The sequence below is a fragment of the Lactuca virosa genome, chromosome 2 (assembly GCF_052849685.1).
Source record: "Lactuca virosa cultivar CGN04683 chromosome 2, Lactuca_virosa_CGN04683_v6, whole genome shotgun sequence".
Taxonomy (NCBI): domain Eukaryota; kingdom Viridiplantae; phylum Streptophyta; class Magnoliopsida; order Asterales; family Asteraceae; genus Lactuca; species Lactuca virosa.
In genome coordinates, this window is record NC_136427.1 from 202,248,977 (window position 1) to 202,321,065 (window position 72,089).

Genomic DNA, 72,089 nt, shown 5'->3' on the forward strand with positions numbered 1-72,089 from the left:
AATGTTTCTCGTCATCTCAGACGAATAGCAACAATTTATTAAATCTAATCTAACATCATTACTAAGCAGAAGCTGATAAACTCCGATCTTGGTTACTGGTGAAGACTTTCTGTTTCCCACGATCAGGTTTATCCTTCCTCGCTCTATCTCCTCACTTTCCTTTAGACCCTGCAAATCAGAACAGATATGAAAACCACATCCTGTATCAAGGACCCATGAACGAGAAGATAATGAGTTATTAGCAGAAATAGTGTAAATACCTGCCGAAGATGGCTTTACTTTGCCATCCTTGATATCTTGCAGATAATGTGGGCAAGATCTCTTCCAATGCCCCTTTTGGTTGCAGTAAAAGCAAACTGCCTCTTTTGGATCAGAAACATGGGGAGTGGAACCATTGGGCTTAGCCTTTGGGCCATTACTAGACGACCCAGCTTGAGCCTTGCTCTTCCAGTTTTGTTTGGGAGGACCTTTCCTCTTTTTCCCCTTTCCCTGTCCAATAGCCAAAACAGGGGCACTCACAGGTGTGGAGGGTATACTTTTACCCTTCATCCCTGCCTCAGCTGTCTGCAACAAGTTGTGCAATTGGGCCAAGGTCTGCTCAGTATTGTTCAAATGGTAAGTTAGAATAAACTGACCATAACATTCAGGAAGTGAGTTCAAGACCATGTCAATGGCCAATTCCTCATCAAAGTGAATATTGAGCTTGACCAAACGCTCTATGTAGCGTTGCATTCTTTGCACATGTGATACTACCAACTCCCCATCTTTCATCTTGCAAGCCATGAGTGACTTGACTACTTCGAACTTTTCTTGACGAGCTCGCTTATGGTACTTTTCCATAAGGTCCTTGTTCATCTCGAAAGGCCAGTAGTCCTCATAGTACCTCTGCAGTTCTGGGGACATAGTTGCCACCATGATGCATGCCACTTTGGTAGCATCATCGTAATGTTTCTTGTAGGCAGCAAGATCTTCAGGAGTAGCTTCATTCTCATCAAGCTCTTTGAGCTCCTTTTCAAGAACATATTCTTTGTTCTCGAAACGAAGAGCCATCTTGATGTTGCGCATCCAATCGTTATAGTTTGAGCCATCCATAACGACTTTGGAGCATATATTGAGCAAGGAGAAGTTCTGGTTGGAGGAGGATGAAGCAGAAGTGTTTCCAGGAGTAGACATCTGAAAAGAAAGAAAGTTTTAGTTAGATTTCAAGATACCTCAATATAATAACCCAAAGATAAAATATCAAGGTTAGGATCCAACTATGAAGATTCACAACTTAGAAATGGGATGCCGAGATCCAAGTGCAAATTTCATAAAGGTAGGTGAATGACGATTCACCAATTCCACCATTAGACGAAACAAACGAAGTGAAATTCCTAATTCTTTTGAGATACATTGAAACTATTCAATGGCATGTTTTGTTCTCAGATTATGCTCTTCTATTTGTGACTGGGATGCCGAGGATCACAAACAAGATGTGAATAACCATGCAAATGTGCTTGGTAACCTCATTGTCTTTATCATTAACTATTGATGTGCTGGTAAACCACACACGCTCCATCAAAATGACAATTATGAGATACCCATTACTACTCTTTATTAGTGCCTTTTAGTGTGCTGGTTAACCACACACGCTCCACTAACGACCAATAAAGCATAATGTGCAATTTCATGGATTAGCATACTTTTCACATTTTTCCTAAAGTAACTAGAGTTGGGATTTTGAAAATAATGTTCTAGTACTTTCTTTGATATCATTATACTTTTAATGAGAAGTAGTTGTCCTATCAAATCCGTTCTGCTAACGACCCTCCACTAATCAAGGAAGCGGTGGGTGAGAGTGGACACCCATTCAACTACCATTTTATAGGCAGTTTCCTTATACCCCCTTATAGATTAGCTTCGTGAATGAGGCATACTAGCGATTTGACTGACCATGTTCTTATACATATATAATATTAAACTTTTAATTATAATATATATATATAAGGTGTGTTTTAAAACATTTTAAAACTTCAAGGGTTTATAAATTTCGAAATTTAAGCTATTAAATTTAAATTTAAATAAACCAATTAACTAGATTTAATATTTATCTTTTAATTAACTATTAATCAAATTATTAAATCTTGTAAGGATTATCTAATTAAATTAATCCATTAATTTAATCCTAATCCTTATCCCTCTAAATTTCGAAAAATAGGGTAAGGATAATTATCCAATTAATCTAATTAAGCAACAATTATCCAAAACAAGAAACCCTAAAACTTCTAAGCAAATTTCGAAATTTACAAGGGAGGAGGCTAGGGTTTTCAAAACCCTAACCCTAATTTCGATTAGGGTTCTTTGGAGGCTAGGGTTTTCGAAAAAACCCTTTGATCCAAAACCCTAGAAATCGAAAATTTTGGCCTTTAGGGTTTAATAGCTATAAACCCTAATTTGCAATTCAACAATTGTAGCAATTCAATTTAAAACAACAATGGCTCTGATACCACTGATGGGTTTTAGGTACAACAATTAACCTAGAAAACAATTCCTAAGTTCACATGCAACCTACTTTGGATCTATGTTTTAACTATTGAACATACAACTTTGAATTGCAAAACAAGAACCCTAGAGGAGAGGGGCTATTTTCGAAAATAGTAAACTAGGGTTTAGGATTTACATACCTTTCAATTGTTATAGCAAACAATTGATATTCCCTTGATCTTGATCTTGATCTTGATCTTCTTGGAAGCTTTAGCACCACAAGTGTAATGCCTCTAATGGAGTCACACCCAAGAACTAGCAAGAAGGAAAGTAGAAGAAGAGAGAGGGGAGGGAGTATGCAATTTCGGCCACTAGGGTTTCTTCCAAAGAATTCAGTACCCAAAATGTGAGCCAGGAGGCTCCTTAAATAGTTGAGGGAACTAGGGTTTAGGGAAAACCCTAGTTATCCTTTGCTTAGGGCCCAAGCAAGACCCAAGGCCTTATCTTGGAGCCCTTGGACGAATTCTCTAGGGTTTCCCCTAGGGTTTTCGTCCACCCCCTTCCAAGGGGTTTCTGGAACCTTCCACTCAACTATTAGTTAATTGCAAACTAGTCCCTGCACTTTATAATTAATTCTTTTAACCCCAAAATTAATTCTGATTAATTTCTGGCTAACAATTAATTAAACATAATGATTTCTAATTAATATATTAATCCATTAACATATTAATAAATCATTTATATTAATTTATTAATCTTATAAATTAATATCTCTCCTTTCATAATTTCCTTGTCCAGTTGCTAGGTTGAGGGCAACCCAAAAGGACTGTCCTGCTATCAATTCAAGTACATACCAATTATAGTTATGGGCTTAGACACCTAATCCAACACTATAAGCCTGAAATCTACCAAAAAGGTTAATCCGAAGTTGTATGTCTTCTGTGCCAATTGGGCCAAAGCTTTATTAATGTATATCAAGTATGGTAATTGTTATGTCTCATTGATTGTATATTTTTGAATCAAATCAATGATTGATATGGAAAGTTTGTCACATGATTCACATATGCCTTTGTTGTTCCTTGATCCTCCTTGCCTCTGCCATAGTAAAGTATATATAAATAACATAACGTTATATTGTATCTATTATTGAACTCGCTAAGCGTCACCGCTTACCCCTCTCAATGTTTAACTAATTTGCAGGAGATAAGCATCCAGTATAGTGATATACTGGTAGAAGATTTTTAAATAGTTTGAAACTACTGTTTTGATAGAAGATTTTCGAATAGTTTGAAACTATTGTACTTGCACTCCCATATGTATAAAACTATAGTATCCTGGGGAGTTATGTAATATATAACATTATGAAATAGTGGGTTTGTATCCAGTAGTTTGTAATAGCTTTATCAATATAAAATATTATTTTATAAATATGCATGTAGCATGTTTTGGAGTAACTATATTGTCAAGTATGAAAGTTTGGGTCTTTCAGAAATATGAAAGTTTAGAAAGGGGTCCTTGCAGAGGATATACTTCATTTCAGTTCTAAAGGCTTAGATTAAGATCTTAATCATCTTTAGTCAAGAATATATATATATGAATTTCATGTTGGATTGGTTCAACTTAAGGAAATTTCATATATTGCGTTCTCAAAATTCGATTATGATTACGGCATCCCTCTTCATAGTCAAATTTAGAGAACATGGCAAATAAAATTTTTTGTAGCAAAAGACTGGTCTAGAATCATGTCTTTATGTGAGACATCATTAATCGTGTCCCATTTGCTTTGGGTACAGGATCGATTACATGTGCTATAATATTTATCATTTCTAAAATTTTTCAAATGTATGGGGCATTAAGAAGGGAAAAGGTCTAGAATTGGATATGACTAAAATGATTAAGCAATTGTCGAGGACAATCTAAGGTTTACCAAAGATTGGTTGCTCAGGGACAGTTGGAAGTTTAATGTTAATTTTTGGAAGGACCATATTGACATATTCTGAAAAGAGGCAACTCGTGTTCAGGAATGATAGTCAAAATGGGAATATGGAGTTGTCTCCATAGATGGAAGCAATCTGTGTAAGATTTAAAAAAAAAAAAAAAAAAAAAAAAAAAAAAAAAAAACTTAATGCAAGAAGCATGTTCAAAGCATTGTACCTTGAATATGAGACTTTGTTTTCATGGAGTAGATCTTCATTGGAATACCCTGTAATGATTGTTGACAAGTCTTTGTGACTTTGTACACATTCATTACAAGAGGGCAGTGCATTCAAGTTTAAAATCTAATAGATTTCGATAAATGATAAGAATTTGGAATTCTTACACTTACGATAAGGATTTGGGAGTGTAAAATTAGAATCATTGAAATTATGTTCAATTGGTTTATTTCACAAACTAATGATCATAGACAAACATAGAGTGCATACTTGGTGTATGACAAAGCTATTGTTTAGAAAACATGGTGTACATGCTTGGAGCATGGGACAACTATTGTTTTAATTCAAGTATAAAGTTGATAGTTTGAAACAGTATACAATGAATAATGTGTAATCAATATGGTGATAAATAAAAGATGTTTTATTTATATTCATAAGTTCTGAGACCATATTGGATTCAATTATTCTTGTGTTTCGTTTTGCATGTTTTGACTTCCAGAATAAACTAGGTCACTCTTCCCAAATGACTAAGTTATTCAAACCATCCACAGTCGATAATACGTTGGAAGTAGGTATTAAGGCAAGACTGTCATGAATCGGGTTTGTAGATGTCCAAGGTAGTGGACATAGCCAAGAGGTGCTACAACATTCATGAGTGCTCATAAGTTCTGAGTATTGGATTCAACCCACACTCGTTTGAATCACTTCATGGATTTTATCACGAGTGATCATGAGACGGTAATATCTTATATTCTTAAAACCTAGAGATATGAGTTGTTACTATGAGTTGGTTATACATTGATTGCACAAAAACACATTGGTAACTCGATGTTATAAAATGTGCCTTTGTGTATGATTCAACAAGTAGTAGAACAATCCATATGAGTCGAAGTTTATCCATTCCTTTTACCTTTGGGATAAAAGCGATATCTGTGGGCCCCTCGATGATTTAGTGATGACACATGTGAGTGCTTGGCCAAGCCAGGACTGATTTGATTTGTTCAATCAGTCAGTCATCATGAATCGGAAATCAGGAAACAACAAATGGACAGAGAGAATGATTGATAATCCATGTCTCAGTCCATATGATATCTATAATGGAGGAATATATGATCCCTTATCTAATGGACAAGTCATTGACAAAGGTCAGAGATCATCGGCAAGGTCAGAGTTCGACGGAAGCTTTTGAGAGCTACGATTGCCAGTCGGTTCTTGAAGTCATACGCAATAATAGTTTTAGACTTATCCAAGTGGGAGACTGTTGGATTAATGTCTAAGTCCATAACTATAATTGGTAAGACTTGACCCGACTCGGCATGGTCCATTTGGGTTGCATGGCATCATGCATTTGGATAGACTATAATGAGAGAAATAACACTAAAGGTTTGTTAATATATTATAAGTTATAATATATTAAAAAGATTATTTAATTAGTATTGATCAAGAATTAATCTAGAATTAATTAAGTGATCAAAAGAAGACTAATTAAATATATGGGTTGATTGTGTAAATCACCCATACTTGTATAGTGGGCTAATGCTCCATGGATTGTCAAGTTGGGCTAAAACCCATAAGATTCTCCATGGATGCTCCATGGTATGTTTGAACCCATGGATCCAAGGAAATGGAAAGCCATGACAATTAGGGTTTACCCTAATTGTCACTAACTATATAAGCATCTTATTGTTGACAAAATCGGCCACTAGAGGAAAAAAAAGGGCTAGCCGATTTTCATGAAGTGTGTATGTTCTCTCAAGTTATTCCAAGTGTATTTGGTGTTGTGTGAACCATTTGAGGTGTCACACTTGGGGCACTAGGCACTCAAGCTTCATGAAGTCATTCTACATCAAAGAGGTATGTATTCTAACTTGTTATATTTCATATGAATCAAAGGTTTTGTATGCTAGTTAGTATAATACCTTGGATATTCATATTTGCATGTATAATAGAGAAAACATAGATCCAAGGTATTTAGGGTTGCATGTATACTTAGGAGTGTTAGAATGCTCAAAACCCAACATACCTACCCTTGGCTGAGTTTTCTTACAACAACAGCCACCATTCGAGTATTGGTATGCCTCCCTTTGATCTTCTTTATGGGAGGAGGTGTCGGACTCCCATCTGTTGGGGAGAGTTAGGTTAGCGAGTGATGGGTAGCACTGAGATAGTGCTTAAGACGACTGAGCATATACAACAGGTCCGACAGAGGTTGCTGACAGCACAGAGCCGCCAGAAGAGTTATGCGAATAGGCGGCGATCCGAGCTCGAGTTCCAGGTTGGAGATTTCGTACTCCTGAAGGTATCTCCTTGGAAAGGAGTGATCCGATTCAGGAAGAGGGGCAAGCTGGGGCCCCGATACATTGGACCGTTCAAGGTGACCGCGAGAGTGGGTAAGGTAGCATACCGTTTAGAGCTACCTGTGGAGTTGAGCCAGATTCATGATACCTTCCATGTATCCCAGCTGAGGAAGTGTATAGCCGATGAGACGGCAGTAGTGTCGCTAGAGGATATTCAGGTGGATGCGAGCCTGAATTACGTTGAGAGTCCGATTGCAATCTTGGATCGGAAGATCAAAGTTCTGAGGAACAAGGAAGTGCCCCTGGTTCAGGTTCAGTGGCAATACTGGAGGGGGTCCGATTTGACTTGGGAGCCGGAGTCAGAGATGCGGCAGCAGCATCCGGAGTTATTTGCGGAGCATGACTTCGAGGGCAAAGTCTGATTCTAGTGGGGGAGAATTGTAACATCCCGGAATTCAGGTATATTCTTTTGATCCTTTTCTTTCCCCAAGTTGTCAAAATTGGTCCTTGAAAGAAAAGTTGGCTTTTGAGTACGCTGGGCGTACGAGAGAGTATGTTGCGTGTACTAATAGGCGTGTTCTTGACGCAAAGTCTACCCAGTACGTTGGGCGTACCATAGTGTACGCTGAGTGTACTAGGCCCAGAAGGAAACCCTAATTCTAAGTGAGTCCCCTATTTAAAGAACATTATGGCCTCCTTGTTGGCCACCATTTCCAGAGACTTGTCCACCAAAAACCCTAATCCTTGTTCTTGTAGCTAGAGAGTGCCTTTGAGAGCTTGTTGGTGTGTTCTTGAACATTAGAAGTGTAAAGGGAGCTTTGGAGAAGAAGGAGTGAGAGCTCAAGAACTTGGATCTGAGCTTAGCAGTGTGGGAAGCTTCATTTGGAGGTATAATGCTTCAAGCTTTCTTACTCTTTCTTTTGTATTTATGTATGGGGTGTTTTAGGGTTTTTGTCCCCAAAGTTGAGGGCTTTATGAGTTGATGAGCCCGAAGAATCGGAGATCTGTCCCTTGTTAGTGTATTTCATGTTATGGAGTCATAAAAATCCAATCTTGGACGTTAGGAGTGAGCCATGCAAGAGATATGAGCTCTTTAGTGAAGGAAGTGAGGTGTTTAGGGTGTTGATGACCATTACAGCCATGCAAAGGCGTAAAGTCTTCAACTTTATGGATTAGGAGGCTATAGGGAGTCCAGATCTGTATTTTAAGCCAAGGTCTTAACTGGTTAAGACCTTAAGTGAGGAAATAATGAAACTAGGACGTACGTTGGGCGTAAATCCCAGTACGCGGGGCGTAGGGCTCAATCAGTCCGATATCAGCATAGCGGTCGAGTACGCCCAGCGTAGGAGCTGGTACGCGCGGCGTACTCCGGAGGGTTAACTTTCACTGACTTTTAGGGTTTGGTCAATGTTTGGACCCTTGGACCATTGGAGCGGTAAAATGGTCTTTTACCCTTCTGAGAGAATATAGGGAGGGATTGGTCTAGCCTTGAGGGCCGTTATTGATTTAAGATAATTACTTTATGTGATTAGGCGGGGCTAGGCCATTGTTCGAGTTCAGGGATAGCGAGCACGTGAGTTACTAGGCATCATACGAGGTGAGTCTTCTCACCATACCTTACCTAGAGTGGTAATTATGTGTGACCGGAAGGTCTTATGTGTTATGACGAGTATGTGATATATGTTTCTATGTGATATGTATATGTATGTTATGACTAGCATGGTATGGACCGGAAGGTCAGTATGATATGGACCGGAAGGTCAACAGGGTATGGACCGGAAGGTCAGCAGTGTATGGACCGGAAGGTCAGCATGGTATGGACTGGAAGGTCGACAGAGTAGGACCGGAAGGTCTACTCCAAGGGTAGGACCAGAATGCCCCTGAGACACATTGACCGGAAGGTCTCGTAGAGTTATAGCCTCGAGTGGCTAGCTGTATGTGCGTGGTATTTTGGGGAACTCACTAAGCATGCGTGCTTACCGTTTATGTGATATGTGTTTCAGGTACTTCAGAGGACCGCGGGAAGGCACCGGCATGATTGTACACACACACTATGTTTGGGAGGAGCTGCTGTGGATCCTGGATTTTATGAGATGATTTGAAAACTTTGTTAAATGAATATTTGATGTTGAACAATATAATATATGTTTTTATGAATTAAAAATGAAAAATTTGGTTTGAATTTTCACGACGTTACACGTTGGATATTACTCGCGGTATTATGGAGGCCACCCCTATGATGTTTGGTACCATAAAGGAGGGTATCATGGAGTTTTTAGATGAGCATATTGGGGCTTTTCGGGCCGATATTGCTGCAGGCCAGTTGGGAGCACAGACTCTCTCATTCCGGGAGTTTAAGGCTTGTGGAGCCCTAGAGTTCTTTGGGGAAGAGGACCCTATTGCTAGCCATCAATGGATCATTGAGATGGAGAATGCTCAGCAAATGAGCTCCTGTCCGGAGGGGTCGAAGGTGGGATTTTTATCCTACCTTCTGAGGGAGCGAGCTTATGATTTGTGGGAGGAGGTTGGTCATGATGTAGGATCGGTCGTGGAGGCCACGACTTGGGATGATTTTGTGATGAGGTTCTGAGCAGAGTTTGCACTAGCTATCGAGGTGCAGCAGCTAGAGAGGGACTTCCAGGACCTTCTCCAGACTACAGAGACTATGGCGGAGATCACCGCTAAACTCTGGGAGAGAGCTATGTTGGTTTTTCAGTATCCGGCAGATGAGAATATGAAGAATTCGGGGTACAATGATATATTGAGGGGTGATATAAGAGATTTTGTGAGCTTGTTGAGGTGCAAGACCGTGAATGATATGATTGCTAGAGCTTGGGAATAAGAGATCGATTTGGAGCTTCTAAGGAAGCGAAGAACAGTACAGACACTGACATCAAAGGTCCATGGAAAGAGACCCAAGACCATTGACTCGAGATCGAGGGGCCATCAGGGCTGATATCGTTGTGCCAAGTGCGGGAGATCTCACGAGGGGAACTGTCATGAGAAGGGAAGGAGTTGCTTTAATTGTGGCCAGTCGGGTTATTTCAGCAGGGATTGCACTCGTGGAGCACTGATATGTTTCCACTGCCATCAGACAGGCCACAAAAAGTCCGATTGCCCGAGATCGACAGGAGGAGCAGTGGTGGCGCCTGCACCAGCCACATTGACGATTAACGATGGCCTCTAGGGCAAGGCGACGACTCCTGTGGTGAAGAGCAGAGCATTTCAGATGACAGTCGAGGAGGCACGAGCAACACCAGATGTGGTTACCGGTATGTATCTTTACCATATCTTTTACTGCTTTCGTTTTTTATGCTTATATTTTATCTGATCATGTATAGGGACATTCTTAGTCAATGGTATGACTACTCATGTTATGTTCGATTCGGGTGCTACCCGATCTTTTGTATCTCTTGCATTTAGCAAGAAGTTTAGCGACACCCCAGGAACTCTCAATTATCCATTATAGGTGGAGATTATCAATGATCGTTCAGTGAGTGCTTCAAGGGTGCATCGAGGATGTGTTATGAATGTGTTCAGTGAGAGATATTCGATTGATATGGTACCGATTCCTCTACGGGGGTTGAAGGTTATTATGGGGATGGATTAGTTTCTCCCCAAGTGGGCTATGATTGATTGAGAGCATCAGTTGGTGAGAGTTCAAACCCTAATTGGAAGAGACCTGGTTATCCGCAGCGAGGTTGCTCAGCGTGGACCGACTCTCTGTTCAGTTGAGAGGGCTTAGAGATATCTTCATCAGGGATGTTCTGGATTTCTGGCCTATGGCAGATACTTGAGTTGAGGAGATGACAGTCGTAGGCGATGTGCCTATTGTTCGGGATTTTCCTGATGTATTTACCGAGGATTTACCTGGAGTGCCTTCTAAGAGGCGGGTAGAGTTCTGGATTAATTTGGTTCTCAGTGCGACTCCGATATCCAATGCCCCGTATCGTTTAGAACCTCCGGAGATGCAGTAGTTGTCTACACAGTTGCAGGAGCTGTAAGACAAGGGTTTTATTAGGACGAGTAGTTCGCCGTGGGGAGCACTGATCCTATTCATGAAAAAGAAATACGGCTCACATAGGATGTGCATTGAATATCGGGAGTTGAATAAGTTAACGGTGAAGAACTGTTACCCACTCCCAAGGATTGATGATTTGTTTGATCAGCTTCAGGCTGCATCTTGGTTTTCCAAGATCGACTTGCGTTCAGGATACAATCAAATGAGGGTTCAGGAGGAGGATGTGAAGAAGACCACATTTAGGACTCGCTATGGCCATTACGAGTTTGTGGTGATGCCTTTTGGGCTCACCAATGCACCAACGGCGTTCATGGATCTCATGAACCGGGTATGTATGCCGATTCTGGATCGGCCAATAATTGTCTTCATTGATGACATCTTGGTTTATTCCAAGACCATGGAACAACATGAGGAGCACTTGAGAGAAATTTTGGAGACATTGAGGAGTGAGAGGTTGTACACCAAGTTCTCCAAGTGTGAGTTATGGTTGCACGAGGTGTAGTTTTTGGGGCATAACGTCAACCAGAAGGGTATATTGTTCGATCCGGCCAAGATTGATGTCGCGATGCATGTGAGGTTCCGAGGACACCATCTGAGATCTGGAGTTTCCTTGGTCGTGCGGGTTATTATCAGATATTTATTCAGGATTTCTCCAAAATTGATGTACCTTTGATCCGCTTGACGAAGAAGAATGTTACTTTCCAGTGGGGGCCTGATCAGCAGGCAGCTTTCGAGACCCTGAGACAAAGATTTTGCTAGGCTCCGATTCTCACTCTTCCCGAGGTTTTGGGTGATTTTTTGGTTTATTACAATGCATCGATTTCAGGATTAAGAGAAGTTCTTATGCAGAGGGGCCATGTTATTACATACGCTTCGAGGCAGTAAAAGCCTCATGAGGCGAACTACCCTACACATGATTTGGAGTTGGGGGATGTGGTTTTTTCCCTTAAGATTTAGAGGAATTACTTGTACGGGGTCAGGTGCACTATTTATACTGATCACAAGAGTCTGAGATACCTGATGGATCAGCCGAACTTGAATATGAGACAACAGAGATGGTTGGATGTAGTGAAAGATTATGACTGTGAGATCTTGTATCACCCTGGGAAAGCCAATGTTGTGGTCGATGCCTTGAGTCGCAAGGCCGCGAGTACACCTATTGGGGATCTGTATTTGAGGATGGTTATTGTTTCACCACTATTGGATATCATTAAGAAAGCTCACGTAGAAGGGTTGAAGAAAGAAAATTGGAAGGAATCAAGGATGAGGGGTTAGATTCCATTATTTTTTAGGGATAGTCGTGGGTTATTGACTCGGTGTGGTAGGTTTTGAGTCCCGGTTTCTGGTGGGGTTAGGCAGACAATATTGGAGGAGGATCATAAATCGAAGTTTTCAATCCATCTGGGGGTCACGAAGATGTATAGAGATATGAGGTTGAGTTATTGGTAACCTTATATGAAAAGGGAGATAACTTCGTTTGTGGAGTGTTGTTTGACTTGCCGGAAAGTCAAGGTCGAGCATCAGAGCCCCATGGAAAAATACAGCCGTTACCCATTCCCATGTGGAAGTGGGAAGAAATCTCTATGGATTTTATTATGAAGTTTCCTAGGAAGGTGTGAGGGGTGGATTCTATATGGGTGATTATTGATAGATTGTCCAAGAGTGCTCATTTTATTCCTATCGCTAAGAGTATTTCTGCCGAGAAGTTGGTTGACATCTATATCAGAGAGGTAGTTGTTCGTCACGGGGTTCTAGTTTTTGTGGTCTCTGACCGCGAATCCTGTTTCACCTCCAAATTTTGGAGGAACTTTCATGAGGAGTTGGGTACTCAACTGCATTTTAGCACAACATACCTCCCCCAGACCGACGGACAGAGCGAGCAAACTATTCAAAGTCTTGAGGATATGCTTTGGGCATTCGTGTTAGATTTTGGCGGGAGTTTGGCTACCTACCTTCCATTGGCAGAATTCTCCTACAACAACAGTAATCATGCCAGTATCGATCGACCCACCTTCGATATGCTTTATGGAAGGAAATGTTGGACACCGGTTTGTTGTGGCGATGTGGGGGTTATTATTGGAGATTTATTCAGGATTTCTCCAAAATTGATGTACCTTTGATCCGCTTGACGAAGAAGAATGTTACTTTCCAGTGGGGGTCTGATCAGCAGGCAGCTTTCGAGACCCTGAGACAAAGATTTTGCTAGGCTCTGATTCTCACTCTTCCCGAGGTTTTGGGTGATTTTTTGGTTTATTACAATGCATCGATTTCAGGATTAGGAGAAGTTCTTATGCAGAGGGGCCATGTTATTACATACGCTTCGAGGCAGTTAAAGCCTCATGAGGCGAACTACACTACACATGTTTTGGAGTTGGGGGATGTGGTTTTTTCCCTTAAGATTTAGAGGAATTACTTGTACGGGGTCAGGTGCACTATTTATACTGATCACAAGAGTCTGAGATACCTGATGGATCAGCCGAACTTGAATATGAGACAACAGAGATGGTTGGATGTAGTGAAAGATTATGACTGTGAGATCTTGTATCACCCTGGGAAGGCCAATGTTGTGGTCGATGCCTTGAGTCGCAAGGCCGCGAGTACACCTATTGGGGATCTGTATTTGAGGATGGTTATTGTTTCACCACTATTGGATATCATCAAGAAAGCTCAGGTAGAAGGGTTGAAGAAAGAAAATTGGAAGGAATCAACGATGAGGGGTTAGATTCCATTATTTCTTAGGGATATTCGTGGGTTATTGACTCTGTGTGGTAGGATTTAAGTCTCGGTTTTTTGTGGGGTTAGGCAGACATTATTGGATGAGGATCATAAATCGAAGTTTTCAATCCATCTGGGGGTCACGAAGATGTATAGAGATATGAGGTTGAGTTATTGGTAGCCTTATATGAATAGGGAGATAGCTTGGTTTGTGGAGTGTTGTTTGACTTTCCGGAAAGTCAAGGTCGAGCATCAGAGCCCCATGGAAAAATACAGCTGTTACCCATTCCTATGTGGAAGTGGGAAGAAATCTCTATGGATTTTATTATGAAGTTTCCTAGGAAGGTGTGATGGGTGGATTCTATCTGGGTGATTATTGACAGATTGACCAAGAGTGCTCATTTTATTCCTATCGCTAAGAGTATTTATGCCGAGAAGTTGGTTGACATCTATATCAAAGAGGTAGTTGTTCTTCACGGGGTTCTAGTTTTTGTGGTCTCTGACCGCGAATCCTGTTTCACCTCCAGATTTTGGAGGAAGTTTCATGAGGAGTTGGGTACTCAACTGCATTTTAGCACAACATACCTCTCCCAGAACGACGGACAGAGCGAGCGAACTATTCAAACTCTTGAGGATATGCTTTGGGCATTCGTGTTAGATTTTGGCGGGAGTTTGGCTACCTACCTTCAATTGGCAGAATTCTCCTACAACAACAGTAATCATGCCAGTATCGATCGACCCACCTTCGATATGCTTTATGGAAGGAAATGTTGGACACCGGTTTGTTGTGGCGATGTAGGGGTTATTATCGTAGATTTATTCATGATTTCTCCAAAATTGATGTACCTTTGATCCACTTGACGAAGAAGAATGTTACTTTCCAGTGGGGGCCTGATCAGTAGGCAGCTTTCGAGACCCTGAGACAAATATTTTGCTAGGCTCCGATTCTCACTCTTCCCGAGGTTTTGGGTGATTTTTTGGTTTATTACAATGCATCGATTTCAGGATTAGGAGAAGTTCTTATGCAGAGGGGCCATGTTATTACATACACTTCGAGGCAGTTAAAGCCTCATGAGGCGAACTACCCTACACATGATTTGGAGTTGGGGGATGTGGTTTTTTCCCTTAAGATTTAGAGGAATTACTTGTACGGGGTCAGGTGCACTATTTATACTGATCACAAGAGTCTGAGATACCTGATGGATCAGCCGAACTTGAATATGAGACAACAGAGATAGTTGGATGTAGTGAAAGATTATAACTATGAGATCTTGTATCACCCTGGGAAGGCCAATGTTGTGGTCGATGCCTTGAGTCGCAAGGCCGCGAGTACACCTATTGGGGATCTGTATTTGAGGATGGTTATTGTTTCACCACTATTGGATATCATCAAGAAAGCTCAGGTAGAAGGGTTGAAGAAAGAAAATTGGAAGGAATCAAGGATGAGGGGTTAGATTCCATTATTGTTTAGGGATAGTCGTGGGTTATTGACTCGGTGTGGTAGGGTTTGAGTCCCAGTTTCTGGTGGGGTTAGGCATACATTATTGGAGGAGGATCATAAATCGAAGTTTTCAATCCATCTGGGGGTCACGAAGATGTATAGAGATATGAGGTTGAGTTATTGGTAGCCTTATATGAAAAGGGAGATAGCTTCGTTTGTGGAGTGTTGTTTGACTTGCCGGAAAGTCAAGGTCGAGCATCAGAGCCCCATGGAAAAATACAGTCGTTACCCATTCCCATGTGGAAGTAGGAAGAAATCTCTATGGATTTTATTATGAAGTTTCCTAGGAAGGTGTGAGGGGTGGATTCTATCTGGGTGATTATTGAAACATTGACCAAGAGTGCTCATTTTATTCCTATCGCTAAGAGTATTTCTGCCAAGAAGTTGGTTGACATCTATATCAGAGAGGTAGTTGTTCGTCACAGGGTTCTACTTTTTGTGGTCTCTGACCGCGAATCATGTTTCACCTCCAGATTTTGGAGGAAGTTTCATGAGGAGTTGGGTACTCAACTGCATTTTAGCACAACATACCTCCCCCAGAACAACGGACAGAGCGAGCGAACTATTAAATCTCTTGAGGATATGCTTTGGGCATTCGTGTTTGATTTTGGCGGGAGTTTGGCTACCTACCTTCCATTGGCAGAATTCTCCTACAACAACAGTAATCATGCCAGTATCGATCGACCCACCTTCGATATGCTTTATGGAAGGAAATGTTGGACACCGGTTTGTTGTGGCGATGTGGGGCATTGTGTTATAGGAAATAGGGAGGTAGTACTCCAGACGGCTGAGTTGATACAGCAGGTGCACGATCGGCTGCGGAACGCATAGAATTTCCAGAAGAGTTATGTTGACCGACGGTGTTCAAACCTCGAGTTTCCGGTTGGAGATTTTGTGCTTTTGAATGTGTAACCTTGGAAAGGTGTCACTCAGTTCAGAAAGTGGGGCAAGTTGTGTGACATCCCCATTTTTCACGGCCAGAAAAGACCAATTTTGTTTATGCTTTATAAAAAATCAGAGTACCTCTTTTAATAAAAATGTTGCGGAATTTATTCCCAGAAAAACATGATAAATACGTTATCAAAGCATTTTCGAAGAAATGTATTTTTATCCAGTTTAAAACATTTGTGATGTCATCGGCAATACAGAAACATAAGCATAAACAGAACTTACATTCATTTACACTAGTGCTCTACATCAATTTTAAATCTCTCAGTGTAAAGTAGCTTCATATCCACACCTGTGATACAAATAAGCTTGATTGGGTCAGGTTGGAAAACCTGGTGAATACATAGGGTTTTCAACCCACAATAATATAATTATTATGTTTAATCATCAAACAATTAACCCAATTACCCATCCCCATTATCTTCTTTACTCTTAAGGATTTACCCTAAGAATCAGTTATTCCTCGTTCATTCATTCCTAAGGATTATCGTAAGGAATAGGCACAAAGTCCATCGTTGCCAATGACACAGCTGTCAATATTATCTATTAAGCACAGCTGCCAATATATCGTTTAGGTGCAGCTGCCAGAATTATGACATTCTCTATTAGGCGCAGCTGCCGATATTGTCCTTTGGGCGCAGCTGTCAGGGTTATGATGCTCTCTATTAGGCGCAGTTGCCGATACTATCCTTAGAGCGCAGCTGCTAGGATATTTAGAGTAGATCAAAAACATCTATAGATTGTGGCGCAGCTGTCAATGCTCATCTATAGGGTACTAGGTCCATTGCTGCCAATGTTCACCTATAGGGCACTATGTCCATACTGCCAATGTTCCTCTATATTAGCTTTCATCCCTCATCATTCATCTACCCATGTTTTACCCAACATATTTTATAGATATAAAATAAATATACAGTTTAAATCATTTAAAACATGTATAAATTCGTTCATCTAGCATAGATAACAAGTATACAGATAATATGCACACATAGCATGTAAATTATATAAAATACTTCATATCTATGTGTAAGATGAAAGTAACTATGCACTCACTTGATAAGGTGGTGACTCGGTACTCGGACAGCGCTTCGTTTACTTTAAAATAATTTCCTTCGATGAAACCTAGTATTATTATTACCACTAGATTTTAGTCTAATATTTACCGTGACTAATTATTATTCTTATTATTATTATTATTATTATATAAGCTTTTAAACAATACTTTCCAACCACTATGTACAGACAGGAGCCAGACATAAAACACCGGAGGGCAGGACCATTTTGGCATATAGCACTTCTGAAATCCAACAACCCTATGCGGCCCTTTAAACCATATTCCCCGTACCGCAAGTAGTTAAAAAGATATTATAACGACGCTTATATAAGTCATAATAATAGCTCAAATATTTATTATAAGTTCATAATAACAATACTAATTTTAAATATAAGCTATATTAAAATAGGTAAGCATAACTTACTTACAACCACTATGTTAAATCTTAAATTTAACAGTAGGAGGAGATTATACTGTTAAATGTCCACGTAAAATTCATAACTTCTACATACGGAATCCGTTTTCGTCTGTCTTTTTACCGTTGAGTTCCTATTAATGAGATATTCAACTCTCATTTAGGTCGCGTAGGCCAAAAACCGCTCGAACTAAAATTCGAGTTTCGGGTCGTGTACTGTTATGTCAAATCTTAGAAAATTCATAACTTCCCCATACAAAGTCAGATTTGGGCGTTCTTTTTTTGTATGTTCTCGGTTTAACGTATACTACAAATTTTGTTTAGATCACTAAGGCTAAAAAGTCTTCTACCATAAATTCACTATTTACGTCTCCCGGTGTCGTGCCGGTTTTGCCGTAAAACTTCGACGGGCCATAACTTCTTCGTTATAATTCGGATTTCGGCATTCTTTATATGTACGGAACCCTTGTAACATATACTAAAACTTGGTTATTGTGGGCCCTAGGTATATTAGTCCCTTCAGGATTATTGCTCGGGTGGGAAAGGTGGCGTATTAGTTGGATCTGCGGGCGTTACAAGTTGGGCCCTAGGTATATTAGTCCCTTCAGGAGTATTGCTCGGGTGGGAAAGGTGGCGTATTGGTTGGATCTGCCTGAAGAGCTTATCCATATTCATAACACTTTTCATGTTTGTTAACTGCGGAAATGTTTGGCAGATGATTCTAAAGTGGTGCCCCTGGATAATATTCAGGTTGATGAATGCCTGAGTTATATAAAGAAACTGATCGTGATTCTTGACTGGAAGACGAAGACCTTTCACAACAAGGTGTTAGGTCTAGTGAAGGTGCAATGGCAGCACCAGAATGGTTCTGAATAGACTTGGGAACCCGAGGTCAAGATGATGGAGTATTACCCCGAGTTATTTACAACAACAGACTTCAAGGACAAATTCTGATTCAAGTGAGGGAGATTTGTAACATCTGGATTTTTTGAGGTATTTATTTAATTTAATTTATGAGTTTTGGGTTGCCAAGACGTGGTGGATGCATCACCACGACGTAGCATGACAAGAATGTTCGCAGACCTTAGTCTGGTACCCACGACATGACATGTGTTGGTCATGACGTAGTGACCATCTAATGACTAAAACCCTAATTTTTCGGGTATTTAATGGAAAGTATGGTCTAGGGTTGTTTACCCTCAGCCTCCATCACTCTCAAACATCAGAAACCCTAACCTTAACGCCTCTTGGTGGTTATTGAGCTCATCTTAGTGATTGTTGTTTCTTGTGAAGGAAGAAGAAGGATTTGGAGGTCTTGTTATCATCTTAGCAAGTCTTGGGAATTCACTTGAGGATTCTTTGGACCTTTGGTATGTGCCAAGATCCAAACTTTATGCTTCTATATTTCTAGATCTAAAGTTTTGTCCCATTTTCTTCTTGAATGAGCTTGTTGGAGTAGAAGGATTCCATAAACTCAACAACTTTATGGATCCTTGAGGTTCCTTTTAGGGCATATGTTGTAGATCTGGAGTTTCATGGAGGTTTTTGGTCCCATGCAAGTTTAAGTTCTTTTTCTCCCAAGTTTTGACCTAAAAATAGAAAAGACATGGGTTGGACATGCTTGTCCATAAAGGACCAACTTTTATGTTCCTTTTGGTGAAGAAAGCTTTCTGGAAAACATGGGTGGGTGACCTTGATGATGAAGAGATTATTGGTTAAGTCATGCTTCTTGATGTCCTTAAGGACCTAGGTTTAGAGTTCTTGTCTTAATGGATTGTCTTAATGGATAAAGTTAGAAACTTTATCCATCAAGACCTTGAGAAGGGTCAAATCTGAACTTTGGAGCCCTTGGATTTGGAAGAAAACAGCTTAACTCGATTAAGTTGTCCAGACTAGTTCCCACGACATGGCCTTTAGGCTGCCACGACGTAGCGACTGGGGATCAATTAACTGTTTTAGCACTTTGTGCCCACCACGTGGCCAAAGGGAGGCCACGACGTAGAGGGTTGCTGCTGACAATTTTGACCTTAGCTTTGACCGTTGATTTTTAGTCAAATTTCTAGTTTTAGATTGGTAGCCTAAGAGTTTACCTTGTGTGGATATCTAGGTGGCGTTTAGCACATGTTCTCGGATTTTGGTAGCTATTGACTTTTGTCGGCATTGTAAGGTGAGTCTTGTCACTATACTATGTAGGATGCTAGTTGTCTGTGTGACTCTTGCATTGTATGTTGGATTAGACCCTTTTGTATGTTGGGATGGGCCTATTTGTATGTTGGGCAGGGCCCGTTATGTATGTTGGGCGGGGCCTATTTGTATGTTGGGCTGAACCCGTTATGTATGTTGGGCAGGTCCCGTTATGTATGTTGGGCGGGGCCCGTTTGTATGTTGGGCAGGGCCCATTATGATGGTTCGGGCCCGATACGTGGGCGGGGACCAAAGTTATGTATGGTATATGTGATATTTTGGGGTACTCAGTAAGTTTCGTGCTTACGGCTTTATTGTTTAACATTTTTAGGTACTTCTAGTTCAAAAGGGAAGGATCCGACTTGACTACACAGTGCTTCCCGCTATGATTTCCGCATTGATAACTTTATTACACTTTGATATTTGAGATACATTTGTATTACTCTTGATTTTGGAACAAATGATGTATGAATTTGATGGCTTAAAAATGAAAAAATTTATCATTATTTTGGAACGTTACACACAAAAGCATAAAAAAAAGGTAAAAAAAACACTTTAATTTAGTTTAAAGACGTTAAACAATAATTTTTTTAAAAAAAATTAAACAAAATGTAAAAAAAACAAAAAAAATAATAACATTAAAGTATGATATATGGATGTTCGTAACTAGTAATCGTATCTTAAAGTCTACATTAAATTCCATTTAATGGATGTGCGTCGAAATATGATCGCGTCCAATGTAATGATTGTGTTTGATGATTTTGCTCATAGCAAAATAAATGGTTGAAAATTGTCCAGGCAGTTTTTAACATTTTTTTAGAAAAATTAAATCTCATTTTAATTTTTTATTCCTATTTATCCTCCTACTTATATAAGATTATGATATATATGGATACAACTAATCTCTTTCTTAATCTCCTCTCTTGATTTTAAATTTGTCTTGATTTAGTTAATGTTTTTCTTAATCTCATCCCTTAATTTTTTGTATTTGTCTTGATCTAATATGTAGAAATATAAATAAATAGAAAATGTAAGAGGATATTTTGATTTTTTTTTTCATGACTACAAACCCATAAAAGGTTAGATCATTTAAGAAATTTAATGTATTTCTAAAAAAATATATGTAATTGAATGCCAACAAATTATATATTTAAAGGAAAATAACTTATCAAAGCAATTATCTTTGTCGTTTTGTTCATATTTATGTAACTTTTTTTATTTTTGTACACGTTTGACCATTTAAGTTGTTGTATGTGTTCACATATTGTCATTGTCACCGGCTATAGCAGGTGACAATGGTAATATGTGAACAAATTAACAAGTTAAAATGGTTAAATGTGTACAAAAAAAGAAAGTTGCCTAAATGTGAACAAAATGAAAAGTTATTTACCCTGATAAATCATTTTCCCCACTTTTAATAGCGATTTTATTTTTCATATTTGTTTGTCTTATTTTTTTCAAACGTTGTTTTTAAAATAACCATAATTTTTCTAAATATTAATTAAATATTGATCAATTTTAAACTTTACTTTTTAATTAACAAACATGTTTTTGTTTTGTGAAATGTTTTATAGTCTCTTATAATTTTTTTTCCTTTTGTTTTTAAGCATATAAAATATTTTTAAAGTAAATAATATCTAACAATAAAATTAAATAAACTAAATATGTAACAACAAGTATGGAGGGTCTTTTAAAAAAATAAAAAAGAAAATATTACTTAGCAAATAAAAAAAACAAAAAAAAAATTATATAACATAAATGTTTTAAAATTATTCCAACTTTTTAATTAGAAGTTTATAAACTTTTAATTTTTTTTAATACAACGCTTTAAACTATTATTTAACGAAAGTATTTTAAAATGTTATTAAAAAAATACTAAATTATCATACAAAATCTATGAAACACTTTAAAATTATTGTAAAAGAAAGTTTAGAAATAAATGTATGAAAGTTATAAAAATAATTGTATGAAAATGTAAAAAAAAAAAAAAAAAAAAAAAAAAAAAGTTAAAACTTATAAGAAAATTTTAAAACATTTATAAAATATGTAACATCTATTTCGAGGATTGGCTGGAGTTTACCATTTAAGGGGAATTTAGGGTCGTGACATCTTGGACGCGGGTCGGAACTGACTCGGCGAGTCGGAAGGTCCGACTCGGCGAGTCAGAGCTGTTTAGAGAAAACCCTAATTTCGGGGTTTGCCCCCTATATAAACGTCATTATCCGCCCTAGTAGCCTCCCTTAGCACCATAGAAGAGCGTTCACGGTCGCAAACCCTCTAGTATGTGAAGTAAGAACAATTGGGAGCTTATCTTTGAGATTTTGGGGAGGATGCCAAGTTTGAAGAGGAAGTATCAAGGGAGAAGTGTTAGATCAAGCATCTGTTTCGTGTTGGGCATCTGTCTGAGGTATTAATCTGTTACCTTAAGCTTTGATTTTTTTTTGGAAGTTATGGCCAACCTTGAGGAGATGGAATCAAGCTTGGATCTGAACCTATCACAAGGATATGGTTCTAGATCTGGACTTTCTTAGGTCCCAAATATCATAAAGTCACATCTTTTTATAAGCTTATCCCCTCTCCATACATGAAAACCTTGTGTGAAGGTTAGTTTTGGGGTTATGGTCATGTGAGGCCATGCATGCACGTAAAGTTTGCAACTTTACATGACATCTTCACTGAGAGATTATGGATCTTAAGTTTGAGACCTTAAATCCCACTGGAAAGGACCGAATACGTGAGAACTCGTCGAGTCGCTCTGGTGACTCGGCGAGTCGAGGGGGTTTTCTCGTTCACGGTCAAGGGTGTTCTGTTGGTGGTTTACGGTCGTGGAACATAAAGGAACTCGACGAATCGCTCAGGTGACTCGGCGAGTCGATGAGTTAAGCAGGGAACCCGACGAGTGACTGATTGTACTCGACGAGTCAAGGTCAATATGGACTGTTGACCTTGACTATAGACCTTGACTTTGACCAGGGTTGACCGTGGGGGTATTTATGGGATTATGCTGAGTTATTTACTCATTGATTATAGGCAGTTTGGGAGGAGCAGTGTGGGATATATCTGACTTCAGTTTACTAGTTCAGCCTTTGAGAGCTGAGTCTTCTCACCATACCCATGGGTCTAAGGCACCAAGGTCGGACCATTATGTGATTATGATACATGTGATAGTCATTATGTGTTTTGGTATGTCATGTGAATGTGTGTTTTGCATGGAAGACCTCGGGGGGGGGGGGGGGGGGAGCCCGTGGCATTGGATGTAAGACCATGCGGGGTAGCCCATGGTTGTCCTAGGTAAAGACCATGTGGGGTAGCCCATGGCATTGGATGTAAGACCATGTGGGGTAGCCCATGGCTGTCCTAGGTAAAGACTATGTGGGGTAGCCCATGACATTCTTACAGGTTTTCTGTATGCATGACTTATGTGATATGTGTGTAGCTTTAATTAGCTAACAAGATATGTATATGTGTATTGTGTGTGGTATGCTCTGGGGAACTCACTAAGCATTTCGCTTACAGGTTGTTCATTTGTTTCAGGTACATCTGAGCCCAAGGGCAAGGGCAATGCATGATGGTGCGGCGTGCATTCTATCTCTCTTTCACTGATATGTTTTGGGAACACTCTGATGATTTAATTAAGTTGTAATGAATGCTGATTTGGAAACACTTATGTTGGGATTCCATGATTTATGCAAATGTGTTTTATTAATTAAAAATAAAAATTTCATTGGAAAATTTGGGTCGTTACAAAATATTTGGTTTAAAAGCACTTGTATTAAAATTATATGAAAGTATAAAAAAATTTTAAAAAAATTATAAGCAAAGTTTAAAACATTGTATTAGAAAAACCTATAGGAAAAATATATAATAAAAATATAGTAAGAAATTATAAAAAAAATCTTAAGCAATTTGTAAAAAAAAAAATTGTTTATATTTAGACAACTTTCTTTTTTTGTACATATTTTATCATTTAACTAATTAAATGGTCAAATGTGTATAAAAAAATGAAGTTACCTAAACGTGAACAAGACGAAAAGGTAATTATCCTCGCAAATCATTTTCCTAATATTTAATATAAAATCAACTTTAATGATTTGTTGACTTTTGTGTTTATCATTTAATGAGTAAATATCTTTTTTGACCATAGATGGATAGTAAATAAATGTATTTTAATATTATGTGCATTAATGATAAAGTGACAATCGTCAAATCATCATTGGTGACTCTATCTTATAAAAAGAAGCAAACAGTGCTCTCAATTTCATATCATCTATCTCTCCCTAGTCCCCTTAATCCAAAACCATGAATACCAGAGGCATGTTTCTTTTGCTTGTTGCAATGGTGGTTCTCGCAACACCATCCACTGCCATAAGAGTCTATCCGCCAATGCCAATAGTCATTCCGGACCCACCGCCACCGCCACTGCCAATGCCAAGAGTCTATCCCCCAATGCCAATAGTCGTTCCGGACCCACCACCACCACCGCCAATGCGAGTTTATGAGGAAGATCTGGCAGAACCTTTTGCTGATGACCAAGTGATCTTCGATCTAGGAAAATATGGTGAAGCTGTTCATCTCTTTGAGAATTCCCTTTCACCATCAAATGCACCAGAACCTACTCCTGTCCCAGAACCTGCACATGAGCACAAACACAAACATAAGCATCATCACAAGCATGAGCATGAAGAACACCATCACAAGCATGAGCATAGCGATCATCATCACAAGCATGAGCATAAAGAGCATCCTCATCATCCACATAGTTCGCACCATGAGCCGCATGCATTGCCACTGCCACCAATTTTTCCTCCGTCGACACTTGCACCTGCACCAGCACCATACAATTAAGACATGTATGAGATAATTGTGAGCCAAAGAGAGCTCAATTACTAAGTTGTATTAGAAATTTTCATTATATATGGAATATTAATGACAATGTTTATGCTATTTGGATAACAAATATGGCCGGTTATCTTCATGTTTTCATGGCGTGATTGTTGTCCTCAACTTTTATACACATTGTATGTTTTTCAATTTTTCCTTGGATGATGCTTAGTACATGTGGTTATATATTTTTAATGATAATAAAAATATATAGTATATATAATTGTAGATAGTTTGGATCTCTATAACTTCATGTTGTATTTCTAAATGTTCCGCAACACTCTCATCCATTGTTGTGTGAATCAATGTTTTCTCAACATCAGCATATTGATTTTTTTTTTGTTTCTTTAATTTGGTGACGAAAACTATGAACATCAATATGAATGTGTTTTCGAAATTATACTGGTAATCATATCAACTTTATGGACATTCATTAAAACTTATATTGCTTAATATTAATAATCTTGTATCTAGAATTCTAGTTATAGCCCAATAATATATTTACTTTCATATGTTGAAGCAATAAATACAATAACAAGTGATGGACAAAAATAGGTGATGTAATAGTTTAGGAGTAGAGTGGATTTGTCGTTCCTATATATATATATATATATATATATATATATATATATATATATATATATATATATATATATATATATATATATATATATATATATATATATATATAGAGAGAGAGGTAAATGTTCAAATGAGAACTACTAAAAGTTAAGAACCTTAAGAACCTCTAAACTTAAACTACAAAATAAGATCGGGGTTATTTTTCTTGCATCCAAACACTTCCACTCACCTTCAAAAGCTCAAACACAAACCCTCCATTTATCATCATCAACTACCACCATTGTCGCCACCTACCGGCGCCGCTACCTACCATCGTCGTCGCCGTTGACCGACGTCGGTTCCAGCCATCGTCACCATCATATTCCAGCATCATCATTTTCTCTTCATTTTTTGGTGAAAAACCACCAGATCTGCATCAGATCTGGTGTGTTTGATGCATTTCAAGTCTAGATCTACTCCACCACTACATCAAATCTACTCCACCACTGATTTTCGCCACCACTGATGTTCAAATCTGTGAGCTCTGATGACACATCTTCATCTCGCCTCCATCTTTTTTTTCTCTCGATCTCCATGAAAGACCACCAAATTTGTTCAGATCTGGTCCACCACCACCTCTACCAACCATAGATGTATGTCTTCAACCTCCAAAATCCTTTGTTTTCATCAGATCTAAAGCGGTTCAGTCCAGATCTATGATCTCAGACGTTAGATCTATGATTTTCGACAACAGATCTATGATTTTTGCTTATGGATCTATGATTTATGCCTTAAGATCTACGACTTCTGACGAGATTGACGGACTAGATCTGAGATCGATGTCAATTGCCACCACAACTACAGCCTTGCCGCTCCGGTGTAGCACCGCCAACTCAGCTCCATCTTTTTCTCTCTGATCTTTAGTGAAACAACACCATATTTGCATTTGTTTACTTTTTTTTCTCTCTGTTAAATTGTGAATTTAATGTTCTAATCTCTCATTTGTTGTTTACTTTTGTTGACCATAGTTTTTTTCTACTATTAAGTTGTTAATCCATGTTTATTATGTTTTTTTTATAATGTTTGCATCAACTTTTTACACTTTATGTTTTATTGTTGTTAAGCTATGAATTGAATTTAAAATGTGTGTTATTATGTTAGTGTTTTCTCAAATAATATGAATTTTGATTTTTTAAGCTTTGAACTGTCATGTTTTAATGTTTCAACTATTGTTTAGTTCTATTTAAGTTAGTTACTGTGAATGCGTGAATTAATATGTTTTTATGTTATAAATACAATGAATGAGAGTCCTAAACTGATTATTAAACTGTGAATGAGAATTCTGAAAAGCTCTATTAAACTGTGAATTTATGTGGTGCACACAATGTATCTGATGAATTTTGTATACTAAACTGTGAATTGTGTATTTATTATATTAACATACAAATATAAGTTTTAATTTGAAAATATGGTTGTAAATATAAATTGTTTTTGTCTTAAATTGTGAATTTTGTATACTAAGCTGTGAATTTTGTATACTAAACTGCGAATTGTGTATTACGTTGTAAATTTTATTCACGACTTAATATATTAAATTCACAATTTAATACAAATAAATGTCTTCATATATTAACGTCTAAATATAAGTTTTAATTTGAAAATATGACTGTAAATATAATATTTTTTTGTCTTCAATTGTGAATTTATTATATCAAGTTGTGAATTTTGTATATTAAACTGTGAATTGTCTGTATTAAAAGTTTTAAATTGATATTATTGTTGTGAATTTATATTTTTTGTATTAGACTGTAAATTTATTGTAATAAACTGTGAATTTTACGTATTAAGCTATGATTTTTGTATTTTAAACTTTGAATTAATTGCATTAAGCTGTGAATATTTATTTAAATTGTGAAATTGACTATATTAAACTGTGAATTTTTTATATTAAACTGTTATTTTTGTGTTTAAAAATGTGAATAGATTGCATTAAACTATGGATTTTCTGTTTAAACTATGAATTGATTGCATTTTGTTGTGAATTTTTTATAATTTGTGTTAAAATATGAATGATTTATGTATAAATTTTTGTGTTAATTTTCTTATGAATATATTTATTTTTTTGTTGTATAAATTTATAAGAATCCATTAGTTTTTATAATTGTTTTGCATTAAATTCAAAACGAGTGAATTAATATGCTTTATTAGACTGTGAATGTAGTATTTAAGTTGTTAATGCATGACTTTATTTACAGATCTGATTTGGAAGAAATGACGGCAACTATGTTGATACAGGTGGTTGGTGGCGGCATTTGGTGGTAGAGTTTGAGTTTTTGACTTCTTTGAATTAGTGAATTATTGTAAAATAGTTTGTATTAAGTTGTGAATTTTTTGCATTAAACTGTAAATTGACTGTGTAAATCTGTATTTTATATAAGTTTGTGTTAAAATATGAGACATATACGGATGAAAATATTAGACTGTAAAAATTATAAGTTGCTCTTTTCATACCAAAAACACAAAAAATTAGGATTTTAACATGTTTAATAAGAGTATCGTGTAAATATTTACTAATTAATTGGGGTTCTTAGGCTTCTGAATCTTTTATGGTTCTCATTTGAACCGCTCTATATATATATATATATATATATATATATATATATATATATATATATATATATATATATATATATATATATATATATATATATATATATAACAAAATAAATTTTGTTTGTTATCAATTTACATAATAAAATATACTTTTCTGTCAATTTATGTAACCTTGTTTTAATTTTTCGTATATTCTTTATAATTATGGAACAAGCTTTATCTTTTCATTATACGCATGCATGTTAGGCACTTCAAACCTAAACAAATAATAAGCTGAGACGAGCCCACGTGGACACAACATAAAAATCAATATTTTTTATGCCACACATAATCACTAGTCGAGGATTTTGTTTAAAACTTAAAGTAATACATATGCAGAAATTAATTTTATATGAAATAAAAATTATAAAAAATCAATAATAAAAATTGAATTCAGTTATGTGGTGACTCCCCTAATCATGCATATAATCGTCAGCTTAATCATTTAAAATGTGTTATGTATAAACTGGTACTGAAAATCATTAACAATCTCTAGCAATTTTGATAAGGAATTGAAACTGAACAAACAGGATCATTGATAGAGAAAACTAGAATCGATATTGAGGATTGAACGAAACGAAATAGAAAATACAATCAGATGATTGCCCCGGGACGAATCCCTCGCTCAAAGGCCTAACCAATGAGCAAATCTCACTCTAGAGACTAACACAAATCTAAGAATATTTATGTCTTAGTAACAACACAATCCTACCCTCTATTTATTAGCAAACCTCTAACACACTCTACTTAGGAATTACCCTTTTACCCCTTTAAGTATTTAACTAACTAATTCCTATCAAAAAAATTTTACCAAATTATTTAACAAAACTCTTTAAGTTAAACCTAACTTTTTATTAACTTAATCAAATAAGCTCTTATTTAAAGCAAAAAAGTTGTATTGAGATTTGTGTAAATTCCAAGTAAGGTTCAATAATTCTTAGAAGCTCAGCAACCTAAAAACTTGCTCAATTAGTTTATACCATAACTAAATCCCAATGCATAACCAATATGATATTTATTACTTATTAACGATTAATTAAAACATATACAGATTTCAGCAGCTGTTAAATTGAAATGATTAAACCCAAAATCAGGTGATCATTCAGAAGAGAATTATAAGCAAACATTTATGAAGAACAAAACTGATAAAACTAGATAGAATCACAAGTCATAAATCAGCCTAAAGATTATACATAAAATTAGTCGAGTCTGCGAAACTGAAATCTAGGGATTTTAGCCAGGCACGGCTAAATCGATCAAAACAAATACATATAAAATCTAAACAACAAATCTTACTAAACGAAACTAACTGGTCGAATCGTATCCTTCAGGTCTTCATAAATCACCAGGAAACATAAAAACGCTAGAAATTTATCTAGAAAAAGTATGCCTTGATCTGGAAGTAAAGATGGTGTATTTATAGGTAGCACACAACATCAGATAAGGATACAGAGACTTACACAATCGTGTAAGTGGGAAACATGATCGTGTAAACATGAGAAAACGTGTTATGGGTTGGTTTAATGAAGTACGTTGCTATTTGATTGAATATATATAACAAAATTAGATACATGTGAATACACAAAAACTGAAAAACACACAATGGTCTCACTTTGTGAATAATTACTGGAAATTTTAGATATATATATATATATATATATATATATATATAGTAATAATCACATGTGTGTGTGTTAAATAATAAATCATTATGTATATTATACATATTAATCATTGAGTTGGCCGAGTTTTACAACATTGTTCGCTTCAATAAGGGGCCGATCGGGAAGTACTCGGATTCTGTAACTCGCATCGGTAATGGGCCGAGTAGCGAGTACTCGGATGAGTAATTGGCCAACTCGGTGAGTTTTACAACACTGATTAAAACTAACAGTAGATGATGTATAAAAAGACATCTAACAATATATAAATAGATAAAGTTTTAATAACAAACTAAAACATAGTTGTATAAATTTTAAGTAGAGAATCGATTATATAAATATACGTTTAACCAAAAAAAAAAAAAAAAAAAAAAAAAAAAAAAAAAAAAACTAATCGTATGAAATTCATGTTAATGATATACTAATAACATGCATACCAAGATATGTATCTAATTTAATGAAATTCATTTATTCTATTAAAAGTTAAAAAATAGAGAAAAAGACTAAGACACCCATTTTTAATTGATTATTAAACATTAGCTAAAAAGGTAAAAATTGTATATTCTTCAAAATATTCACATATTTCGTAGTCTCTTCAAGCGAAATAGGTATTCAACAATAAGACGATATTGTTTTCCCTGTTTTATGTTTCGGATCAACCGGGCCCTACTGGGAAAAGTTGAATTTGTCATTGGCTTTTTAATTTCGTGCATAGATGATCACGAAAAAACTAGTGCGAAATTAGTTTTTGGGACCATCTATTCATATGGTTTTTGTTAGTTTGAATATAAAAACACTAAAACGTCAGCTAAATGAGATGAAAGGAAATATAGATCGTTTATGTTTGAGTTTCAATCCAACCAAAAAGTGTCATTTTGTAAAGAAAAAAGGTCACACGGCTGTTTAAACACTGCATTCAAACATAAAAAATTAATCATTGCAATTTCAAACTATAACAATTAGATAATAAACATAAAACATCACTTAAGAATGAAATTTATCAAATGAAGTCCTCAATAAAACATAACTCTTAAAATCAACCAATATAAATCTTCCTCCACTTACCTGCATATCAAAAATAATAATAATAGTATCATTATTATCATCATAATAATAATATTTAAAAACAACTTAATATTCAATAAACAAGACAGAAATCATACAATGATGATTTCCCCACAAGTCTTGCTTTCAGCTCATTTGCTACAGCATCAATAAATTCTTCCGTGTTCAAATAATGCTCCCGACTTAGCCTGAACACCATTCAAAAATAAAAGTTAGTGAAATTACGTTTTTGCCCCTCTCAAATTCCCCATTTTGTCAAAGAGTATTAAAGACTTTTTGTCGAGTCACATACTTGGATCCATGAAGAATGAGTGCAAGATCCTTTGTCATCTTCCCAGATTCAACGGTTCCAATACATGCGGCTTCAAGTTTCTCAGTGAACTCAAGAAGCTTAGCATTGTTATCTAATTTTGCTCTGAAAATATAAAATTCTTTTTAGTAAAAATAAAATTACTTTTGTCAAAAAAAAAAAAATAAATAAATAAATAAAAATTTGAACCTGTGGGCCAGCCCACGGGTCCATGCAAAGATTGAGGCTATGCTGTTTGTGCTGGTTTCCCCTCCCTTTTGGTGAACCCTGTAATGACGTGTCACAGTGCCATGAGCTGCTTCAGCTTCAATAGTCTTTCCATCAGGACACACCTAACAAAATTTTAAAATAAAAACAATTATTTAAGAAAATTTAAATATTAAATTCGGAAATGGATCAAGAAAATATAAATAATGAAGCATACCAAAACTGATGTCATCAATCCAAGAGATCCGAAACCTGTAAATGCATGAAATTAAATTAAGTCGTGACACAAAAATCATATTTTAAAAGGTGACACATATTACTCTTTAACCCTTATTGTTAGTTTTGTTTTTTGCTTTATTGCTTGTATATATGCTTTATTCTATTTCCTATGTATACTTTTTCTGCTTTTGTTTGTGGGTTAATCTCATAAAAGACCTTATATTTTGTGTTTTTTCCGGATTAAACCTCAACTTTATTTTTTGCCAAAAAAGACCTTTTATTTTTTCATTTTTTCCGAAAAAAAAAACCTCAACTTTATCTTTTTTTCCGAAAAACCCCTCAACCTTCTAACCGCTTCCAAATAAACCCTCAACTTTTTTAGTTTTTCTCGAAAAACCTCACATTTTACAATTTTTTTTGGAAAAAATGACCAAAAGGGCCTAGATCGGAAAAAATGAAAAATACAATGTCTTTTTCAGGCAAAAAATAAATTTGAGGTTTAATTCAGGAAAAAAAAACACAAAATATTATGTCTTTTATGAGATTAACCTTTTCTCTTTCATGCTTATTGACTTATTGTTACTTCTGTATAATGCTTTATTGTTTGAATATCAACTTTATGCTTTATTGCATGTATATCTGCTTAAAAAAAAATTATCAGTATCTGTGGTGATATATGCTTTATTAACTGTAACACTGTATGTATCCGTGCTTTATGCTTTATTGTATATACGATTTATTTGTACCATTGTTGACCTATGTTTCTAGGTCATCTATAAAAGCAGTCTCTCTAACCCTGGTACACAGTACACAGAGTGTAATACTACCTTGAGCTAAGAAATCACTTTGAACATCACCATCATAATTTTTGCATGCCCATACATACCCTCCATCACTCTTAAGAGCATAAGCAACCATGTCATCAATAAGACGATGTTCATACCTACACATGAATCACAATTTAAAAGAAGAAACTCAATCATTAATGAAAATTTTATAAAAAAATTAAGATATTGTAAATAAATAGTTGATTATTCTCACCATATCCCAGCAGCTTCAAACTTTGACTTCCAGTTTCTTTCGTAGACTTCTTGAAATATGTCCTTGAATCTTTATTAAAAGAAAACGAAATACATAAATTGGAAATTAAATGTAGATATACAACAGACATAAATGAATGTTTGCATATATAGTTATATACCTTCCATCATATTTCTTGAGGATTGTATTCTTGGTGCTAAGATAAAGTGGCCATTTTTTCAGATAAGCTGTGTTCATTGAGGCCTCAGCAAAAGCACCAATCGACTATTTAAAAGTGTCAACAAAATAAAATATAAATTAGATTTAATAGTGGACATAACAATATGTTGAAAAAATTTGAAAATTAAAGGGCAGAATACCTCATCAGTGTTGTACATTGACAAAGCTACCCCTCCAGCACCAGTGAAGTTGTAAACCTCCAAGTCTATCTTTTCACCTTCTCCTTCAGGAACTGAAAAAATAAATCAAGACCCTTGTAAAATTTTGACATGAAACATGAAAATGTTTAAAAATTAACTGATGGTTATATATATTTTTTTCCTTATTAGGGGATTGCATTTTGAATAATCTACCAAATTATAGCACTAAAAACTACATTGCTATAAATAATTCGATAATTTTTTAAAGTACAATGTTGTAATAAGAAGAAATGAAAGTAGGATGCTATAATAAACAAATCAACAGAAGTACATTGCTATTTCTTGCATTAAACACAGATATTAATGGGGAGAGAAGTAACAAACATACCAAACACCAACTTTAGTTTCCCAGGTCCTTTAATCACTGCATCAGTAGCTTTGTATTGATCACCAAATGCATGTCTTCCAATGCATATAGGCTTTGTCCACCCTGTATATAAAAAAACCAATATATGAATATAATACCATGTTTTTTAAAAAAGAAATAAAAATAACAAACCATCTTCCAAATTGATAATATTCACCTGGAATTAACCTGGGGATGTTTTTGCAAAGAATTGGTTCTCTAAAAACCGTGCCTGAAGAAAATGCAAATTTCATGATCCCATACATACTGAAAACCATATTTGATGTGCACTTGAGGAATGACACTAACCATTCAAAATATTACGGATTGTGCCATTGGGACTCTTCCACATGCTTTTCAAGGTAAACTCCTTCATACGAGCCTCATCTGTAAATAAGCAATTCCATTCATTTTCTTTATACAAAAGTGATATTCATTGCCCTAAAAGTGACAGGATGGATTAATATAATTTACCTGGGGTAATAGTGGCACACTTAATTGCAACATTGTACCTAAAGTTTTATTAAATTAGTCAACATTGTAACAGAAAGAAATCAGGAAAAGAAAAGAAAATTATAATGAGTCTAGTGTTGATACAGACGTACTTGAGAGTAGCTTGAGCACTTTCTACTGTAACTTTATCATCAGTAGCATCACGATTAGGAAGGCCAAGGTCATAATACTTTATGTCAAGATCTAGAAAGGGGAAGATGAGCTGCAATAGATGATAATATAAACTACATAAGCAATATGATCCGAATAATCAGTATTCATCCTCAAAACAGTTAAAAGACAACCTTTTCTTTGATTGATTGCCAAAAGATACGAGTCATTTCATCTCCTGCATCAAAAATTGAAGCTATAAGTCCAGTGACTACATTTAGGAAATATGAATAACGCATACTAATTACTATCAGCCGTTATTCCTTGAGAACAAAATTTACACTACAAAACCAGAAGTTTGTATATAAAAGTTATGCTTCTGCTCTGCGAAAGATTAATCAACATAATTCTTTCAATTTAAGACTGTAAAATTCAATAAACGTATTTCCTGCTGAAAAATAGGAGATTAAATAAGGAAGGATTAAGAATTTGAGATCAAAATCAGAAAACAACGTTTAAATATTCCAACAATAAAACCTATAGAGAGAGTATAAACGATCGCTAATCATATCGTTCTATATGATCAATAAATTAACAGAAAACTAAAAGCGATCTGATCAATTTAACTTCAGTTAAGCTAAGCTTGAAAGATCTAAGCATCAGCAGAGAAGACATAGTGAGAAACAGAAGCGAAATCATAGATGTGTGTATGACTCACCGTCCATCTCAACGATGGGATTTTCAACCTTGATCTTGTTGAAAGCCATTTCCTTACTGACGGATGATCGGAGATCTGTGGGCCGGCAATTGAAGTGAGAAAGAGCGAGACGAGTGTGAGACAGTGATGGAGAGTTGGTATATGGCCAGTGAAGCAAGGGAAAAGTGACCTTTATATAACGGCTGCAGCCTTAATTTGACCCAATAGTATTATGAAGTCGATGCTGCAATTCTTGAATATAACGCCTATTAATGTTATACCATTTACAAAAACATTATAAAAATATTTCATGTTATTTGCACCGAATTTTTGTGTTCGGTTGTTCTTCAATGCCACAGAAAATATGATCCGGCGATAGAGCGGCTCAACCAGTTTGGGTCCTAACCAAAAATTGAGGTCCCTTATTATAAACTCTCATCCTTTCTATTCAGACTTGATAATTTTATTAATAATAACAATCACCAAGAAACAACTACAAATAAACAATAAGTAAACAAGAAAGTAATAGATTATGGATTAAAGATAATACTTACTTCTAGCCTGCTTGACACATTAAGTTAAATGGGAAACTCAAAACTAAACACTGAAATTTTGTGTAAGTAGGTAATTGAAAAACCCATGTCCCAATACGTGGACATCTGAACAATATATATAATAAAAATGTTTACAATTTGCTATACAAAGAAATAAAGAATTGCAACAAAAGACAATCAAGAATAAATGAGAAATAATCAATTTCTATTAACATCCCCCCTCAAGCGAGGCGGTGGTGGACCAAGACGTAGTTTGGAGCGAAAGAACTCAAATTGCGATCGAGGAACGCCCTTAGTGAAGATATTCGCCACCTGCGGCTCGGTTGGAATAAACTTAGTGTGGAGACGCCCAGACGCAACCAATTCCCGAATGAAATGGTAGTCCAAATCTATATGCTTTTCCCGTTTGTGAGCGACAGGATTCTGAGTGAGAAAGAGTGTACTACGATTGTCACAAAGTATTGTAGGCCGATTCGGTGGTAAGGCATGCAATTCACGTAAGAGGTGAGTAATCCAAATGATCTCTGCAGCAGTGTTTGCCATAGCCCAATATTCAGACTCACAACTGGAACAAGCGATAGTAGGTTGTTTCTTGGCACTCCAAGAGACCAAGTTTCCCCCAAGAAAGATGGAATATCCATATGTGGACCGACGAGTTTCCAGACACCGAGCCCAATCCGCATCCGAGTAGCCCAAAACTGATGTATGAGTAGGACGAGAAAAGGTAAGACCAAACGCCAAAGTGCCTTTCACATATCGAAGGATCCGTTTAACAAGCTTCATATGATGGACTGTAGGAGCCTGCAGGAACTGACTGGCTTGATTAACAGCATATGAGATATCAGGACGAGTGATGGTCAAATACTGAAGTGCCCCCACGAGAGACCGGTACTTAGTAATGTCCTGGCATGGGTCACCAAGAGAGGTGAAAGACTCATTCGCTGCTAAAGGTGTATGAACTGGTTTGGAGTCTAAAAGATCAGCTCGTTTAAGAATCTCCGTTGCATATTTGGATTGGGAGAGGAAAAGTTCATCGTCTGAGCGAGTAACTTGAAGGCCGAGAAAGTAATTTAGATCTCCCAAATCCTTGATGGAAAATTTAGAATGTAAACGAGAGATGAAGGAACGTAGCACAGAATCACGATTCCCAGTGAGGATGAGATCATCAACGTACACAAGTAGATACATGAGGCAATCATCTTGTAAGAAGACGAATAAGGAGGGGTCAAAACGACTACACCGAAACCCATTTTGTAAGAGAAAATTGCTAAGACGTTGGAACCAAGCACGGGGAGCTTGTTTGAGCCCATATAGAGCTTTATTTAAGCGACATACATAATTAGGAAAGCGAGAATCCACAAATCCCGGTGGTTGTTCCATGTACACAAGCTCATTTAACTGACCATGGAGAAAGGCATTATTAACATCAAGTTGATGCAACTTCCAATGATGAATGACAGCCAGAGAAAGAACTATGCGAACAGTAGCGGCTTTGACCACAGGACTAAACGTGTGAGAGTAATCAAGCCCATATGTTTGACTGAACCCTTGAGCAACGAGACGTGCTTTGTGTCGGTCAATTGATCCATCAGATAAATACTTTGTACGATACAACCATTTGGAACCAACGACATTGTGAATGGTGGGGCGAGGAATGAGTATCCAAGTGTGATTATTATGAAGAGCATTAATCTCTTGTCGCATTGCCTCCATCCAATGAACGGATTTAGCAGCCGTCTTGAAACCTTTAGGATCAGAGGCCGCAAACAACGCCGTATAGAAGGGGGTGATATTAGTAAAAGCCAAATCAGCCCTATGTTTAGGCTTGAAGATACCTGCTTTTGCACGTGTAGTCATTGGGTGAGATGGAGCAAGGGGTGGAACACGAGCAGCCATGGGGATTAGGGAAGACGGCCCATCAGAAGGCAACGGAGTGCTTTGTGAGGTCGGTGAAGTGGGTTCATTAGTGGGCAGAGGTGTTGGTGAAGTTGGTTCATTAGGTGGAGGCATATCATCATTGCAGTAGCCGCATCCAAGGGAAGGTGAAGGGGGTACTGATTTCGAGACAACTGGGGGAGCCGTGTTGGGTGAAATCAATGGGAAATCAGTTATGAAGGAGCCCAAAGGTAAGTTGTGGAAATCAGTTATGGAGGTTGTGCCACCAATGGATACGTGGACTCGTCAAAACGAGCATGATGGGTAATATACATACGAGACGTAGTCAGATCTAGACACCGATAGCCTTTATATTGTGATGAGAATCCCATAAAGACATACGGTATGCTGCGAGGAGTGAGTTTGTCAGCGGCATAGTCCCGAAGATATGGAAACACACGACATGCAAAGGTACGAAAATTTCCATACGTCGGTTGTCTAGAAAAAAGAACTTCAAAAGGAGATTTGCCATCTAATACCGGAGTGGGAAGCCGGTTAATAATATAAATAGCTGAGCTAAAAGCATCAACCCAATAAGCTGGCGGAACATGACCATTAAAAAGCATAGCCAATCCTGTTTCAACAACATGTCGATGCTTCCGCTCAACCCGACCGTTTTGTTGAGGGGTGTATGGACATGATAAGCGGTGGAGCGTGCCATTTTCGTCAAGTAGGCGACGAACATAATGATTGACAAACTTGGTGCCCCCGTCACTTTGAAAAATTTTGATTTTTCTTGAGAATTGTGTTTGTACAAATTTCATGAATTTTGAGAAGATAACATGGAATTCAGATTTCGCTTTCAATGGATATAACCAACCAAAACGGGAATAATCATCCACAAACAAAGCATAATATCGATAGCCATCAACAGACAAAACCGGGGATGGCCCCCATAAATCACAATGAACCAAGTCAAGTGGGTATAAAGCCCGTTTTTCATTAACGTCAAAAGATAATCGTTGTGCCTTAGACATTTGACAAGGCGAACACAAAAGAGGTTTAGGTAGTAAAGAAGTGACAGATAACCTCCCCATTTTATTCAAAAGCAAAATAATATCAAGAGCCACATGACCCAACCACAAATGCCATAACTCAAAGGAAGCCTTTAAGGATGAAGCAGCAACAAGGGCTTGAGGACAGGAATGGAGCACATATAACCCGCTTTCACATCGGCCTTGGGCTAGGACTTGTCTCGTGGAGCGGTCCTGAATATAGAAATTGGGATGGGAAAATAACACATCCAAATGATTATCAGCTGTCAATTTACTAACAGAAAGTAAGTTTTTTGTGAGGTGTGGGACAACCAATAAATCATTCAAACGAAATTAATTATGAACTAAAGTATGACCAATATGGGAAACAGGAAGCGAATTACCATTCCCAAAAATGACATTGGCAGGAGACGGTTGTGTAGTACCCGGAGTGACCGTATCCGAGGATGATGTCATATGGTCGGTAGCCCCAGAATCAACATACCAATCCGGGTGTGAAGGAGCAACAGGGCATTGAGCATGAAAAGCATTTGCAATATCGATACCGGGTGTACGAGGTTTAGCAGCAAAACTTGAAAATTGAGGGCAAACATTGGCATAGTGACCATTAGTACGACATAGTTGACAGTGGCGAGGTCGCCTACCACGTCCCCGACCACCATTAGAACCGCCACAAGAAGGCCGGAAGCTGGGGCGAGATTTATTTGAGGGGGCAGTGGAGGGGCGAGCCACAGAGAAAGCAGCAGCGGTGTGGGTGGAACCATGCAGTGATTTCAAGAACAACTCGTGACTCTCGGCTTGAGCCAAGAGGTCACGAAAGGAAGGTGTCGGTCGAGTGGTTCTCACAGCAGTTGAAAAAGTTTCAAACGAGGGCCCTAACCCGCACAAGAACCAATGTAACTTGTCCGAGTCATCAACGGGATGTCCTATGGCCGCCAATTGATCACAAAAGCCCTTAAATTTACCGGCAAATTCAGCAACAGTAGACGCACCTTTTACCGATTGACGAAGTTGGTCACGCAAGTTCTGGATCCTTTCAACAAAAGAGTTGTTGTATGCAGTCTCAAGCGCTAGCCAGATGAGGCGAGCAGACGGAAGGCCAACAATCTCAGCAAAGGCCTCCTCAGAGAGGGAGGCATGAAGGATAATGACAGCTCGTTGATCATCAATTGTCCAAGTGGTATAGAGAGGATTAGGGCTGGACTTGCCATCAGTTAGAACTTTAGTAGAGGGAGCGACTGCAGAACCGTCAATGTGAGGAAGAAGGTTCTGATAAGTAAACAGGGGTAGCATCTGATTTTTCCACAGAAGGTAGTTTGATGGAGATAACTTGATGGTGATCATATGAAGGAGGGTATTCATGGGGAGGGTATGATCTGTGGAGGAGGAAGACATAGTCGCCGGAAAAGAAAAGAGAAGAAGAAAGAGATTTCAGGGGAAAAAGGAAGCGTAAGAGGTGAAAAAGAAAGGTCACAGGGAACCGGCTGATACCATGTGTAAGTAGGTAATTGAAAAACCCCTGTCCCAAAACGTGGGCATCTGAACAATATATATAATAAAAAGGTTTACAATTTGCTATACAAAGAAATAAAGAATTGCAACAAAGGACAATCAAGAATAAATGAGAAATAATCAATTTCTATTAACAAATTTGTTCCAAAAACTTGAGCCGTCCCTATATAACAAACATGTAAAAGTTGTAAGTCAGAAAAAGACATTTAATATACAAGTTAATGTACAACTAATATTTGCGTCAGTGAATTGCATCATAATAGAATTGGTAGTAAGAAAAAAATGATTATGTGAGGATAATTGACCCACAATTGCTTAAGATTCCATTATAATAATCAAGATGATGTATCTTTGTTACTTATTCAATGTCCCTATTGATTGTACAACTAGTAAAGCTCACAATAAGTAGCTATAACTCCACATACTAATTGTTATCTATCTTCTAATTAGTACACAAGTTCAAAAGGCATCCGGTTAAATTTGGATGTAGATAATCGAATTGGTAATAAGAAAAAAAATGATTATGTGGGGATAATTGACCCACGGTTGCTTAGGATTCCATTATAATGATCAAGATGATGTATCCTTGTTACTTATCCACTGTCCCTATTGATTGTTCAAAAGACTGAGTTATGATTTTAACTTATAATCAATATCACTTATAGACTTTTAGAAGCTTTTGATTACCTAGTTAAACTTTATACCATAAAAGCATATAGATAAACTAATGCCACAATTCAAACTCATAAAAATCATTATAATGTTAGGTTAAAAAGATATGAATTGTTAACAAAATTATATAGCATCTGTTAGTATAGATAATGGAAATTGGAAAACATGAAAACTCAAAACATGAACTAGAAGTCGAAGATAATCATTAATCAGATAATCTGATAATGGAAACTGGAATCACTGAAACACATACCGTTTCAAACTTTTAGTTCCTCATCAGTTGAGGTCTTATCCTCTTGACACCCCTAACAGTGGAGAATCACAATCACTGAATCAGAGAATAGAGAACAAAAGGAAGAACATAGAGGGATGTTATGTTTATGCATTTCACTTTCAGACTAGATTCAAAAATAGAGATTGGAGGAGTAGGGACAGGAGGAGAAGTCGTTGATCCAAGAAGGAAGAAGATTAGAACTTAGAAGAAGACTAGAACTGATTAATCAACAAAATGTTGTGTTTTTTCAACGTGTTTTTGGAAATTGAATCGTCACTTCCCTCAGGCGTGCGTAACTATGGAATGATCGAGACTTTTTCTAGAGAAGAATTAATGAAGAAGATTTAAAATCAGGGGCCCTTTAGAATTGGGGGCCCTAAGCCCTTGCTTAGTTTGGTAAGCACTTAAGCTGACCCTGGGGATAGAACACAAACAATAGAGGTGGGCAGCCGGAAGTGGGGGGAGCAAAAGAAACTCAAATAGAAACCGACTGTTTAAGTTTGAGTTTTTTAAAAACCAAAATATTGGGTTTGGTTTCGGTTTTAGAAAATATAAAAACCAAACCAAAATATTAGGTTCTCCTCTGTGATATGGTAGTTTTGGTATATCACGCAACCAAAACAGATTTAAGATGACTGAGAAATTAAAACGAGGGTGTTGGAATAAATAAATAAATAAATAAAGGAATTTAATCGTTTTTAGTTCACCCAATATGGGTGGTAGAAGGAAAAAAAAGTTGGTTGACAAAGAATCTTCTCATGAAGAAGGAATGGATGAAGAAATAGAACATTGATGAAGTTAAAGGGCGTCAGTCAAGAAATCATTTGGATATGACGTTTAGATTTATATGGTTGAAAGAAAACCTCAAACTTTCAAAGAGATGGTCATTTCTTCTGAAGGACCTCAATGAGAAAAGGCAATTAAAAGTTAATTGATTATATCTTGCAATAGTGGACTTACCTCCAGCATGCAAACCACTAGGCTATAAACGGATTTTCAAGAGGAAAATGAAAGCATATGGATCTAAAGAATATGTGTAACACCAAGCTTCGGGTACGTTTCTTTTAAAAAGTTTTATTATTCAAGTTTTTAGATTTGGTAGCTATGACGTGGTGAATGAGATCCCACGACATGGCCATGGCCAGAAGGTGCGCGAAGATTAAGTGGGTGCCACAACGTGGCAACCATTTAAGGACAAACCCTAATTTACGGGGTTTGCGCCCCTATTTAAGGATGTGATAGCTAGGGTTTGCACACCCTCAGCCTCCATCGCCTCCCTTCCTCCATCCTTAAAACCCTAGCCTCCATTGTTGAAGTTCTTGAGTTTTGTGGTGATTTTTCGTGTTTTGAATAAGAAGAAGGTGATCCATGGGCATTGATTCAGCAAGAAACTCTCATCATCATCTTTGTTCACTTGTTCTGGACCATTGTAAGTGCCCAAGCTCAACCTTTATACATTGAACTTCTAGATTTAGGCTTCCATGCTAGTATTTTTATGATTGGGAAAGTTTGGATGAATGCATCTCATAAAGTTAGCAACTTTATCAATCCTCGAGGTCATTTTGGGGTTTGGTGTTGTAGAGGGTTATTGAGTTTTGGTAACTTTTATGAGATTTGAACCCCATTTTACACCATTTTAACCTAGTTTGAGTTCAATGCATGCATTGGACATTAATGTCTATAAAGCAACGATTTTTATGATATTTTGGGTGTAAGAATATCTTCTGGAAAGTATGAATGAATGACTTGAGGGATTAAGAGCTTAATGCAATAAGCTGGTCTGAGCGATTCCTACGACGTGGAGATTTGGCCTCCACGTCGTGACATTATGCAGTTTCACGACCTTTTTGTTGTGATGCTGCCACGACGTGACAAAGATTGGTCACGACATGGCAACCATCTTAGTTGACTTTTGACCATTAACCATTGGTTTTTTGACCAAGTTTGACTTTAGGTTAAATTTAGGGTTTTGGGATGTAGTTTGAGATGTGGTCCTTGTTTGCTGTATAGGTGACATGTAGTGCTGGTTTTTGGATCTATGGTCGGTGTTGTTCTACTAGACTGTGTGGTGAGTTTTCTCACTATATTGTGTACTACAATATGTGTCTTTGTGTATAGGATGTTGTTATACTGTAGTGATATGTTAGATTGGTATATCTATATGATTACTTGTATTTGATGGTTATTTATTATCTGTTTGCATATGTGGACATAATGTTGTTGGGTTGAGGCGGTACGACTTTGTGCTATAGGTCAACAAACTCGAGGCAATCCAACCATGTGTTGTGGGTTGGGGGCAGTCCAGTCTAAGGTGTGGGCCCGGGGGCAATCAGTCTGATGATTGTGGGCCGAGGGACAATCCAGTGTTATAATGTGGGCCCGGTGTGCATGCATTATATATGTATTGTCGTGTGGGATATTTTGGGGGAACTCAATAAGCTTTGGTTTACAGTTGTGGAGTTCAATGCTTTTTAGGTACTTCAGATGATCGAAGCAAGACGAAAACATGATCGTACATATACTCCTGCCGATTTATGTTTTGAGAGATTATTTGATACTTTGAATGTAGGGATTTGATTTGAAAACAAGGGTTTATTATCTTATGTTTTTTTGTGGAAATGTTTTATAAAAATGAAAAAATTTATGATGGTTTTTTAGGATGTTACAATATGAGAAATCGGTGACACAACTCCATGTGGTTTTAATGAAAATAGAATATTTTAAATTTGGAATTATATGATTGAGAAACGCACAACGTTTTCTCAAAATATCATCTTGGATTAAGTTGTAAAAACTAATAATAGTTTGATAAAATTACAAAAATGGTCCCTATGGTTTACCAAAATTCACAAAGTCAGTCCCTGCTAATTATTTTGATGCAAATGGTCCTTGTGGTTTACAAAACTTGCAAAGTTGGCCCTTTTTACTAACACCGTTAGTAAAACGCCGTTAGGGAATGAATCTGTAAGTGTATTTTCGTCTTTTCAAGTGTAAAAGGACTGAATTCGTGACATTTGATAAACCACAGGGACCATTTTTGAAATTACTTTGAAAAAGACAATTAAATTGCTATGGGGAGGGATCGAACTCGTGACTTCCACCCTTCTATTTTGCTCAACGATTTAACCACTTAAGCTAAAGGCTCACTTGGTTTTTACCTTCTAAAACTCATTTATATAATAATAAATCGATAAATCATAAACAATAAATAAATTAAAAAAAACATTTTTTTACATAATTCTTTTAATAAAATAAAATGTATTTTAGCGTATTATAAAAAAATACGTTTAGAAAAAGTATTTATTTTTATGTATTTATTTTACATAAAATGTTTTTTTAATAAAACATTTTTTACATATTTATTTTTATGTATTTATTTTACATAAAATGTTTTTTATGTCTTTAAAAAATATGTTTTCGTATAAAATGTTATTACGTTGTAATGAAAGGCAAAATCGGCCGAATTGGTTTTTTTTGGCCCAATCAGTTTTCTAAAAACCGTTTTTCGGTTAAAAAAAAAACTTAACAACAATTTTGTTATATGTATTTAAACAATTAATATTTTTTTTATGTCACAAGTAGTGTTAATTATTGTTATTTTAAAAAAATATATCTTTATTTCTTTTCATCGTCATTTTAACCATACGATTTAGAACTAGCGGTTAAGTTGAAATACGTATTTTAAATAAGACATATAATCGAATAGGTTTTATAAGTGTTTTTAAATACATATAACCGAAAAAAGATTTTTAGAAATACATAAAACAACATATTTTACGTAAAATAAATACATAAAAATACGTTTTATTTATTGTTTATGTTTTATCGATTTTATTATTGTCTATATGAGTTTTAAAAAAAATACATTTTGTTTTATTTAAAATGGTTTTTGTAATTTACTTATTTTTTTTATAATACGGAAGACACGTTTTATTTTATTTAAAAAAAATTATGTAAAAAAATGTTTTTTGTAATTTATTTATTGTTTATGTTTTATTAAAAAAACATTTTATGTAAAATAAAACACAAAACTTCAAAAATGGTCTCTGTGGTTTTCAAAAATCTGAAGTTTAGTCCCTAATTTATAAAAACCTCACAGATGGTCCTTGTGGTTTCAAAACTTTTAACAAGTGGTCTTTTTCGCTAACTCCGTTAGCTTTTGGCCGTAAGTGAAGGACATTTCTGTCATTTCACTACCACATTGACCATTTATGAAGTTTTGCCTTATTTAAAAAAATAAAAAAATATATAATTATTTAATATTAAAGGGTCCCCCCCCTCTCTCACATCTTCATTTTGTTCTCGTCCTCACATTGAAATGTAGAAAAGCCAGACCACCATTAAAATGTAGAAAAAAGGAACCCCAACAGTGTACACCCTTTTCTTTCCTTAATCTCTTTCTCCTCTTAACATATTAGTTAAAAACAAAAACTTTAATTCTCAAAAAAAGAAAGAATCGTCAGTATTACTGTCACATATATGAGATTCGTTTTTCCTTTTCTTTATTCACATCCCTATCTTCATCATCATCGTCTCCGACAGCCAAAAGGGCCAACCTCGTCTTCAACATCCACCATAGCCTCGTCTTCAAATCCACCAAACCCAAATCCAAAGCAACCATCGATTCTAAAATCAAAACCAAAGTCAAAATACAAAGCCAAACAGGAGGAATTGACCACTTGTTTATGAAATAGAAATCTAAATCAAATGCGGGATTTCTAAAACAGTCATCGATCTCTATAACATATCGATTTCATAAAATGATTTTTGATTTCAATACCTTGATTAATGTCATCAATGATGGTGGTCACTCTGATTCACAGTGGGTTGATGGTGATCTTCATCATTCAGGGACTTTTCTCGATGGAGATGTTGTAGTGACCTATAAGGGGAGGTGGTCTCGAGGAAGAAACAACAGAGTTTGTGGGTTTTTATGTCGACGATGTGGATGACTGGTGGTGAAGAAGAGTCCTCCAAGTCCAAAGAAGTGAAAAAAGGGGACGAGGGCGTTGGGCCCTATTCTGATCATCCAACAAACGCGAAGGGAAGGGGCAAGGCAGATCGAAGATAGAACAACAACAGGTGGGGTGTTTGGGTTGCTATGAAGTCGACGATAAGCACAAGGAAAATGAAAGGGGTTGTTGCCCTCTTGACTGCCGGAAAACCCCACCTCTGATGGAGGTTTTCTCGATTAAAATTTATGAAGAAGAAGAAGGGAGACAACAACAGCAAGTATCGGTGGCTATTTGGCTTGCTTGTCATCGAGAAAGAAGAAAGAAACATGGCTGGAACATAGGGTAGCAGCCTCCGTTTTCTGCTTGGGTTTTCCCCAGAGAGAGAGAGAGAGAGAGAGAGAGAGAGAGAGAGAGAGAGAGAGAGAGACCCTTTAATTAAATAATTATACATTTTTTTTATTTTTTTTTAAAATAAGGCAAAACTTCATAAATGGTCCCTGTGGTAGTGAAATGACAGAAATGTCCTTCACTTAACGACCAAAAGCTACCGGAGTTAGCGAAAATGACCATTTGTTAAAAATTTTGAAACTACAGGGACCATCTGTGAGGTTTTTATAAATTAGGGACTAAACTTCAGATTTTCGAAAATCACAGGGACCATTTTTGAAGTTTTGTCTAAAATAAATACATAAAAATAAATACGTTTTTCTAAACGTATTTTATAATACTATAAAATACGCTAAAATACATTTTGTTTTATTAAAAAAAATTATGTAAAAAAATGTTTTTTTTAATTTATTTATTGTTTATGTTTTATCGATTTATTATTATATAAATGAGTTTTAGAAGATAAAAACCAAGTGAGCCTTTAGCTCAAGTGGTAAAATCGCTGGGCAAAATAATAGAAGGGTGGAGGTCACGAGTTTGATCCCTCCCCTAGCAATTTAATTGTCTTTTTCAAAGAAATTTAAAAAATGATCTCTGTGGTTTATCAAATGTCACGAATTCAGTCCCTTTATACTTGAAAAGACGAAAATACCATTACAGATTCAGTCCCTAACGACGTTTTACTAACGGTGTTAGTAAAAAGGGCCAACTTTACAAGTTTTGCAAACCACACGGACTGACTTTGTGACTTTTGGTAAACCACAGAGACCATTTTTGTAATTTTGTCTAACAGTTTTATCATTCGAATTAGGGAGTTTTAACCATATTGAAATAACTAAGTTTGTGTGGATTTTCCAAATGAGAAGTAAAAGTCAATGACATATTTGAAGTACATGGTTAGATTACAAAAATAAGAATGTATTGATTAATTTCATTTGTATGTTTTTTTCTTATAATTATATGGTTGTAACTTCTCAAGTTGTAGCGTCCCAATTTTTTAACAAAATTTATTTTACAAAAAAAAACTGAAAACCATCTTTTTAAAAAGAAACATAATTATCTATTACATTAAAACATCTTGCCCTTCTCACCGGAACAATCTGAAAAATATTTATACATATCACAAGTAAGCACAAAGTTTAATGAGTTCTTCAATACATCATATATTCTATCACACATATATTGCATATAAGCTATAATGTATGTTAAACTATTTACATTTACTCAATTTCTTTTTTGTACACCATATATCATCAAATTTGTTGAAATTGTTCACATATTACTCTTTAACCTACAACACTCGACCGTAAAGGTAATATGTGAACAGTTTCAAAAAATGGAATGATATATAGTGTAAAAAAAAGAGACTAATTATGAACAAAATCAAAAGTTCTTTACCTCATGAGTCATTTTTGGGTTTTATGTGGAAAAGTCTCATTATTTTGGGAAATTTTTTGATAAAATCATAAAAGTTTTTTTTTTAACAAGAAAGTCTCATTATTTTGAGAAAATCACATAATCTTGTTCAAATATAAAAAAAAAACTTTTTCGTTAATTTGGATAAAATGTTAAATAATCAAAAAAATTACTGTTCAAAAAGAAAACATTTCAACTTTATTAAAAAATTTCCCAAAATAATAGAACTTTTCTGCATCAATCCCGTCATTTTTCCATTATTTTATAACCACTAATCGTAACCTTATAACTTTTTTCTTAACGTCATTTATTTTATCTATTTTTTATTATAATACTCTGTTTTTTTAATGTAGAAAATAAACCTTTTTCCACCAAACTTGAAAATAAACATGGCAAAAATAACTTGTCTTTAGACATTCAAATTTCAACATGACATATGACCAAAAAACAAACAAACCAAAAACCAAAAATAAAAATAAATAAACAAATAAATAAAATAAAGTATTGTGTCACAAGTTTATTAATATAGCCTATAAATGAATCTATACCACCCATTGAAACTTTTTTCCATTATAAGACAACATATGAATGTGACACAATTACTAAACTTTGAGTGATCCTTAATCAAAATATATATTTTGTCTCCTAACAACTATTTCTTCTACCAACAAAATCCACTATCTATAATGTATCCATCAAAATCAAATAAGCTTCATATAAGATATATCTAATCTATCAATGGTCCATGTTTTTATGCAGGAATGTTGTCGACCCAAGAGACGTGTACTTTTCCTTTTGCAAGTATCTCATGTTTATCGTGGACATGGCGGAATAAAGCTGCCCACTAAACCTGCAAAGCACTCTACTTCCAACAATGCGACTACATACAACACGCCATATCTTCCCCTTTTGGTCTTTCTCTTCCTTCCACAGTTTTCGATCTCTCTAAACAATGGTGTTGTTATTCACACTGCTTTTTCTAGTTTTTGCTCACTATCCCTACTCCACCTCCTCCTACCCATCTTCTACAGAGTGGAGATCTGCAAGGGCAACGTACTATGCACCTGCTGATCCGCGGGACGCTATCGGCGGCGCGTGTGGTTACGGCGACGTGGAGAAAGCAGGGTATGGGAAGGCGACGGCGGGGCTCAGTACTGTGCTGTTCCAGAAAGGACAGATCTGTGGCGCTTGTTTCGAAGTCAGGTGTGTAGAGGATCTCCAATGGTGTATTCCGGGGACTTCTATTATCGTGACAGCGACTAATTTCTGTGCTCCGAATTACGGGTTTCCGGCAGACGGCGGTGGCAAGTGTAACCCTCCGAATCCCCATTTTGTTTTACCGATTGAGATTTTTGAGAAGATTGCGATTTGGAAAGCTTCTAACATGCCAATTCAGTATCGCAGGTAGTGTTCAATTGTTCATCTCTCTGATACTTCCTTCCTTTCCCCTCAAAGTTTGAATAACGAAAAGGTGAAATTAGGGTTTGATGCATATCATTGTTGCAGGATCAAGTGCAGAAAGGAAGGAGGAATTAGGTTTACGATTGATGGAGCTGGAATCTTCTTATCGGTGTTGATCAGCAATGTTGCCGGTGCCGGAGACTTAGCTGCGGTGAAGATTAAGGGTTCACGAACTGGGTGGCTTCCGATGAACAGAAATTGGGGACAAAATTGGCATATAAATGCAGACATGAAAAATCAACCACTTTCTTTCGAGGTCACTAGTAGTGATGGGTTAACTGTTACTTCTTACAATGTTGCTCCAAAAGAATGGAATTTTGGTCAGAGTTTTGAGGGCAAACAATTCTAATCTTGAATCTTGAATCTTCAATCTTGATAGTTTTTTAATGGGACATTCCCTTTTATAGAGCCTGGTTTTTAGTTGTATAAAATCATCTTTAGATTTAAGAAATATTATTATTGACAAGATCAGTTCTAAAAATATAGAATTGAAGGGAGATCTAAATAGTACTTGTGTTTGGTTTTGTTTTGTTTTGTTATGTTTACTGTTTTTTGTATCAATTTCAGGTAGGAAGTAGAAAAAGAACTTGGTTTACTTTTTAAAGAGTAGCATGTTTGATAAGTTATGTTAATCGATTCAAATGTTTGTTTATTATATTTTGTCTTATTAAGGCATTAAATTGAAAATCAACCAATTATAAAATTGTATTTTCATTTTTTTCTCTTATCATAACAAAAAACAAGAAAACTGTTTAATTAGCTTATTTGGACATATTTTTTTGAAGTATGATATGTCGTAGTAGGAAGAAATTAAAGTAGAATGTCATAATAAACAAATTAATGAAAATACCTTGTTATTTCTTACAATTAACTTTACATATCATGAAGTACTTTGAAAACATGTGACTAGAAATGAGAGTTTTTGGATATTAACAAAATTGCTCAAAATGACTTTTAGCAATATGACAAAACAACTAAATCTTGTGGATCAAAAGCAACTTAAATCAATGATTTGTAGACCATGTACAAAAAAAAAAACAACCAACACTTGAGCATCAAGAATCACCTTGCTACCAACATTGGAATTCCTGATTCCGAAACCGGAAACAAGATTCCATCTTCCATGATAATAATAACATAACAATTTCTATGAGTTAAATAACAGAAATCCAATAATAAACTAAAAGGAATTTGTTATACAAATGAAGAACGAAACTCCATACTTGCAAATCTGAGATGTTTTCTACTGAATAATACAAATGGTATGAACCTATACCATCGATTGTTACCAAAACGAAAAAAGAATAAAACTCTATACCCTTCTAAAAATTCCATGACATTGATTCGTGTTACAAAAAAAAAAAAAAAAATGAAACCCTATTTAGTTTCAAAAAACATGAATCATGAATCGTGAATCTCATAGCTTTTGATGAGACTCAATAAGCAATGCATTGAGCATAACATGAACACAAGCTTCATAAACAACTCCATTATAATGCATCCCATCTAACGAACAATCAACCCCACATTTTTTGCTTAAATTCTCAACATCTAGCATCAAAAACACACCACCATCTTTACGCAAGATCTTGCTTTTATAAAGTTCTTGATCATATAAATTGCACATCTCACTAGTCATCTTTACCCTTTTCTCTTCTGTATTCAGCATTCTGTTAATCAAAGTTGGCATGCCTAGCCAAAACAAATGGAATCCCCGAGTAGAATCAGATCCCACTGGAAGGAACGGAATCAATGATTCCCTTAGATAACGTAATGAAACTCCGTAATCGGAATAATTTGTGAAGTGTAACATATGCCATAATCCTGAACCCATCACTAACACATCTGGGTAAGTATTGTTTCTTTTGAAATCTGTAATGACATGAGTGAGATTAGTAGCGTAAGGTGCCCAAATGAAGTCCAATTTCATCCCAATTTCTTCAACCACGATATGATAATTACTATGTCTTTTAAACAAATCCGCCTGAATCGATTCCATTTCATCTAAACTCAAAACCAAATCTAATAACGAAACCACAAACAATCGCGCCTGTGAATCGCCTGCGACAACGATCCATGAACCGTTTAGCAGGTCCGAGACATCGATCCGACTCAATTTCTGGAAATCGCAATCGAAAGATCGAGAGTTGTTTTCGAAATCCCATGAAAACCCATCAAAATTGGAGTGGAAATTAACCTCGTTTATTAAAGAAATGCAAGGAGTGGGATCTTGTTGTAACAGAACAGTCGGAGAAGAGGGGAAAACAGAAGGGAAATAAGGAATGAGGTGAATACATACAGCGAGACTGATGAAAAGAGCACCGCTGAAGAAGAGAACTTTATTACGACTAAGATGCCATCCCGCCATAGCCATTGGCACAAATAAAACTACACAGGCCGCCATTATTCCCAATTGGACGGCCCCAAAAAACATTTTCTCTACCTGGGTTCTGATAAAGCTTCAGTACGATTTTGATTTCGATCTTTTTTCTTGAATTCAAAAGGGCATAAATGATTTGATCTTGGGTGTTCTTGGCGCATCTGGGGAGTTTTGTTGTGGTTGGATTATGATGGGGTTTTTTGTGGGTTAGGGTTATAGTTGGTGGAGTGAGGAGATTGGATTGTGAATGAAGGGAAAGATGTGATTGCTATGGTGTAACAGAAGATGAAGCTACTGAAAGAAAGATGGGTGAGTGCGAGTTGTTTCTGAGACGGCGAGTTTATTCTTGGCGATGGTATTTTAGCCGTCTCTCTCGGTGTGAATTACATAAGCGATCACCGACTATGATTCAACCTCCACTTTTCTAAAATTACCATTTCTGTACTAAAAACAATCACGTATTTGTTCTAAAATTAATCTCTAATCTCATCATTTAATTACAAAGATTCGGATCTAAATGCATCTCCATTTACTAAGTAGGTCGTTTGAATGTTCGTTTGATGGATTTAGTAAATGAATACAATTTGATTTTGAAATTAAAAATTCAATCCGAATACTTCAAATTAAATTCAAATTTAATCCAATAAAGATGACAAATTAAATTCAAATTTGATCGAATTAGGGAGGACAAAAAACCTAATACCAAAAACCCGAGTTAACCGTGATGGGTATGGAGATGTGCAATATCCGAATTTAAAAATAGGGGATGGGTATACCCCTCAGAACCCTCGAACCTGAATTCGACCTAACTGCAAATTTGGTCCATATGGTTTGCAAAAAGTTGTAGATAACGTCCAAAAAGTTTTCAACTTACATCATTGGTCCAAATTTGAACGTTTATTTGAGTTTTTGGTCCTTGAAAATGATGAAAGGACTTTTTACCCTTTTAATTTTTTTTATAGTTGGTTTGGTCCCCATGCAAGATTTCTGAGAATAACCCTAATCCCACTATTGATTTCTGAGTATAAACCCCAAATTCTTGATTTTCTTTCTTTCCTTTCGATAAACCCAAAATCAAAATCGCCAATCAAATCAAATGGATGCCGCCGTAGAAGGGGTCAAATCAACAATGAATCGTCGGAAGGAAGGAGGGAGGGAGTGGTTGATGATGCGCCAAGCATATTCTGGTCTTTTGTGATTGACGATGTAAGAGAATATTGGGGGAGGGTGACACACACGCAAGAGAAATAGGCGACATTTTAATTTTATAATATAATATTGAAGAACGTAAAAAATCGAAATAGAGGGTCTGATTGTCTTTTTATATTTTAGATTGACTGTATCTACAAAACGTTTCATTTTTTGGACTAGTGATGCAAGTTGATAACTTTTTGGACCTCATCTATAATTTATTTGCGAACATGTGCCAATTTTGTTGTTTACTCTTATATATATATATATGTATATATATATATATATATATATATATATATATATATATATATATATATATATATATATATATAGTCCGGATCCGATGATGCCTTTTGAAAAGGCCTCTTCAGCGAATTTTGTATTGGAGAAATCATATCTACATGATCAAGAGGTGAATACACTCCTTTTCAAGAGGCCTGATCACCCCCTTTGATTACACACTCTAGAGATCCTCATCACTTTTGTCGCATCACTCCTGAAGTTAAATACTTTTCATTACCTTGCTTAATTTTTATCTCTTTGAGCTTTAGAAAGCATAAATCGGATCTTCGTACCATGCTTCAAATCCCCAAGCAACAATCAAACAAGAACATGCCAAATGATCTTCTTCACAGTCCTCAACCCAATTATAAGCCTCTCGTCGCTGAAGGGTACACATAGAAGTATGTAATTGATCATGTAGATATGATTTCTCCAATACAAAAAATAAATACCATCTAACTTCTTGTCTCCGTAGCAACAAACCAATGCTCGATGCTGCAAAATAAATGACGTAAATAATGCTTCCGTTAGTCGAATATTGGAATAATAGGTGTACACAGATCCCCCACATGGCATAGGTTAAGTTGGAAAAGTATGCAAGTAAAAAAGAACCTTATATGGGTTGAAACAATCCTCCTGATTCTAGTATGAAGAAGAATCTCAAATTTCATAAAGAAGATATGGTACAAAAAGGTGATGCAAATCATACTCTCTTCGTCAAATAATAGGTAAAAATATAACTACTCTAATCGGGTAGGTTGATGAAATAGTTCTCACAAGAAACGAACAAAAGAAGATCACTAATCTCCAAGAATGCATTGTAACCAAATTTTCACTTAAGAACTTAGACACGTGAAATATTTCTTAGGTATCAAAGTTGCTAGATCAATACAAAGGTATCTCTATGTGTCAAAAGAAAGTATGTGCTATATTTACTAACATATGATGGCATGCTCAATTTTGAATCTGTTGAGATTCTGGTTAAGGTGAAACACACGCTAACCATTCAACCGAACAAAGTTCTAACCCATAAAGAGAGGTATCAAAGGTTAGTTGGAAGGATAATATATTTATAACAAATACATCTTGACATGACATATGTCTTAAGTGTTGTAAGTCAATTTATGTATGCACCAAGTGAAGATCAAATGGAGTGAGATTATCGTATACCATGGTACCTAAACTCCTCACTAAAAAAAGATTGTTCTTTTCTATTAGTGGAAACTAAGAGGTCAAAATATATGCATATTGTTGATTTGGATAGAAATAAAAACGATAGAAAGGTTATATCATGATATATCACATTCATGGAAGATAATATGGCTATTTAGTGAAGTAAGAAACTAAACGTTACTGCAAGATAAGTGTATTTGGTGAATTTCACGGAACAGAACAAGGTGTTTGTGAATTGTTATGTATAAAACAAATTTTACATTATCCAGGTATTGGTCATGTCAACCAAATCCAATGATGTTATAATATGACAACCAAACAACCATGCAAATTGTTAATAATCTATTTCAACATGATATAGCAAAACATATAGATGTTTATCGTCACTTAATCAAATATCATATTGATAAAATAGACATTACTTTTCTGTTTTTGGATTCAAAAGATCAACTTGCAAATGTTTTAACAAAGGCAATATGTAACACCCGTCCTTTTAAAAACATATTTAATGATAAATTTTGGAGTTTTAATAAAATTATACATTATTATCCCAAAACGGGTTTATCAAAGAACCATAAAGTAATTCCCAAAATAACCAAAAGGTGTACAAAATATCACAACCATAATTAAAATAACAAGATTATACAGTAAAAATATATAGCCATCCTTGTTCTTCTTGCTACTATCATCACTTGTACTAAGGCTGTGTACATGTTATACTGGAATAGATGGAAATAACATATATATATATATATATATATATATATATATATATATATATATATATGTCAGACAATCAAGTATGGAGAGTTATAAAACAATTCAATTTTTCTTTTACATTTATTCATATTTAAATGTTCATTCTCTAATACGCCCAAATTAGGCTAGTCACAATAAGTGACTCAAAACGTTGGCCGATACAAGGAAGTGATCCTTTCTACTATGCCTCCGTAAATATACCATTAATTGGGATAATCACAATAAGTGACTCAGAACGTTTGCTTTACCAGAGAACAAATCATCTGGGAAAGGTCTCGTAATTGGTCCCCATGCTGACCCCATGGGCAATCTAACAACTATTTCATTCTATTTACAATTTTAACTCAATGTTTTATATTAATCATTTTTGCATATCGGGATATCGTAACATTCCATAACATTGAGTAAATTCCACAATACATATAGATATTAAGCATAATACCTATTTCATTAAGTACTTAATTCACTAAAATCTAGCCATGTATTCATACTCTAACACAAATTTATAACTCACTTTTCAAGTTAGTGGACACTAACTTCCTACTTGATTCCAGTTTCCTCTTGGGTGCTCCTTATCTTTTCCTTGGCCTAAGCCTATTGAATTTGAACATTAAGCTCTTTTTAGAACATATCTTAATCTATTAAGAGCTTAATAATACTTCAAATTCAACATAATCATTCTTTATCCAATATATCAATTTGACAAATTTTTATCAAGGAATCAATTATACTCCATGAATTAAGCTTCCTATAGCTTAATTCACCAAGTTCTTAATCCTATTTCATAATACCATCACCTTCATCAGTTAGGGTTTGAAACCCTAGTTTCTCAACTCAACAACTTCATCAATGGATTCTATAAACTAAGCTTGTTGATAATGCCTATTTTAGACATATATTTCTGGCGTTATCTTATTATTTTATGTTATTTTTTTATATTACATGGAACAAAAGGTGCTTATAAAATTTTGAATTAGTATTTTGTAGGTAAAAAGTACATGTTAATGAAATAGAAGCGAAAATGGGTTAAAATGGAGCTAAATTGATAAGCTTGGAGCAAAATAGGGAAATGCATGCTAAATTATAATTGTACTGATGTACCCCTCATAAGTATTTTGGCCATATGTAATGACTCGTTACTCCAATTAATGAGACTCAAGATGTTCTGGAAAATAGACAAAATTTCAGACAACTTTCGTGTGAGGTCTTTTTTGCTAAATTTAGAATATCGGCCATATGAAGATGGGCAATAAAAGCTGGACGGAAATTCCCTCCAAGTTACTTATTCCCCAAGCACCACTTACATTATATTTTACTTATAAAACTAGTAAAACCTAGATCTCAGGGTGAATGTATACTTAAGGTAATTTTCTTTGTTTCCACTACCATGATATAGTATATTGTTGCTATAAAAACCAACACCATCAACATTCTATTTTCTCATGTATGTATTTGTCTATTAGAACTTGGCTCAATCATATTCTTGTATAGGATGTATACGACTCGACCATTTTGCTTTACATATTGTACTATACATTGCAATTTGAATGAGAAGAGATAACATGGGAATTGTATGAGATTTCATGGTATCTGTGCAACCTAATCTAAATTATTTTCTCCTTTAATTATTTCACATTACTTATCTCTATCTCTTCTCATTATGACGTTATCCTACTGTCAGACCACCACAACACCACCATATTCCTCATTCATTCTCTTAATCTCCTTATTATTGTATTACCATGTTCATAAAAAATCTTCAGAAAAACCCTATAGAATTAACAACATATGATCATACATCTCGCAAAATTTGGATCTCGATAGGTTAAACTATGATTCTTGGTATGAGCTTTTTGAAACGTAATGCATGTGATTTGGTGTGTCAAATCATCTTCAAGAACCGGATGAGAAATCCCCATCCATAATGAACAAATTAGAATGGAATTGTATTGATTCTTTAGTGCAGACGTGTACATACAAAATGATTTCTCAATCACTTCTTCAAATGATTTTGAAGAAGAACTCCACTGCTCATAACCTCATCATGTTTTCCTTCTTCAACACTCTCTATATGGCCTTAACCAGCCCCTGGAGCATGGTTTCACACATTTTCTCATTTTATATTACACTCGAATCTTATCATAGAAAATGTGGCTCTTCTTTATTTATTTAACATTACAGACACCACACTACATACCTTTTATTGTATGTTGATGATATTATTTTGACGCCTTCATCTCCAGATTTTCTTCATTCGATATGAATTACCTTAGGAAAATATTTCTCCATATCCAATCTTGAAGATCTTAAATTCGTTCTAGGAACTGTCGCCAATCATGATCGTTAGGATATGTTTCTTTCTCATAAAAGTACACTTTGGAGATTTTAGAATTGGCTAATATGCTTAACAATAAACCAACCCGTACACCCACTAACACATTGGCCAAACTGGATGAGTCCGATCCTCTAGTTTCTGACGCGACTATGTATCGTAGATTCGCCCACACTCTCTAATATATGACATTTACTGGCCCAAATATCACGTATGTCGTTCAACAGATATGTATTTGTATGCATAACCCTCAAGAGCCTCTTTTTTACCACTTTAAAGAAGATTCTTATATATAATATAATATATATATATATATATATATATATATATATATATATATATATATATATATATATATATATATGGGGCACTATTTCTCATGGCCTCCAACTTTATGCTTCGTCATCTCATAGCCTTATAGCTTATTCTGATGCTGACCGGATCGATTGTCCTACCACGAGACAACTCACTTCATGTGTCTTTTAGGGACATAACTTACTGTCTTGGTCGTCTAAGTGACAAGGCACCATCTGCTGAAGCCGAATATCGAGGTATAACGAACGACATGGTTGTAATGTGTTGGTCGTGAAACTTGTTATGTGAATTGAATTGACAATGTCTGCACCATATATATATATATATATATATATATATATATATATATATATATATATATATATATATCTCCAACTATCCGGTTTAACATCAACGAACCAAACACATCGAGTTTTGTTCGTGAAAAAGTTGACATGGGTCAGATTCCGTTCTTACATGTCTTGTCCCCGTCCCAATACGTTGACATATTCACCAAAAGCCTGCCGTCTACTCTATTTCTTTACTTTAGGGCCAATTTAAATGTTATTGACGTATCAATCGTTTAAAGTGCAGGGATGGCAGGTGTTAGCGATTAAACGGTGGGAAGGTGGGTGCGTATAAACAGAAGACTGATTTGGATGGATGGATGTGCCGAATTGGCAAACAATCGTTATCTCAGCGGAATGATGAGGAGCATGTACAAAGTTTAAAGTATGGTTGCTCTAGTAAACCGATTTACAATCCATACTTGCGTAAGGTAGATCATATTGCATATTCATTTTACATAACAAATTTTCCACCTCACATGGATTCTAGGGTATTGTAGAAGTGGTGTATGTTGCATGGTAAAGTGGTCGACAAGTATATTACGAGGAAGCAATCTAAGGGAAGAAGGAGATTTGGTTTTATTCGGTTCATAGGTATCAATAATGAGATTTTACTTTGGAAAGAAGCTTTCAGAGGAATGAATTGATAAATTACATGTTTATGTGGCCGTTTCCTAGTATAATCGAGACAACGACAAGACCAAAGAAGATGAGAAAATAGAGAATAACATTTGGACGAGAAAAAGTGTAGCGATATCTTATGCCATGTTATTATAGGGGAAGTCCATATTAGGGTTCAAACACATTCAAGGGAGTGGCTTCCTTACATAGATAGTGGTGGAAGGAGTAGGGTACATGGTCCGGGTTAGAGAGGTGAAAATTTGGTCAGTGAAGATTGAAAACAAGGTGGAGGATAAATATTTAAATATGTATAATACTGGAAGTGAAGATGATGAGGCGAGTGAAGACGATAGCGGGATGGAAATTGTGACAGAATTGAAGAAACATTATGAGCAAAATGAAAATAGGGAAAGGAGAATAACACTAATTAATAAACAAAAAGAACCTCAAGTATATGATAAAGTTGATAGACGATTCACTAATATGGAGAGTACTCCTGAACCAGAGGTGAAAATGAAAGGTGACATCAAGAGATGTTGATTTTGATGACCCGGTTAAGGAGGTCCTGAGGAAAAGAGGTTCATATGGTGGCTAATATTTATGAAGAGGGTAGCTGTCGGGTAACCCACCTGGATTCGAACCGGAGGTGAAAGTGAAAAACAGTTGTTGCCCATCTGGATTCGAACACATGAAGCATGCTGGTCGGGGAGATGTTGCTAAGTATAAATGTAATGAGAAAGAGGTTGATTATGAGGTTTCTTATTATTCAAAACCGAGATGTACTACCATTTTTCTAAGTATAAGAGGAATGCTAAGTTGGGATGTATAAATTTTGATAAGGTTACTAAAATAATAGACGCAACATGAGAAAGGGGATACGAGTTGAGATGGTGTAAATGAGATTTAAGGTGGTTAATGGGAGATGTGAATGTGGATCAATGAATATTCTTTTGGTTAATACTCGAGGGACTAGGCCTGGAAAGAAAAGAAGATAGATTTGGGGGTTGTGTTTCAAGCACGATGTTACATTTTTTTGGATTGCAAGTGAAAAATATGACTAGGTTGGAATTATTTAAACTTACAGCTACATGGGGAAATTATAGATTTGATTTTTCATGAAATTCAGCTCGGGGGTTTATCTGGTGAGATTTTCTCCGTGTGGGATACAAATTGTTTTGCTAAGTCGTATGTTATGTGGTGAAAATTATGTAATTTTACAAGGTCGGTGGTTCAATGTAGCATCTGATTGTTTCTTGATTAATATTTATGCACCTCAAGAGCATGCTATGAAGAGAAGAATTTGGGATAATATCAAAGCTTTTATTAAAAACAATGACAATCTTTTTGTAGTTTTTAGCAATTTCAATGAAGTTAGGAATGAGACAGAAAGGTTCGTCTTTGTGTTTTCTCCTCAAGGGGCAGCTGTATTTAACAATTTAATTGTTGAGTCAGGTTTGGTGGAGCTTAATTTGGGAGGACGTAAGTTTAAGTGTATGAATAAGGTTGGTTCTAAGATGAGCAAGTTGGACCTTTTTGTGTGTGTGTGTGTGTGTGTTGGAGTGGTTGTTAGTTGAATGGTCAGACTCTTCGTCTAATGCATTTGATAGTTAGTTTTAAGATGATTGTTTTATTTTTCTACAAAATAAAAAATTTGATTATGGTCCAAATTGCGTTCTTGTATTACACCCCTAGTTTTTTTAGATAATGGATATTTCGTGAATCTGACTGTAACAAGTTTCTTAGGGAAGAAGATAGGGCTTGTGTGTTATTTGAGAACAAGATTAAATTTATAAAAAGGAAAATTCAAGATTCGCATAAGGAGAACATGTTGCTTTCGATAAATAGGAAGTGTCTTTTTAGAAACTAATATTAGTAGCATTGAAAAGAAGAGGTTAGACGGTCTTGTATCTTTTAGTGAGATTGATCAACGAGTGGAATGGCTTCGTGGATTGTCCGAATTGGAACATCGAGATACATTGGATCGTTGTTAAAAGGCCAAGGTCCGATGGGGGAAGGTGACAAAAACTCAACATTATTTAACGAATATCTTAAATAGAGACATCATATTCAAGCGATTCAACGTGTGATGTAAAATGGGACTTGGTGTATCGAACCTATAGATGTTAAAAGAGTGATTTTGGATTTTTTTTATAAGGAAAAATTTGTTTCGTCTGTGCATGCTTTGCCTTCACTTATTTATTAGCCGATCATATCTTAGGAAGATATTTATATATCTTGTAATTATCTTTTATATAATTTCCTATTATATACCCCCTATATGTGGGTATATCCGATTGTATCTTATTCCCTATTTATATATAGGGCTTTATTCATTAACGCAAGACAAGGCAATTCATTCAAGATCTGTAGTCGTTGTTATGGTATCAGAGCCTACCTAAACCCTAAGAGCCGATTTTTTTAAGAACAAAGCCACAGTTTTGCTTCAATCTTCTTCCATGACAAAAGATGTTTATGGTTCAGGTGAGGTGAAGGCCACGACCTTGCACCCTACCTACACTATCACAAACATCCAGACAAAGATCCGAACATTGGATGGCTCAAAAGTCACGTATTCGTCCTGGACAAAGTTGTTTCGTCTTCATGCCAAGGCTTACAAGGTTCTCGATCACATTGATGACACTCCTGCACCGGTTGACACCGATCCCGGGTACCTCCAATAGGCTGAAATCGACACACTTGTCCTTCAATGGATATACAACACCTTGTCTGATGAATTGATGGTCCACATCTTAGAGACTGATACCACTGCCCAAGCCGCTTGGAATAAACTCAAATCAACTTTTCTCAACAACAAAGGGTCACGTGCAGCAGCCCTTGAACAGGAATTCACAAGTCTTACCTTGGGAGCATGTTCATCTATGGAATTTTATTGCCAAAAACTTAAAGATCTTGCTGATCAGCTTGGAGATGTTGAGAACCCAGTCACTGAGTCTAGACTGGTCTTACAAATGGTTCGTGGGTTACCATCGGAGTTTGATGTTGTCGGGGCCTACATCAATCAAAGCTCTCCGTCCTTTGAAACAGCTCGCAGCATGTTACAACTTGAACAACACAGACAAAAAGCTAGACAAAATCAAACCCACACGGTTCTCGCTGCTTCTACTTCTGTTGACAGGTCACCACAAAATGAAGCAGTTGGTCAACGCAATCAAGGTCAACCCTACAACAACTACTCGGGCAGAGGTACAGGCACTCGCGGGCGAGGCTTTAATGGTCGAGGACGTGGCAAAATCTTCAGGGGACGTGCCGGTCGTGGCCACCAAAACTGGAACCAAGGAAATCAATGGCAGCAGCAAGGATGGAATGGATCGCAATCATGGTATCCACCTCCATCACCATACCTTTCTCATGGAACGAATCAATCCACAAATCACTGGGCTAATCACACCTACGGGCCCGGTCAATATTCTGGACCCACAACACAACAGGAGCCAATTGGACCTCCGATACAGCCATCAGGTCCGACGCCTACTCCCACTCCTCAATTTGGTGGTTATTCTGACTGCATTCCATCAGATTTAGCACATACAATGCAGCCAGTTCATCTTAATTCCAATGATCCGGCGTGGTATATGGACTTCGGTGCCTCGACACCTCTTACATCTGATCAGGGTAAGATCTCAAGTTCCATAACTACTTCGCCTGTAACATCGATTTTTGTTGGAAATGGCTCTAGTCTGCCAAATCATGGGTCTGGTCATGCTTCTTACACTACCCCCTCTCATTCATATACTCTAAAAAATATCTTGTTTACTCCATCCGTTATTAAAAATCTTTTATCTGGTCGTAAGTTTACTATCGATAATCAAGCTTCTGTTGAATTTGACCCATCTGGTTTTTCTATAAAGGACCTCAAGACTGGAGCTCTTCTTTCTCGTCATGATAGCACGGGAGATTTTTACCCCTTCACCGCACCTTCCAGTTCTACTGCTCTGCTTGCCACTTCTCACGATCGTTGGCATGCTCGTTTGGGTCACCCGGGCGCTCCTGTTTTAGATTTACTTCGTTCAAAATTTTCAATTTCTTGTAATAAACCTACAACTTCTTCTTTGTGCAATGCTTGCCAATTATCTAAACATACTCGCTTACCTTTTTATGATTCGCAATCTGTTACTTATGCACCATTTGACATTATACATTGTGATCTTTGGACATCCCCAGTCTTAAGCAAATCTGGTTACAAATACTATATGGTCCTTATTGATAATTTCACTCATTATGTATGGGTATACCCCCTCAAATATAAATCTGACACATTTCTCACTTTTACAAAATTTCACAAGCTTATCCATACAGAATTTAACCGAACCATTAAGTCATTCCAATGCGATCTCGGGGGAGAATTCGATAACAATGACTTTAAATCCTTTGCCCACACTCACTGTCTCGTCTTCCGTTTCTCTTTCCCTTAAACTTCCCAACAAAACGGACGAGCCGGACGGATGATTCGTCGCATTAATGACATTATCCGTACCCTTCTCACTCATGCCTCTCTTCCCCACTCATTTTGGGTCGAAGCTCTTCACACCGCCACCTACCTTCATAATATCCTTCCTACTAAACGCCTAAATTTTTCCACACCTGCCTTCTCTCTCTATGGTCGTCAACCATCATATGATCATCTCCGCACCTTTGGGTGCACTTGTTATCCTAATATCTCATCCACTCAATCTCATAAACTCCAACCAAGATCCGTCAAATGTGTTTTCCTTAGTTATCCGGAAAACTTTTGGGGATATCAATGCTTTGATCCATCAACTGGCAAAGTCTATCTGTCTCGACATGGTACATTTGATGAAACCTCTTTTCCCTTTGCCAATACCCCTCCCTCTCCACATCTTTTGACTTTCTTGATGATCCACATCCCCCCTTCATGCTTTTCCCTACTCCACATCCACCAACCCTACTCCTTCTTCACCACTACCCCTACCCAATCTTCAACACCACCTCACTCCACCTCCTCATCTCCTCACCCTCCTATCTTGACTTATTCTCGCCGGTCAAAAACACCATCCACCACCACCGACCCTTTATCAACACCCATACCTCCCTCCCACACTCCACCTTCACCTACAACAACCCATCCTCAATCCACTCCACCTCAAACTCCCCATCAACCCTCCCTTCCTACTAATCCCATGACCACTCGTGCACTATAACGCCCGCAGATTCGGGCTAGTCAATTTAGAGACGATGAACGTCAAAAATGACTTTTTGATAGAGGATTATTTAGAATAAATAATCTTAACTAAGTTGTAGTATATGAAATAAGGATTCCGGAGATATAAAGAATACTGAAATCCGAGTTATAACGAAGAAGTTATGACCTGTCGAAGTTTCGCGACAGAACCGACACGACACTACGTGACGTAAATAGTGAATTTACGATAGAATGATTTTTAGCCTTAGTAATCTAAACAAAAGTCATAGTGTTCATTAAACCGAGAGTGTGCATAAAAAGAACGCCCAAATCTGACTTTGTATGAGGAAGTTATTATTTTTCTAAGTTTCAGCTTAGCAATAGACAGCTAAAAACTCGAATTTTAGATCGAGTGATTTTTAGCCGACACAACCTAAACGAGAATCGAAGGTCTCATCAATAGTGGTACAACGGTAAAAAGACTGACGAAAACGGACGTCAGATGAAGAAGTTATGAATTTTTAACGGATTTTCCTATCCCGGTCTGTTAAAAATAATAATATTAAAATTAAATTCAAAATTAGCCAACAGAGTCTAAACAAAAGTTGTAGAGCATAATTTTACCTACGCGTGCATATAAAGAACGTTAAAAACGGAGCCCGTATGCGAAAGTTATGGATTTTAGAAGTTCGGGACACAAAAATCAAGAAAAACACGAAATCCGAGAAATTTCGCATGGTCCGGAATTCGCCACGTACAAGCCTCACATGCTTGCCCCGTGTCGGATTGTGATACGACCGAAGGGAGGCCCAACCGAAGCATGCCGCATGTCCGATGCCAGCTGTCTGACCCGTGTCGCACCCCCTCGCTCAGAAGGCTCGGTCCAATCAGAAGCCGCCACCTGCCTCCCTCGCATGCGAGCCATCTGGAGCCCCTCTCATCTGCTGCCGTGTGTTCGCTTCTCAGCCCTCAGATCCGAAGCTCGCACCCTATAAAAGGGAGGTCTGCGAAACTTTCCGAGTAATTTTGGGATTTTGCCCTTTTTCACCCCTAAAGTCATATTTTCACTATTTCGACTTCCCCCGAAGCCCCGAGATCATTTCCAACACCCGAAACACGTTCCGAAGTGCCCGAGAAGCCCGAGAAATTTATCTTTTCGGTTTGAAGCTCAACCCTCGCAGGACCCGGTTTTTCATTAAAGCCCCCAGTTTTATTGGAAACGATCGTTTTAAGAAACGAAGTGCTGCCCGATTATCGTCTTATCAAGTGAATGTATGTATAGTCACTTTCATCTTACACATAGATATGAAGTATTTTATATAAAATACGTGCTAGGTGTATATATGTTGTTTGTTTATTTGAGATAGATGTTGAATGATTGTATTATACATGTTTTAAACTGTATATGTATTTTATATCTACAAATATGTTGGGTAAAACATGGGTAGATGAAAGAATGTTTTATACATGTTTAAAATGATTTAAAATGTATATATATTTTATCTACAAATATGTTGGGTATAACATGGGTAGGTGAAATAATTTGATGTGTGATAAAATGATGAGCGATGAAAGATGAGCGATAATATATGAGTGGTAAAATATGGTGAGAAGCGATGACCCAAGCGATGGCCCCGTCATTCAGCAGAGTATGGATGACAACCATGGACTATTCTAGACGGTCCATGGAACACTAGCAGGCTCGCAACCTGTAGGTGTGTGAACTATATGTTCATCAGATGTACTCTAAAAACCCTGACATCTGTGGACTTAGTGCCTGTTGTATAAACCCTGGCGACGATGTGACTTCGTGCCTATTTCTTAGGAGGAATCCTTAGGAATGAGTGATAGATGATTCTTAGGGTAAATCCTTAAGAAATAAAGAAGATAATAGGGTTGGGTAATTGGGTTGATTGTTTGATGTTTAAACATAATAAATTTATTTATTGTGGGTTGAAAACCCTATATGCTCACCAGGCTCCCAAGCCTGACCCACTCAGTTTATTTGTATCACAGGTATCGATACGAAGTTGCTTTACACTGAGAGATTAGAAGAGAAGTAGATCACTAGTGTAAATGAATGTAAGTTTTGTTTATGATTATGTTTTTGTATTGACAATGACATCCCAATGGTTTAAATGAATAAAATACATTTCTTCGGAAATGATTTGATAACATATTTATCATGTTTTTCTGGGAACAAATTCCGCAACACTTTTAATCAAATGATTACTCTGATTTTATTTTAAAAAGCATAAACGAAATCGGTCTTTTCAGGCTGTGAAATTGGGGATGTCACAGTTGGTATCAGAGCATTAGTTTAAGCGAACTAGGAATTTGTAGGATTTCTAGACTTAAACTTAGAATGCTAAGTGATGATTGTGAGATGAGTGTCTACCATATTTTAGACACGAGCACTAGTTTATTTTAGGAAAGATGCCTAAAATGTTTTATGTGCTAAATATTTTATGTTATAGCTATAAAGATGCCTTATATGCTATTATTTGTTTGGATCTATGGTCTATTGCCGACCAGATCTGGAGATTTTATGTGTTCAAATTTCTAAATGTTTGATTACGATATTAGAACTGACATATAACTTTTCGGTGTGACAAGGACATTTATACGTCTATCGTAAATAAAGCTTTCCTATCTTAAATTCTCGCCTAGTACGCCGAACGTCTGCTTGGGTGTACAAAACGTTATGGTTATGACACGTAGAGAATTGAGTAGATGGAGGAAATGAAAGGCTTATGATAGTGAATGACACCTATCGGAAGATAACGTAAGAGTGGTATCTTGCCTTTAGAATGTGTCTGATAAAATAACGGAACATTTAGAGGAGTACGGTACGTCTTAAGTACACCTTCGATTGGCAGGATGATGGAACGATTGGTGTAATTCTCGAAGTTGTCCCATTGTCTGGAATTTGCATCACCAACCGAGTTGAAGTTGAATTGATGATTGAAGATACGCATGGAAGAAGTCCTAGTAGAGTCTAGGAAATTTTTTATGATTAATTGAACGCATTCGTATGTGTTAAATTGTTTTGTGATTTTAAGACTTGGGGACTACGAGACAATACTTGGGACGAGTATGAGTAGGTGTGAATAGTAGTAGAGATCTATACTACTGGAAGCACAAGACTCACACTTGGATCAGGGAAAGTCACAAGGTTACCAAGAAGCTAGTAATTGATTTCGTTTTTGTTCATGTATGTCGTTACCATCGTTTCGGTAATGACTAATGAGATGATTGTTATTCCGACCCTAGTGGTCATATCAAATTGAGTCCGACTACGATGAGTTTGTTATGTGGTTCAGAGAACCAAGTTCGATGTAACATCTGACTTAAGTCAGAAGATTGAAATCAATGTGATCAATAGCATCGCACTCGTTGTTAAAGAAGCTTGTAGCTAGAAATGCTACATGCTAAAATGTGATTATATCACATTAGAATATGAAGGAAGGTATATTCCATTCTGGAATTTGACTCTAAGAGACTTGAGTCTAAGCGTTGCATCATACGATGAGAGATCGTTAGAGCATGACCCATCGGTCTGTTACAATAGATAAAGGAAAGTACTTATCCTAAGAAGAAGAAGGAGTCCTCAATAAGGATTTATTTTGTAACTCGAAGGTTACGATTGAGCGTACAACATAGTACGAAGAGGAGATGCAGGATTGAGCACTACCTGCGATCGAGAAGTCCAAAAGCTAGATACTCGTTTGAAGAAACATATAGATTACGGTTATTACTTAGGATGGAAAGATGACGTATGGAATCATTATACCAGACCTATTTCGTTGATGATTCCGGGACGTAATCATCCTAAGGGGGAGATAATTGTAACGCCCACAGATTCGGGCTAGTCAATTTAGAGACGATGAGCGTCAAAAATGACTTTTTGATAGAGGTTTATTTAGAATAAATAATCTTAACTAAGTTGTAGTATATGAAATAAGGATTCCGGAGATATAAAGAATACCGAAATCCGAGTTGTAACGAAGAAGTTATGACCTGTCGAAGTTTCGCGACAGAACCGGCAGGAAACTACGTGACGTAAATAGTGAATTTATGATAGAATTATTTTTAGCCTTAGTAATCTAAACGAAAGTCGTAGTGTTCGTTAAACCGAGAGTGTGCATAAAAGGAACACCCAAATCTGACTTCATATGAGGAAGTTATGATTTTTCTAAGTTTCAGCTTAGCAGTAGACAGCTAAAAACTCAAATTTTAGATCGAGTGATTTTTAGCCGACACAACCTAAACGAGAATCGAAGGTCTCGTCAATAGTAGTACAACGGTAAAAAGTATGACTAAAACGGACGTCGGATGAAGAAGTTATGAATTTTTAACGGATTTTCCTATCCCGGTCTGTTAAAAATAATAATATTTAAATTAAATTCAAAATTAGCCGATGGAGTCTAAACGAAAGTTGTAGAGCATAATTTTACCTACGCGTGCATATAAAGAACGTTAAAAACGGAGCCTGTATGCGAAAGTTATGGATTTTAGAAGTTCGGGACACAAAAATCAAGAAAAACACGAAATCCGAGAAATTTCGCATGGTCCGGAAATGGCCACGTACAGGCCTCGCATGCATTCCCCGTGTCAGATTGTGATACGACCAAAGGGAGGCCCAACCGAAGCATGCCGCGTGTCCGATGCCGCTGAGTTATCCGAGGCCAGCTGTCCGACCCGTGTCGCACCCCCTCGCTCAGAAGGCTCGGTCCAATCAGAAGCCGCCACCTGCCTCCCTCGCATGCGAGCCATCTGGAGCCCATCGCATCTGCTGCCGTGTGTTCGCTTCTCAGCCCTCAGATCCGAAGCTCGCACCCTATAAAAGGGAGGGCTGCGAGACTTTCCGAGTAATTTTGGGATTTTGCCCTTTTTCACCCCTAAACTCATATTTTCACTATTTCGACTTCCCCCGAAGCCCCGAGATCATTTCCAACACCCGAAACACGTTCCGAAGTGCCCGAGAAGCCCGAGAAATTTATCTTTTCGGTTTGAAGCTTAACCCTCGCAGGACCCGGTTTTTCATTAAAGCCCCCGGTTTTATTAGAAACGATCGTTTTAAGAAACGAAGTGCTGCCCGATTATCGTCTTATCAAGTGAGTGTATAGTCACTTTCATCTTATACATAGATATGAAGTATTTTATATAAAATACGTGCTATTTGTATATATGTTGTTTGTTTATTTGAGATAGATGTTGAATGATTGTTTTATACAGGTTTTAAACTGTATATGTATTTTATATCTACAAATATGTTGGGTAAAACATGGGTAGATGAAAGAATGTTTTATACATGTTTAAAATGATTTAAAATGTATATATATTTTATCTACAAATATGTTGGGTATAACATGGGTAGGTGAAATAAGTAGATGTGTGATAAAATGATGAGATAAATGATGAGCGATGAAAGATGAGCGATGATATATGAGTGGTAAAATATGGCGAGAAGCGATGACCCAAGCGATGGCCCCGTCATTCAGCAGAGTATGGATGACAACCATGGACTATTCTAGACGGTCCATGGAACACTAGCAGGCTCGCAACCTGTAGGTGTGTGAACTATATGTTCCTCAGATGTACTCTAAAAACCCTGGCAGCTATGGACTTAGTGCCTGTTGTATAAAACCTGGCGACGATGTGACTTCGTGCCTATTCCTTAGGAGGAATCCTTAGGAATGAGTGATAGATGATTCTTAGGGTAAATCCTTAAGAAATAAAGAAGATAATGGGGTTGGGTAATTGGGTTGATTGTTTGATGTTTAAACATAATAAATTTATTTATTGTGGGTTGAAAACCCTATATGCTCACCAGGCTCCCAAGCCTGACCCACTCAGTTTATTTGTATCACATGTATCGATACGAAGTTGCTTTACACTGAGAGATTAAAAGAAAAGTAGATCACTAGTGTAAATGAATGTAAGTTTTGTTTATGCTTATGTTTTTGTATTGACAATGACATCCCAATGGTTTAAATGAATAAAATACATTTCTTCGGAAATGATTTGATAACATATTTATCATGTTTTTCTGGGAACAAATTCCGCAACACTTTTAATCAAATGATTACTCTGATTTTATTTTAAAAAGCATAAACGGAATCGGTCTTTTCTGGCCGTGAAATTGGGGAGGTCACATGCACGGGCAGGAGTAACCAAACCTGTTACCCGTCTAAACCTCCATACCCCTTCTACTCTACCTATCTCTCCAATTCCTACATCCATCTCTACCGCCATGTATGACCCTAATTGGCTACGAGCCATGGAAGATGAATTTCGAGCTTTACAGGTAAACAAAACATGGGAACTTGTTCCCCGACCAAACAACAACCCTGTTATTCGATGTATGTGGTTGTTTCGTCACAAACTTAAAGCTGATAGAACACTTGACGGCTATAAAGCACGACTAGTGGTTAATGGGAAATCACAAACAGTAGGTGTTGACTGTTTAGAAACATTCAGTCCTGTCGTGAAGCCAGCTACTATACGCACAATTCTCAGTCTCGCAGTCTCACAAGGTTGGCCGATACATCAGTTAGACGTCAAGAACGCATTTCTCCATGGCGATCTCCACGAGATGGTTTTTATACACCATCCCCTGGATTCGTTGATAGTCGGTTTCTAATTCAGGTCTGCCGTCTCCGGAAATCTTTGTATGGACTTAAACAGGCTCCGCGTGCTTGGTACACTCGCTTTGCCTCGTTCGTTACTTCTCGGGGTTTCAAGAGTAGCATTTGTGATTCTTCGTTATTTGTTTATTAGCACGGTTGTCATCGTGCTTATTTATTATTGTACGTCGATGACATAATCTTGACAGCTTCTGACCCTGATGTTCTCTGTAGCATTATCACTTCTTTGTCTCAGGAATTTGCTATGACTGATCTCGGGGCGCTTCATCATTTTTTGGGTATCACGACTACTCGTGATAAGCATTGGTTATTTCTGCCGCAGGCTTCTTACACTCGTGACATCCTTCAACGAGCTAATATGACCTCATGTAAGCCGTGCACTACACCAGTGGATACGTCCACCAAACTCAGTACCACTGACGGTGCACTACTCGCTGATGGCACTCTCTATCGTACTCTTGCCGGCGCTCTCCAGTACCTGAATTTTACTCGCCCCGACATTGCCTATGCTGTTCAACAAGTTTGTTTATTCATGCATGCTCCGCGTGAGCCCCATTTTCAATTCATGAAGAAGATTTTTCGGTATTTACAAGGTACCATTGACTATGGTCTTCAATTGGTTGCATCTTCCTCTCACACACTTACTGCCTACTCTGATGCTGACTGGGGCGGTTGTCCTGACTCGCGACGATCCACTTCTGGCTATTGTGTTTTTCTTGGAAACAACCTTGTGTCTTGGTCCTCGAAGCGCCAACCAACGATTCCACGCTCAAGTGCAGAGGCCGAATACCGTGGTGTTTCTAATGCTGTTTCTGAGACTACCTGGTTGTGTAATCTCTTACTTGAGCTTCATGTTCCACTAAGAAAAGCAACGATTGTTTACTATGACAATGTTTCTGCAGTTTATCTGTCACAAAACCCAGTTCAGCATCAGCGCACCAAACATGTGGAAATTGATATCCACTTTGTGCGGGAAAACGTTCGTCTTGGTCTTGTTCGAGTTCTTCACATTCCTGCCTCTATGCAATATGCATACATCTTCACAAAAGGCTTACCTCGCTACCTATATCAACAATTTCGATCCAGTTTGAGTGTCGATCCTTCCCCAGCTCAAACTGTGGGGGACTATTAGCCGATCATATCTTAGGAAGATATTTATATATAGGGCTTTATTCATTAACGCAAGACAAGGCAATTCATTCAAGATCTGTAATCATTGTTATTATTGTCTCATGGTTTCATCAACTTTCAGATAATGAGAGGGACGGGTTAGTGATAAGCTGTCAGGTCCAGACACATTCACTTTCTAATTTATCAAGACCTTTTGGTTACTTTTTGAAAGTGATATTTATCGATTTGTGTTGGAGTTTTTGAGTCTTCGATGTTGTCGGTTGGGTGTAATGCTTCATTTTATACACTTATCTTGAAAGTCTCGAATTTGATTTCCGTGAGAGATTTTAGACCTATTTCACTCATTGGATTACAATACAAGGTGATTGCCAAGATTTTGGCGCTTCGATTGGCAAAGGTGGTTGGTAGACTAGTAAATTACAAGGAATCAACGTTCGTGAAGGGTCGTCAAAGTATTGACGACCGTTTGATGGTTATCGAGCTTGTGGATTTTTTTAAAAAAAGAAGCAAAAACTTATGATATTTAAGGTGGATTTTGAAAAGGCGAACAACTCTTTTAAGTTGGGAGTAAATGTATCATATTTTTATAGCTTTCAGTTTTGGAGCAACTTTAAGGGGTGGATAGCCTTGTGTCTTTAGACATCTATAGCTTCTGAATCGATTAACGGGAGCCCTACGAAGGAGTTTTCTTTATGTCGAGGTCTTCGATAAGGTGACCCCTTATCGCCTTTCCTGTTTATTATGGCGATGAAAGGACTTCACATTTCTACCGAAGATGTTGTGGCTCGCAACAACATCAAGGGAGTGAGTATCGGTTGTAGCAAGATTAAGATATCAGATGTGTTTTATCCAGATGATGCACTATTTTTGACAGAGTGGAGTCGTGGAGATGCTGAAGGTATTGTACAAGTGTTACAAGAGTTTTACAATTCTTTGGGTGTAAAGTTAAATCTTAAGAAATCAAATATGTACGGTGTTGGGGTCACGGAAGAAGGGGTGAAATCTATGCCCAAGTTACGGGTGGTGCACCCGATAACTTGCCTTTTAAGTTTTAAGTATCCCAGTTTACTTGTAGCCTTGTAGGTGGGAGCATTGATGTAACACCCAGATTTTTCAAAACAATTTTTCACATTTTATAAAACACATTTCCATTCATAATCGTTATAAAAACACCATTGTATCACATAGTCA

The 72,089-nt window shown here is 36.7% G+C and overlaps 4 protein-coding genes across 4 annotated transcripts; 2 read left to right on the top strand and 2 right to left on the bottom strand.

Annotated features, from left to right (window-relative positions):
* Positions 1 to 30,421: 30,421 nt before the first annotated feature.
* On the bottom strand, positions 30,422 to 34,642 carry LOC145160025 (isocitrate dehydrogenase [NADP]). Its single transcript, XM_079079085.1, has 16 exons — positions 34,435 to 34,642; positions 33,911 to 33,954; positions 33,719 to 33,828; positions 33,588 to 33,625; positions 33,423 to 33,500; positions 33,292 to 33,345; positions 33,096 to 33,197; positions 32,708 to 32,799; positions 32,509 to 32,612; positions 32,349 to 32,417; positions 32,135 to 32,250; positions 31,306 to 31,340; positions 31,071 to 31,213; positions 30,864 to 30,986; positions 30,670 to 30,759; positions 30,422 to 30,571 (listed from the first exon to the last, which is right to left on the bottom strand). The coding sequence occupies exons 1-16, from the start codon at positions 34,481 to 34,483 to the stop codon at positions 30,568 to 30,570; spliced, it is 1,251 nt and encodes a 416-aa protein (XP_078935211.1). The 5' UTR covers positions 34,484 to 34,642; the 3' UTR covers positions 30,422 to 30,567.
* Positions 34,643 to 47,816: 13,174 nt separating this feature from the next.
* On the top strand, positions 47,817 to 49,200 carry LOC145160026 (expansin-A13-like). The gene is made up of 2 exons (XM_079079086.1): positions 47,817 to 48,517; positions 48,620 to 49,200. The coding sequence occupies exons 1-2, from the start codon at positions 48,066 to 48,068 to the stop codon at positions 48,921 to 48,923; spliced, it is 756 nt and encodes a 251-aa protein (XP_078935212.1). The 5' UTR covers positions 47,817 to 48,065; the 3' UTR covers positions 48,924 to 49,200.
* A 594-nt stretch (positions 49,201 to 49,794) lies between these two features.
* On the bottom strand, positions 49,795 to 51,383 carry LOC145160027 (Pmr5/Cas1p GDSL/SGNH-like acyl-esterase family protein). Its single transcript, XM_079079087.1, has one exon. The coding sequence runs from the start codon at positions 51,006 to 51,008 to the stop codon at positions 49,992 to 49,994; it is 1,017 nt and encodes a 338-aa protein (XP_078935213.1). The 5' UTR covers positions 51,009 to 51,383; the 3' UTR covers positions 49,795 to 49,991.
* A 9,311-nt stretch (positions 51,384 to 60,694) lies between these two features.
* LOC145158144 (uncharacterized) lies at positions 60,695 to 62,389 on the top strand. Its single transcript, XM_079077078.1, has one exon. It carries the CDS (start codon positions 60,695 to 60,697, stop codon positions 62,387 to 62,389), a length of 1,695 nt encoding a protein of 564 aa, XP_078933204.1.
* Positions 62,390 to 72,089: the final 9,700 nt, after the last annotated feature.

Coding starts and splice junctions, on each gene's coding strand:
- LOC145160025 (XM_079079085.1), bottom strand. CDS start 34,483: ATGGCTTTCAACAAGATCAAGGTTGAAAATCCCATCGTTGAGATGGAC. Junction 33,626..33,718: donor AGTGCTCAAGCTACTCTCAA/GTACGTCTGTAT, acceptor ATAAAACTTTAG/GTACAATGTTGCAATTAAGT. Junction 33,346..33,422: donor AATCCGTAATATTTTGAATG/GTTAGTGTCATT, acceptor CATTTTCTTCAG/GCACGGTTTTTAGAGAACCA.
- LOC145160026 (XM_079079086.1), top strand. CDS start 48,066: ATGGTGTTGTTATTCACACTGCTTTTTCTAGTTTTTGCTCACTATCCC. Junction 48,518..48,619: donor ATGCCAATTCAGTATCGCAG/GTAGTGTTCAAT, acceptor TCATTGTTGCAG/GATCAAGTGCAGAAAGGAAG.
- LOC145160027 (XM_079079087.1), bottom strand. CDS start 51,008: ATGTTTTTTGGGGCCGTCCAATTGGGAATAATGGCGGCCTGTGTAGTT.
- LOC145158144 (XM_079077078.1), top strand. CDS start 60,695: ATGGTCCACATCTTAGAGACTGATACCACTGCCCAAGCCGCTTGGAAT.